Genomic DNA, 71,186 nt, shown 5'->3' on the forward strand with positions numbered 1-71,186 from the left:
ACAATACGTTAAGGTCAGCTAGAGCTTTAGAGGCTCTGATACTAGCAATGTTTGTTAGTTACGAAAAAAACGCATACGAAGGTATCTGTTCAGACCATCTTCTGGGGGTTTAAACGGGGTTTTGGCTTATGCAGGAGTAGATATAATTTTTTTTTCTCACTCCATCAGGGTTGCTACAACATCAGCAGCAAGGATTATGTACGTTCCGCTGGACCACAACCTAGCGACTGCAGGATGGTCTAACGAACGAGCTTTCCAATCATTTATAATAACCAATAGCCAGACCTGGGGTATTTGCTAAATCTATTTTAGGTTCTATTTTATAGTTTCTCCCAGATGAGAGAGGTTACTATTATTATTATTATGTGTTCATTAAATACCATCAGCATGTTTTAAATCCATGTCATGTCTGAATGCATTATCAATGTTTCCCTTATCTGTGGTCAATTGATGCAGTTGTGTTTGTGTGGACTTTTCCACGGCATGAAATCTCAGAGCTTTGAAATCTTCACGGAATCACTCACGTGACTCGGAAGTAAAATAGTAAGATTAAACGATTTCATCAGTCTGAAGAAGGGGTTCGGCCCGAAACGTCGCCTATTTCCTTCGCTCCATAGATGCTGCTGCACCCGCTGAGTTTCTCCAGCATTTTTGTGTACCTTCGATCTTCCAGCATCTGCAGTTCCTTCTTGAACAAGATTAAACGATTACTTACCAGTTTGAAGTTTGATCTATATTTTATGAGTTACGATGAGCGATTACGTGCCCACCACTCCCAACACTTATATCATGAAGGTCATCTGGTAGGTCTAATATGCTAATCGTACTCTGTCACTTCAATTACTGTTATCGGCGATTTCACACCGCTGCTTTGAAGATTGAAACGCGTGCGCTCTGGCGGGGTTTTTCACGTAATCGCTCATCGTAACTCCACATAAAATAAAGATCAAACTTTAAACTGGTAAGTTCTCGTTTAATGTTACTAGTTCACGTCAGCCTGCAGTATTCACCACCTGCTCTTGCTCTGGGCGTCGGGGATCAATAGAAGTCTCTCACCTCAAGCAGACGGCTCGCAGTTTTCCACAGTTTCCTAGCAGGGATAGTTCGTGAAAGAACGCGTTTGGACCGAGAGCAGGTTAGCTGTATCCTGGCATCAGTTTGGATGTGTTGAGGACAGAGTACAGTGGATTGCAAAAGTATTCATACCCCTTGAACTTTTCCACATTTTGTCACGTTACAACCACAAACGTAAATGTATTTTATTGGGATTTTATGTGATAGACCAACACAAAGTGGCGCAAAATTGTGAAGTGGAAGGAAAATGATACATGTTGTCAAATTTTTTTACAAATAAAAAACTGAAAAGTGTGGCGTGCAAAAGTATTCAGCCCCCTTTACTCTGATACCCATAAATAAAATCCAGTGCGACCAATTGCCTTCAGAAGTCACCTAATTATTAAATGGAGTCCACTTGTGTGTGATCTAATCTCAGTATAGATACAGCTGTTTTGTGAAGGCCTCAGAGGTTTGTTAGAGAACATTAGTCAACAAGCAGCATCATGAAGCCCAAGGAACACACCAGACAGGTCAGGGATAAAGTTGTGAAGAGGTTTAAAGCAGGGTTAGGTTATAAAAAAATATCCCAAGCTTTGAACATCTCACGAAGCACTGTTCAATCCATCATCCGCAAATGGAAAGAAAATGGCACAACTGCAAACCTACCAAGACATGGCCGTCCACCTAAGCTGACAGGTCGAGCAAGAAGAGCATTGATCAGAGAAGCAGCCAAGGTAACTCTGGAGGAGCTGCAGAGATCCACAGCTCAGGTGAGAGAATCTGTCCACAGGACAACTATTAGTCGTGCACTCCACAAATCGGGCCGTTATGGAAGAGTGGCAAGAAGAAAGCCATTGTTGAATAAAAGCCATAAGAAGTCCCGTTTGCAGTTTGCCACAAGCCATGTGGGGGACACAGCAAACATGTGGATGAAGGTGCTCTGGTCAGATGAGACCAAAATTGAAGTTTTTGGCCAAAATGCAAAACGCTATGTGTGGCGGAAAACTAACACTGCACATCACCCTGAACACACCATGCCCACTGTGAAACATGGTGTGGGGATGCTTTTCTTCAGCAGGGACAGGGAAGCTGGTCAGAGTTGATGGGAAGATGGATGGAGCCAAATACAGGGCAATCTTGGAAGACAACCTGTTAGAGTCTGCAAAAGACTTCAGACTGGGGCGGAGGTTCACCTTCCAACACGACATCGACCCTAAACATAAAAACAGAGCTACAATGGAATGGTTTAGATCAAAGCATATTCATGTGTTAGAATGGCCCAGTCAAAGTCCAGACCTAAATCCAATTGAGAATCTCTCGCAAGACTTGAAAATTGCTGTTCACAGACGCTCTCCATCCAATCTGACTGAACTTGAGCTTTTTTGCAAAGAAGAATGGGCAAAATATTTCAGTCACTAGTTCAAGTGAGTTTATTGTCATGTGTCCCTGTATAGGCCAATGAAATTCTTGCTTTGCTTAAGCACACAGAAAATAGTAGGCATTTACTACTAGATGTGCAAAGCTGGTAGAGACATACCACCAAAAGACTTGCAGCTGTAATTGCAGCGAATGGTGGTTCTACAAAGTATTGACTCAGGGGGGCTGAATACTTTTGCACGCCACACTTTTCTTTTTTTTATTTGTAAAAAAAAATGAAAACGAGGTATCATTTTCCTTCCACTTCACAATTATGCGCCGCTTTGCGTTGGTCTATCACATAAAATCCCAATAAAATACATTTACGTTTGTGGTTGTAACGTGACAAAATGTGGAAAAATTCAAGGGGTAAGAATATATATGGCCTTTCATGAGGTCATTGTGAACAATCACGCAACTTAATGTCAACAAGACTTGTACAGGATGTCTCACAATGTCAAACAACCTCTGTCTGTAAAATGTAAATTCTGGAATTAGAGAAATCAATAATGACAGAGCAGAAATTATACCATAGTATCAATGGGTTGGTGCACATTGCTGAGAAAATATTTATAATTCATGAAACAGAAGGCGGCGGCGTTCAGCCCCTGTTCGCCATTCAACAATGGATGTTCTGACTTTCAAATACGTTATATTTCTTGCCTGACCCATGAAAGTTTTGACTCTGCTCTTTGACATCAGTTTGTCCGTGGTCTATCATTACATTGGACACAACGAATGGGAAGACAAACGCCGTGCTTGCATTGATTGCGAGGGAATATCATAGTAGAGAAATCATGCCTCACTGGTCATATCTGCATAACAAGCCCTTCGGCCCGACTCGTCCATGCCCGCTTATTGACGCCAATCACATTTGCCCTGCACGGTGCCCTTTTCCCTCGATTCCATTTTTGTCCTTGTGGCTGTTCAGAAATCTATCTATCTATCTATCTATCTATCTATCTATCTATCTATCTATCTATCTATCTATCTATCTATCTATCTATCTATCTATCTATCTATCTATCTATCTATCTATCTATCTATCTATCTATCTATCTATCTATCTATCTATCTATCTATCTATCTATCTATCTATCTATCTATCTATCTATCTATCTATCTATCTATCTATCTATCTATCTATCTATCTATCTATCTATCTATCTATCTGTCTGTCTGTCTGTCTGTCTGTCTGTCTGTCTGTCTGTCTGTCTGTCTGTCTGTCTATCTATCTATCTATCTATCTATCTATCCTATTACTAAAACTCTCATCTTGTCCTCTTCCGGTTTGCGTTGTTTTTCGATTTGCGCAAAACGGTACCATATATCGCTAGGATTATTCCGCCATCTAATTCACCGTTCTCATCTGCTCCAATGACACTAAGTTTTGTTCTGATCGGTGAAATATTACAAAAGTTAATGGTCTGTTATTCGCCGGGACATCGACGCCCCTTCTGGCACCCACAGTCAATCACCGGCGCCATGTGCGCTGTGTTCCGCGGTCGGGGGCTGGCTGTGTTCCGCGGTCGGGGGCTGGCTATGTTCGCGGGCGTGGGCTGTGAGCGCGACAGGCCTTGGGGACGGAAGTCGATGATAGAGTCCGCAGCCGAGGCCGGGAACCGGTGAGCCCCCCCCCTCCCACACCGACCCTCTCCCAAACACCCCTACCCTACAACCCCCTCACCCACTCCACCGCCACTGCCCCCCCCCCCCACCCTCCATAACCTACCTCCTACTCATCACACACCCCTCCCCAACACACTTCCCTCACCCATACATGCCCTACCTCCCTGACACACACCCCTCCCCCAACCACCCCCACACCCCCCCTACCGCATATACACCCCCACCCCCACTCAACCCCTCCACCACACACACCCCACCTCCACACAACCACCCTCTCCCACTCAAACGTCCCCTCTCCACCCCCCACACAACCCACACTCCCACATCCCACCTCCCCCACACACCCCTCCCCCACACAACCCCCCCCCCCCCCCCCACCAGCACACACTCCGCTTCACCCACACCACACCCCCTCCCCCGCACACCCATCAGACCAATCGCGGGCGGGGGCTGGCTGTGTTCCGCGGGCGGGGGCTGGCTGTTTTCCGCGGGCGGGGGATTGCTGTGTCCTACGGTCGGGGGCTTGATGTGGTGGCTGTAAGCTCGACAGGCGCTGGGGATGGAGGCCGTTGAGTGAGTCCGAAGCCGGTGCCGGGAACCGGTGAGGCCACATCCCCCTCCCACACCGCCCTGCTCCCACACACCCCCATACCCGACACCCCCCCTTCCCCACACCAGCCCCATTCCCCCACAACCCTCCCTCCACCACACACACCTCTCCCTCGCACACTTCGCTCACCCATACTTCCCCTCCCTCCCCCACACACACATCCCTCCCCCCACACACACTCCCACACATCCCCCCTACCCCACATGCACCCACCTCCCCCACTCACCGCCCCCACACACCCGCCTCCCCACACACACACACCTTCCCCCACACAAACCCCCCTCCCCCACACAACCCCCCATCCACAAGCACACAACCCATTCCACACACCACTCGCCCTCCCACACACCACACTCCTCCCCCGCACGCCCACAAACACCCCCACCCCCACACAACCCCCTTACCCACACACCTCCGCCACACACACACCCTCCCTCACAAACACCCCCTACCCCACACACCCCCTTGCTCCATACACCCCCATCCCCCACACACACAACCTCCTCCCACACACACACTCGCCCACACACGCGCCACTCCTCCACGCCCGCCCCTCTCCCCCACACACACCCTCCCCGCACCCACAAACACATCCGCACACAACCCCCCCCCCCTCCTCAACAAACCTCCCTCCCCCACCACCCTCCATACCACGCCGCATCCACCATACCCCCCCCCCCCCACCACACCTGCCCCACATCCCCCCTCATCCATATCCCCCTCCAGAACACACCCCTCCCAACACACACACCCTCCCACACACCCCCTCCCCCACACACCCCTGGTCCATCACACACTCCCCTTCCACCACACAACCTCATCTCCCAGACTACCCCCTTGCACCGACACCCCCTCCCCAACACAACCCCCTCCCCCACACTACCCCGCCCCCACACCCCCACCCATCACTACACACACATCCCCCCACACTTCCCCACCCCCAGACAAACACCCTCCCCCTCACTTCCACTCCCCCACTCTACCCCACCCCCACACACACACCCTCCACACACACACCTTCCCCTCCCCCACACTTCTCCCAGCCCCACGTAAACACATCCCCCACTCACCCTCCGCCACACTCCCCACTCCCCCACAACCCTCCACCCCGACACACACCCTCCGCCACACACCCCCTCCGCCACACTCCGCCACCCCCACACACACACCATCCCCTCACACTCCCCTCCCCCTCCCCCACACTCTCCCCTCCCACACACAACCTCTCCCCCACACAACCTCTCCCCCACACTCCCTCCTTCCCCACACAACGCCCCCCATACCCTAAAACACCCCACACCCCCCGTTCCCCACAAACACCCCTCCCCCACAAAACCCCCTCCTATACCTCGCTCCCCCACACACACACCCTCCACGACACAAACCCCCACCAACCACCCACCCCCCTCCTTTAGCATACACATTCTTCCAGCACACACACACCTCCCCAATCACCCGCTCCTCCACACACCACCTCCCCCACACACCACACCTTCCCCCACAATCCCCCTCCCGCATATACCCCCTTCTTCACACTCCTCCTCCCCCCCACACACACCCCTCCCCCACACTCCCCCTCCCCCACACTCCACCCTCCCTCACACCCCCCTCCCCCCACACACACCCCTCCCCCACAAAACACCTACCACACACACCCGTGCCTCCCTCCCTATAACCCCACCGCCACAGACACAGCCCCTCCCCCACACACAGCTCCTCCCCCACACACTCCACCTCCCCATACACCTCCCTCCCCCACACGCTCCCCCACAAATACCCTCCCCCAGACACCACCCCCACACGACCTCCCTCCCAACACAACTCCCTCCCCCACCACCCCCCACACAACGCCGCCACCCCCCCCACACCCCTCCCCAACATCCCCCCCAACATCCCGCCTCTCCCCAGATCCTCGTCCTTCACACATCTCCACTCCCCTACATCCACCTCACCTCCCGCACACGCCCCTGTTCCGCCACACACCCCCTCCCCAGACACCCATCTCCTCCGCAACTCAACCCCCACAACACCACCCCATACCGCCCCACACCCCCAAACCCCCCCCCCCACCCCAAGCCCCCGTTCCACACAGACATCGCACACTCCTCCCCCACACACACCCCTCTCCCACGCCCCGCCTCCCAGTCCGGGAGCAAAGTGCGGGGTGAGTAGAGTGCAAGCTGCGTATGCGGCGACCACCACTCCCCACACCCGCCTTCCCCAATACCCCTTCCCCACACCACCTTCACACATACTCCCTGTCCCAATACTGCTCTTCCCCCACTCTCTCCCCTCCCCCACACATCCCATTATCCACACGCCCCCTGCCCCCAGCACCCCTCTCCCCCACATCCCCCTCTCCCCAATACGCCCCTCCTCCACTCCACCCGAGACTCCCCACACACACGCCCACACACACCGCCCTCACCCACATAAACTCCACTCACCCCAAACTACTCCCCCTCCCCCAGACACCCCCCTCCCGCACACACCACCCCCTCCCCCACACACCTCGCACACACACCCTCCCCCACACACCACCCACCTCCCCAAACCCCCACACAAACAACCCCCTCCCTCCAAAGCCCCCACATCCCCCCACACTCCCTCCCCCACCCCCCCTCTCCCACACACACACCCTCCCACACACACCCATCCCCCACACCCTCCCCCACACACCACCCACCTCGCCCATACCTCCGCACATAAACCAACCCCTCCCCCACACCCCACACCCCTTCCACCACGGACCCTTCCCCCACACACCGCCACCCCCTCCCCCACATTCCACCCTCCCCCACACTACCCCCCCACCCCACACACATCCTCCCCATCAACCTCCCGTCCCCCCCCAATCCACCACACACACACTCCCCCACATACACGTCCCAAACACCCTCCCCCCACACCCCCTCATCCCCCTTTCCCCCCACACTTCCCCCCCCCCCCCCACACCCTCTCTCCCCATTTGGACGTCATTTGCGCGACACGCAGGTGGCGCGCGAAGATGTTCTGCATCCAAAATCCAGGGGTACCGCGCGCGACCGCGTGTTACTGACTACGTCACTACGCACCGTGCGCGCATAATGCACACCATGCGCGCATCACGTGCGTAAATGATGACGCGTAAATCACGCGCAAATGCCGCCCCAAAGCCCTCTGAGTAAGTAAAGGCGTCCGTGTGCTGAACATAGAAAAATAGAAACGTATGCAATATGTGGAAGTGGAGGCCATTTAGCCCTTCGAGCCAGCACCGCCATTCATTGTGATCATGGCTAATCATTCACCCGTAATCCGTGCCTATCTTCTCCCCATGTCCATTGATTCCGCTTGCCCCCATAAATTCTATCTGGGCCTGTCCCACTTAAGCGATTTTTTCAGCGGACTGCCGGCGAGTATCAACTCGGACAGACGTCCAAAAAAACGGCAACTGGAACACACACACACACACACACACACACACACACACACACACACACACACACACACACACACACACACACACACACACACACACACAGACACACAGGCACACACACACACAGACACACACACACACAGACACACACACAGACGCACACACACACACACACACACACACACACACACACACACACACACACACACACACACACACACACACACACACACACGCACACGCACACGCACACGCACACGCACACACACATCGCGAAGGTGGGAGCAATGGAGACCGGAGGAGCGCTTTCTGCGCGATGAAAAGGAAGGTAAACGGCTGCCACAGAGCACGGTAAGTCGTTTAGAGAGCGCCGGGTGGAGAATCGGAGAGAAGGGGGAGGAGGTGTGAGAAGAGGAAGAGAAGGGGAATAGAGGGAGAGAGAAGGTGAAAGAGAAGGGGGTAGAAGGGGGAGAGGTGGAAGAGAAGTGTGAGAAGGGGAGAGAAGGGAAGGATACGGAGAGAGAAGGGGGGGGGGGGGGAGAAGGAGACAGTTTTAAGAAGTTTAATCAAGTTAGCCGGCATTTTACCTTCCGGTGGAACTTCTATATCGTGAAACTCCAATGAGCCAATCAAAATGGCCGGTCAGCGAAGGAGACCGCCTGTAAGTAATTAGCGACCCCAGTCCACTGGCTTCTACCAAACGGCAACCTAATTTTAGTCGAGGCTGGTTTCGATTATGTTGAAATAATCGAAGCCACCTACAAGAAGCCTCTACCACGCGGAAACCACTTTCGACCATTAGGGAGAGTGACCAAAACCTCCGACGACCTCATGGAAACCTTGGGTCGCGGGCAAGGTCACTCGAGGTTTCCGTTTATCTTTCCTAAGTGGGACAGGGGCATTACTCTCCATGGCGGCTTCATTTTTGTCGTCGCTAATTTTTCAACATTTTCAAAAATTCGCGGCGATCATAATGAGGCCGCGACTTGGTCCCAGAACTCCTCGCGACCATGAAGGCGTGACCCCGGCAACTACCCGCGAACATGTGGCGACCATGTGGCGACTGCATAGTCTCATGCAGTCGCCTAAAAAGTCGCATAAGTGATTTCATCCAGTGTATTGGACATAGCTTTGATATGGGTGGTCTACTTCAAACTTTCAAGCATATCTTTTTTTAATGTGGGAACTCCTGTCTCACAAAGCAGATTGCGTTTTTCAACATTTGATATAAAGGTCGATGGCGGCGGAGCTGTCGGTGTAACATAGAAACATAGAAATTAGGTGCAGGAGTAGGCCATTCGGCCCTTCGAGCCTGCACAGCCATTCAATATGATCATGGCTGATCATCCAACTCAGTATCCCGTACCTGCCCTCTCTCCATACCCTCTGATCCCCTTAGCCACAAGGGCCACATCTAACTCCCTCTTAAATATAGCCAATGAACTGGCCTCGACTACCCTCTGGGGCAGAGAGTTCCAGAGATTCACCACTCTCTGTGTGAAAAAAGTTCTTCTCATCTCAGTATACATGGACTACAGTAAAACATTCAACAATGTTCCGCATGGTATTTTGCTCTGGAAAGTTATGGGGTCCACGCAGAGAGAGCTTCGTGGAAGGAAGCAGTGGATGATGGTGGAAGGTTGTTTCTCGGACTAGAGGCCTGTGACTAGTGATGTGCCTCAGTTATCGGTGCTGGACCCGGTACTGTTTATCATTTATATGAATGATTTGGATGAGAACATACATGGCAAAATTAGCAAGTTTGCGGATGATACAAATGCGGGTGGTCTTGCAAATACATGGACGTGGCCTACACATTGAATAGTAGGGGTCTTGGGAGTGTTGCAGAGTAGAGGGATCTATGAGTGCCAGTGCATGGATCCTTGAAGTCGGGTCGTAAGTAGATAGGATAGTGAAGAAAGATTTTGGCACATTGGCCTTCCTCAGTCAGGGTATTGAGTATAGAAATTGGCAGGTCATGTTGTGGTTCAAAGGTTCAAAGGTTCAAAGGTGCAAAGGTTGATTTATTGTCACATACACCTAGATGTAGTGAAATTCCTTTTGCCAATGCAGCACATAAGAAAGAATACAGACATAACAATAATAAATAGCTTTAACATAAAAACATCCCCCCACAATGGTTCCCATTATGGGGGAAGGCACAAAGTCCAGTCCCATCCCCAATGTCCACCCATAGTCGGGCCTATTGAGGCCTCCACAGTTGCCTCTACGGAGGCCCGATGTTCCAGGCCGTCCTCGCCGGGTGATGATGTTCCGGCGTCGGGAGAGTCCTCTCAGCGGCATGGGAACCCTGGAACGGCCGCCTCCCTACTCGGGACCGTGGCTTCTGGAGCCGACAAGGCCGCACCCAATGCAGCTCAACTGGCGATCTCGTCGCGAGATCCCAGGCTCCCGATGTAAAGTTTCAGCGCCGCCGCCCGCAGCTCCGCGATGTTTTTAACGCCGGTCCCAGCTCACCGGAGTTCCAGCGCGGCGACCCAGGCAAGGCACCGCCCCTCCCGTAATGGCGCTCCAGCGCTGCACCGCCGTCCTCACACCCGCAGCTCCGCCACCGCCGATGCCGGTGCCGCCGCCGCCGATGCCGGTGCCGCCGTGCCTAGGCTCCGGGCGGTCCCCTCGCTCCTCGGACCCGCAGCTCCGCAGCCGCCGCCGAGGCCGCCGCTGCCGATGCCGATGCCGAGGCTCCGGGCGGTCCCCACAGGAAATGCCACTCCAGGCCCGCTGGTAGGCCGCGAGGACGGGTCGAAAGTGCAGCCCGGAGACAAGCTGCATCTCCGACCAGGTAGGGACCCTGAAAATTAGTTTCGCCCTCCCCCCCCCCCACACATAAAAAAGCTAGAACTCATTAAAAACAAAACACTAAACTAAATTTTAAAAAAAATTTAAAAATGAAAAACAGACAGCTGCAGGCTAGGCAGCCATACCCCCTACAGGTCGGCGTTGTATAAGACATAGGCGAGGCCGCATTTAGAGTATTGTGTTCAGCTCTGGGAATCGTGCTATTGGAAAGATGTTGTCAAGCTGGAAAGAGTACAGAGAAGATTTACGAGAATGTTGCTAGGACCATAGGGTCTGACGTAAGGGTGAGGGTGAGGAACATGGTACTCCATTCATTGGAGCGCAGGAGGATAAACGGTAATCTTACAGAGGGGTATACAATCATGAGAGGAATAGCTCGGGTAGATGCACAGAGGGTCTTGCCCAGAAAGGGTGAATTGAGGACTAGGGGATATAAGTGTGAAGTGAATGGGAAAATATTTAATATATAAGAATAGGAATCTGAGGGGTAATGTTTTCACCCAAAGGGGTCCGGAACACGATGGTATAGGAGGTCATTGATGCAGGAACTATTCCAACTTTTAAAAAGAGTTAGACAGGTTCATGGATAGGACACGGTTCGAGGGATATGGGTCAAACGCGGGCAGGGGTAGTGTAGCTGCGACAACATGGCCGGCGTGGACAAATCGGGCCAAATGGCCTGTTTCCACCCTGCAGCGTTGTATGACTCTATAGCTCGATCCCTACATTGGCACCTTCAATTATGCTCGCGGGAGTTTAGATGAATGAGCGGGGACCTATTTGAAAACGTACCGAATAGTGAAAGGCTGGGATTGAGTGGATGTGGGGAGGATGTTTCCACTAGTGGCGAGTCTAGGTCTAGAGGTAATAGCCTCTAAATTAAAGGACGTTCCTTTATGAAGGAGATAATAAGGAATTTCTTTCGTGAGACGGTGGTGAGCCTGTGGAGTTCTTGCCACAGAAGGCAGTGGAGGCCAAGTCAATGGATATTTTAAAAGCAGAGATAGATAGAGTATTGATTGGAATGGGTGTCAGGGGTTATGGGGAGAATGCAGGGAAATTGGGTTAAGAGGGAGAGATAGATCATCCATGATTGAATGGTGAAGTAGACCTGAAGGGCCGAATGGCTTACTTCTGCTCATATCACTTATCACCGAACCGGTGGCCATACCGGTGTATGTGTACAACTCACTTCCTGCAGTGGACCACTTTATCCTTTGTCTTGCTGACATTGAGAGGAAGGTCGTTTTCTTGACACCAGGTCACGAAGTTCTCAATCTCCTTCCTGTCTCATCATTATTTGATATCCGGCCGACAACGTTGATATCGTCCGTGATTTTGTAGATTGAATTTGAATTGTACTTTGCTGCATAGTTGTGGGTGTATGTGTAGTCGAAAATTGGGCTGCGAATGCATTGTTGAAGAGCACTAGATTTGGGTGTTATCGTAGAGGATAATTTGTCCCTTATCCTCACAGCCTGTGGTCTGTTAGTCAGGAGGTGGTTGATCCTGTTGCAGAGATGAGTGCTGATTCCAAGTTCAATGTTTGGTGATGAGCTTGTGTGGGATAATGGTGTTAAAAGAGCTGCAGACTGTGAATAGGAATATGGCCAAGGTGTCTGTCTCTCAACCAGGCGTTTCACGAATAAGCGTCGGACTAGTGGGATGGCACAATCCGTGGACAGGATGTGGCAGTGGGCAAACTGCGAAGAGCAAGACTGCACGGTGGATTGGATTTAATGCGTTCCATAACTGATCTCTCAAAGCATTTCATAATGGTAGATGTCAAGGCCACAGGACTGTAGTCATTAAGGCATGTGTCCTGTGTTACGGCATAAAATCTTGTGTTACAGCATGTGATCCTGGGAAATACTAGAATATAAAAACAGGGGTTTAATGCTAAAGCTTCACAAGGCTTTGGTCAACCGGCATTTGTAGTATAATGACCCGTCTTGGTATATCTGATGTGAGCTGTGCTGGCGTTGGAGTCGGTTCAGAGGACGTTTATGCGAATGATCCGGGGACGATTGGATGAACGTATGATCAGCGATTGACGACACTGTGTCTGTTGTCGTTGGAGTTTAGAAGGATGAAGGGGTGGGAGGGGGGGGGGGTGAATCGTAATAATAGTTATAGGCCAGGATAGAGTGCAGAATAAACGGGCCTGCTTTTAGAAGGACATGATGAGGAATCTATTTCGTCAGTGGCTGGTGGATGTGCGGAATTCATTGCCACGGACGGCCGTGGAAAACGAAGTAATTGGGTATTGTTCAAGTGTAGATTGACAGATATTTGATCAGTCAGTGTCGCACAAGTTAAGGAACGTTCATTGGTTCATGTTAATGGGTTCTAGGAGCAGAATAAGGCCATTTGGTCCATCAAGTCTACTCTGCCATTCAATCATGGTTGATCTACCTTTCCCAGCCAATCCTATTCTCCTGCCTTCGCTCCTTGGCCCCTGACACCCACGCTAATCAAGGCATGAGAATGCGGTTGAGGGGGAAATGTAGACCAGGGAGGAGGGTAAAGGAGGCGCCTGCAAACGGCGAGGGCGCGAGTACTTTGAGCTGCTCTGTTCCCCACAGGCGCTGCTGCTGATTCGCAGTACTGTGTCCTTCATGGAGTGGTGGCCGGAACGACGCCAGTGTGGCTCTGTGTAACCAGGAGGCGGTGAGGCGAGTGTGGACTGTGGGCTGCTCCCTGCCACTCTGTCGCAGACCTCGGTTCTCCTGTCCAGTTATTCAACGGGCAATTCCTCCCCTATCCAGCTGGTAACTGGGGGGGGGGGGGGGGGGGGGGGGGGGGGGTGTTAGAATGTTATTTTCAGGAATCACAAGCAGAGGCTCTGCGATCATGACGTGTGTGATGATGAATCATGTAATTTCCTTTAAGGCATCGCAGGAAACGTTGGGGATCAGCGGCGGAGCGTTGTCTGCGGCGAGAACAGGATATGGATCAGGCGACAAATGTGTCAGTGTTGGCAGATGAACTTCAATCCTAAAATGAATGTGATGCGTTTTGGCATGTAGGCGAGGACAGTTCACCTTTGGTTTTGTCTTCACTAAGGAAAAGACAAGCAAATCCTTGGAAATACTAGGAGACCGATGAACCGGTGCGAGGGAGGAACTGAAGGGAATCCACATTCATCAGAAAATGGTGTTAGGTAAACTGTTGCGACTAAAGGCAGATAAATACCCAGGCCCTGCTGGTCTACATCTCAGAAAAGTCATGGAGGAGGCCCTGGATGCATTGATGATCATATTTCAATGTTCTCTCGACTCTGGATCAGGTCCTGTGGACTGGAGATTAGCCAATGTAACTTGCACTTTTTAAGAAACGAGGGAGAGAGAAAAAGGGGAAATATAGACCAGTCTATGGCTTTACATCGGTAGTGGGGAAGATGCTGGAGTCGATTACTAAATATGTTTTAGCAGCGCATTTGGAAAGCAGTGAAGGAATCGCTCAAAGTCAGCATAGTTTTATGAAAGGGATATCATGCTTGACTAATCTGGAATTTCCTGAGGATCTATCAAGTAGAATGGATAAGGGAGAGAGGGGATATGGTGTATCTGGACTTTCAAAAAGCACTTGGCAAGGTCCCCACAAGAGATTAGTGTGAATAATTAGAGCACATGGTATTGGGGGTAGGGTATTGACATGGATAGAGAACTGGTTGGCAGACAGGAAGCAAAGCGTAGGAATTAACGGGTCATTTTCAGAATGGCAGGCAGTGACTAGTGGGGTGCCGCAAGGCTCAGTGCTGGGCCCCATTTTTTAAACTATATATATTAACGATTTAGAAGAGGGAGTTAAATGTTACATTTCTATGTGAGCGAATGACACAAAGCTAGGTGGCTGTGTGAGTTGCATTGAGGCTGCATGGTGATTTGGATAGGTTGGGTGAGTTGGCAGAAGAATGGCAGATGCAAAAAAATGTGAATAAATGTCAGGTTATCCACTTTGCTGGTAAGAACAGAAGGCAGATTATTATCTGAATGGTGTCAGATTGGGAAAGAAGAGGTGCAACGTGACGTGGGTGTGCTTGTACATCAGCCACTGAAAGTAAGCATGCAGGTACAGTAGACAGTTAAGAAAGCCAAATGGCCTTCATTGCGAGATGACTGGAGTTTAGGAGCAAGGACGTCCTAGTAGTTGTACAGGCCCCTTGTGAGATGGCAAATGGAGTATTGTGTGTTAATTTGGTCTCCTAATTTGTGGAAGGACATATTGCTATTGAGGGAGTGCAGTGCAGGTTCACTACGTTAATTCTCGGGGTGGCGGGACTGACGTATGATGAAAGAATGGGTTGACTGGGCTTGTGTCCTTTGGAATTTAGGATGAGAAGGGATCTCATAGAAACATATAACATTGTTAGAGGGTAGCTGCAGGAAAACAAATCCCAGGTATTGGGGGAGTCTGGAACCAGGAGTCACGGTTCAAGAATAAGGGGTCGGCCATTTAGGACTGAGATGAGCAAAAAACCTTTACACCTAGAGAGTTGCGAATCTGTGGAATTCTCTGTCACATAAGGCAGTCGAGGCCAATTCACTGGATGTGTAAGAGGGAGTTAGATATAGCTCTTAGGGCTAAGGCAATCAAGGGATATGGGGGGAAAGCCGGAACGGGATACTGATTTTGGATGATCTGCCGTGATCATATTTAGTGGCGGTGCTGACTCGAAGGGCCGAATGACCTACTTCTGCATCTATTTTCAATGTTTCTATGTTTCTTTGACATGTGTAGTGCGCACAGTGAGGAATATTGATCGAAATAGACAAGAGCATCAATGTCCATGGTCGTGGCAATGGCAACACGGGTTGACAATGCGGCGAAGGGGGATAATGGCATAGATAGATCGATAGAATCTTTATTTGCCACACGACCAGGGTTGGTGGTATTTGGGTTCGGTACATGATGGTACACTGCATTAGTCACATTAACACAATAACAACACAGGTCACAGTAATAAAGTGCATCCATACCACATCACAAATCACAAATCTCACCAACAATATATAGTGCAAAAGAATAAACAAAGACCATAGACAAGACACTGTATACATCGAAAGTCCTAGTATTGTCTGTTATTGGAGGGAATTGAGTGTTCTTATTGCAGAGGGGAAGAAACTGTTTTTAAAGCGGGTGGATTTTGTAGCAAGTGACCTGAGGCGCCTCCCTGAAGGGAGAGACTGGAAAAGGTGGTTTGCTGGATGGGAGGGGTTCGAGATGATCTTTATTGCCCGTTTTGAGGTACGTTGGAGATAAATGGAATGGATTGAGGGGAGGGGGGAGTTGATGATCCTGGAGGCCTTGGAGACAATGCGCTGTAATCTGTGTAGTGAGTGACTGTCTGTGTTTCCGTACCAGACTGTGATTGAGGAGGTGATGATGCTTTCAATGATGGATTGATAGAAACGGACCAGGAGGTGTTTGTGGACTGAACTTTTTGAGCTGTCTGAGGAAGTATAGGCGTTGTTGTCCTTTCTTGATGATGCTTGAGTTCACGTGTTGGGACAACCTGCAGCTCTCCAAATTTGGACCACATTTGCAATATCGTGTGCAGTTCATTGTTGTAGAGGAAATTGAGCGCTGTAACTTATTATTGAGGTATTTTATGTGGTGGGTGGGGAGGAGAAGGGGAAACTTTATTTCCTAGTCCCCTATCTGGTCGCAGAGACGGCTTCCCTCCGAGCTGCCCCTTCGCCCCTTCCTCGCGGCCTACCATCGGACTGGAGCGGTATTTCCTGTCGGGACCGGCCGGGATTACAGGTTCGGCGGCGGCACAGCGCTGGGTCACCATCATGGAGCGGGCGTTGCCTTATGCGGGTCGCCGTGCGGTAAGCTCCGGAGTGCTGTGACCGCCGACTCCAACATCGAGGGGCTGTGGCTGCGGAGCGGCCAGCCGCGGGCGGCGCTGCATTTAAAACACCGCTGAACCTGGGATCCAAGATCGCCAGAGTCGGAGCTCCAATCAGCGCGGCCTGAGGACTACGGATGCCGCAGTCTCCGGGGAGGAAGCGGTCGCTCCAGACATTTCCAAGCCGCCGCGGAGTGTTCATCCGACGCCGGAGTTCCATCTTTCCGGCAAAGAGCGCCTGAAAACATCGGACTGGCTGCGGAGGCCACAAATAGGCCCCGACCTCGGGTGATCACAGAGGAAGAGGACTGAACTTGCTGGTGCCTTTCCCCACAGTGGAACATTTTGATTCTGCTGTGGGGGGACGTTCATGTTGAATTCTATAATTGTGTTGTGTCATTCTTCTCGCACGGAAACTGTATTATTTATTTTATTATTTATTTTATGTAAAGCACTTTGGTTTCAACGCGAGTTGATTTAAACGTGCTATATCAATAAAATGTACTTACTTACTGTCTTACTTGTATGGGCCGATATTGTATTGGCCAAGCCCATGGAGTAATACAAAATTGGGAAACTGGATTCCATTCTATCATATATGGTGGGACTCAAAACCATATATCCTATATGTTGGGACTCAAAATCAAAACGTTTAGTTTTCGGTTGAGACGTACTATTGTTAAAAAGGGATCCGAAGGTAATATTAATGAAACTGTGGTAGTGGACGCACTTGGGGTTTATAATCGTAAATAAGCAGATAATTAATTAGACATGGATACCATCTTGATGCTGTTGATGTATGGGCTGAAGGTGGCATGAGCGTGGTGGGCCGACAGGCCGATTCCTGTGCAGCTCATGCGCCAGAGACTCGCTTGGTGTAGTATTCCTCCCTATGGCTTGCTCTGCTTGTGTTGTGGGGAATTGGGACTCGTTGCAAGGGAGGTGCATACTAAAACTGTATCCAGCTACCGCCTGACAGTGTGGGGATGTGGATAAATGAACAAGGGTACAGTGATCTGTTCACCGCAGGTAATTGCTGCAGAGCTAGATAAGTAGGTGGCCACCAGGGGGAGTGAAGGCACAACATTACAGCAGTGGTGTTGTGGTTATCTGCTGCCTCCCCTACACCCTCCCCGTTTGGTTACCGGGGCACAGGAGCAACGGTTTCATGTGGAAAGGGCATGTTTAAGGCATCGTGGCAGACTGTCCTACAAAGGAGTGGCAAGGACTGGAAGATTAATAGGACCAGGCCTAACTCGTCTATGTTTTGTTGCCAAATGGAGCTCATCCCACTTACCCCCACGCTCATATCCCTCCAAACCGTTCCAATAAATGTACCTGGCCAAGTGACTTGCATGCTACTTGCCTCTATCACATCATCCGGCAGCACTTTTCACGCTCTGCGGGAAAGAATGTGCCCTTTTTTGGTTCTTATTTTGATTAGTAAGAAATACAGCACGGAAAGAGGCACTTCGGCCCATCGGGTCCGCGCCGACCAGCGACCCCCGCACGTTAACACTACCCTACTAGGGACAATTTTTACATTCACCAAGACAATTTACCAACAAACCTGTACGTCTTTGGAAATGTGGGAGGAAACCGAAGATCTCGGAGAAAACCCACGCAGGTCACGGGGAGAACATAAAAACTCCGTGAAGACAGCATCCGTAATGGGGATCGAACCAGGATCTCCGGCGCTGCAAGCACTGTATGACAGCAACTCTGCCGCTGCACCACCGTGACCTCGAGTTATTTTTAAATCTCATCCCCACACCCAAACGTCTGCCCACTAGTTGTAGGATTCCCTACATTGTGACTAAAAGTATTAGCCTCTCCTTAGAACAGGAGTCATCCTGTATCATCCGCTTATATTTTTTTGTGCAGCCTTTCCAGTTTATTCCCATTGCAGGGTAACCGAAACGTACTATTAATCCAAAGGTGGTTTAAACATATACCATAAAGCCTCGAATCCTGTACTTTGATGGCAAAGGTCTTCATCGCTCTCTTAGACAATAGACAATAGACAATAGGTGCAGGAGTAGGCCATTCGACCCTTCGAGCCAGCACCGCCATTGAATGTGATCATGGCTGATCATCCCCAATCAGTACCCCGTTCCGGCCTTCTCCCCATATCCCCTGACTCCGCTATTTTTAAGAGCCCTATCTAGCTCTCTTTTGAAAGCATCCAGAGAACCTGCCTCCACCGCCCTCTGAGGCAGAGAATTCCACAGACTCACTACTCTCTGTGAGAAAAAAGTGTTTCCTCGTCTCCGTTCTAAATTACTTACTCCTTATTCTTAAAATGTGACCCCTGGTTCTGTACTCCGCCAACATCGGGAATATGTTTCCTGCCTCTAGCGTGTCCAAACCCTTAACAATCTTATATATTTCAATGAGATACCCTCTCATCCTTGTAAACTCCAGAGTGTACAAGCCCAACTGCTCTATTCTCTCAACATATGACAGTCCCGCCACCCGGGGATTAACCTTGTAAACCTACGCTGCACTCCCTCAATAGCAAGAATGTCCTTCCTCAAATTAGGGGACCAAAACTGCACACAATACTCCAGGTGTGGTCTCACTAGGGCTCTGTACAACTGCAGAAGGACATGTTTTCTCCTATATTCGATTCCTCTTGTTATAAAGGCCAACATGCCATTCGCTTTCTTAACTGCCTGCTGTACCTGCATGCTTACTTTCACAGACTGATGTGCAAGGACCCCCAGATCCCTTGTACTTCCCCTTTTCCCAACTTGACGCCATTTAGATAGGAATCTATTTGCTACCAATGTTTTTGCTACCAAAGTGGATAACGTCACATTTATCCGCATTAAACATTATCTGCCATGCATATGCCCAATCCCCCAACCTGTCCAAGTCACACTGCATTCTCATAGCACGCTCCTTTGCACCCAGCACATAGCACCCAGCTTTGTGTCATCTGCAAATTTGCTAATGTTACTTTGAATCCCTTCATCCATATTATTGATGTATATTGTAAATAGCTGCGGTCCCAGCACCGAGCCTTGCGGTACCCCACTAGTCACTGCCTGCCATTCTGAAAGGGTCCCGTGAATCCCACCTCTTTGTTTCCTGTCTGTCAACCACTTCTCTATCCATGTCAGCACTCTACCCCCAATACCATGTGCCCTGATTTTGCCCACTAATCTCCTATGTGGGACCTTATCAAATGCTTTCTGAAAGTCCAGGTACACTACATCCACTGGCTCTCCCTTGTCCATTTTCCTAGTTACATCTTCAAAAAATTCCAGAAGATTAGTCAAGCATGATTTCCCCTTCATGAATCCATGCTGACTCGGTCCGATCCTGTTACTGCTATCCATATTTTCTAAATGGAGAGATGATTCAGAAATCGGAGGTGCAATGGGACTTGGAAATGCTAGTGCATGATTCCCAGAGGATTAATTTGCTAATTGAATCGGCAGTAATGAACTGAAATGTAATATTAGTATTTTTTCGAAACGACGATAATAACAAAACGGATGTAATGCTGAGGCTTTATGTTCCATGGTCAGTCCGCATTTGAGGTGTGTGAGCAGTTTTGGACCCCATATTTGAGGGAGGATGTGCTGGTATTGGAGTGGGTCCATTGAGGTTGACGAGAGTGATCACGGGGATGATTGGGTTAACGTATGATGAGCATTTGACAATACTGAGCCTGTACTCGCTGGAGTTTAGAAGGAGAGGGACCCTCATTGAAAATGATTGAAGGCAGAAACGGGTGAAATTATTATGGGCAAAAATGAAATGGCAGAAGAGTTGAATAGGTACTTCGGATCTGTCTTCGCTAAGGAAGACACAAACAATCTCCCAGATGAACTGGAGCACAGAATATTTAAGGGGGTAGGGGAACTGAAATAAATGTTCATTTGGCGTGAACTAGTCTTGGGTAGGCTGGTGGGACTGAAGGATGATAAATCCCCTGGACCTGATGGTCTGCATCCCACGGTCCTCGGGGACGTAGCTCCAGAAATAGTGAACGCATTGGTGATCATTTTCCAATGTTCAATAGATTCAGGATCCGTTCTTGTGGATTGGAGGATAGCTAATGTTATCCCACTTTTCAAAAAAGGAGCGAGAGAGAAAACAGGGAATTACAGACCAGTTAGCTTGTCTTCGGTGGTGGGAAAGATGCTGGTCAATTATTAAAGAGGTAATAATGGGGCATTTGGATAGCAGTAAAAGGATTAGTCCAAGTCAACATGGATTTATGAAAGGAAAATCATGCTTGCCTAATCCTGGAATTTTTTGAGGATGTGACAAGTAAAATGGATGAAGGGGTGCCAGTGGATGTAGTATATCTAGACTTTCAGAAAGCATTTGATAAGGTCCCGCACGGGAGACTGGTGAATACAATTAGAGCACATGGTATTGGCGGTAGGGTGTTGACATGGATAGAAAATTGGTAGGCAGACCGGATGCAAAGCGTAGGAGTGAACGGGTCCTTTACAGAATGGCAGGCAGTGGCGAGTGGAGTGCCGCAAGGCTCGGTGTTGGGGCCGCAACTGTTTACCATATATATTAATGTTTTGGAAGAGCTAATTTGGAGCAACACTAGCACGTTTGCGGATGACAGAAAGCTGGCTGGCAGTGTGAACTATGAAGAGGGTGTTAGGAGTTTCCAGGATGACCTGGACAGGTTGAGTGAGTGGGCAGATGCGTGGCAGATGCAGTATAATTTAGATAAATGTGAGGTTATCCACCTTGGCGGCAAAAACAAGAGGGTAGGTTATTATCTCAATGGGGTTAGGTTAGGTAAGGGGGAGGTACAGCGAGACCTGGGTGCCCTTGTACACCGGTCACTGAAAGTTGGCGTGCAGGTACAGCAGGCAGTGAAGAAAGCTAATGGATTGTTGGCCTTCATAATAAGAGGATTTCAGTATAGGAGCAAATCGTTTCTTCTGCAGTTGTATATGGCTCTGGTGATACCACATCTGGAGTATTGTGTACAGTTTTGGTCTCCCGATGTGAGGAAGGACATCCTTGTGATTGAGGCAGTGCAGCGTATGTTCACGAGATTGATCCCTGGGATGGCGGGACTGTCATAAGACTGTATTCACTGGAGTTTAGAAGGATGAGGGGGTTTCTTATAGAAACATACACAATTATAAAAGGACTGGACAAGCTAGATGCAGGAAAAATATTCCCAATGTTGGACGAGTGCAGAACCAGGGGCCACAGTCTTAGAATAAAGTGGAGGTCATTTAAAACTGAGGTGAGAAAAAAACGTTTTCGCCCAGAGAGTTGTGAATTCATGGAATTCTCTGCCTCAGAGGGGAGTGGAGGCCAAATCACTGCATCCAGTCCCAGCATGGGTTAAAGAGAGAGTTAGATAGAGCTCTAGGGGCTAGTGGAGTCGAGGGATATGGGGAGGAGGCAGGCACGGGTTATTGCTAGGGGACGGTAATCCTCCTCCTGCACCTATTTTATATGATTCTTAATGGTATAAGGCCTGTGAAGATTTGATGTGGAGAGGATGTTTCCACTGGTGGGAAATCAGAGGGCATGGACTCAGAATAAAGGGACGTATCTTCCAAAAGTTGATGAGAAATGTCTTCAGATGAAGGTAGCGAAGCTGTGAAATTCGTTGCTACAGACGAATGTGGAGGCCAGGTCATCGGGAATATTTAATGTGCAGATTGATACATTTTGGATTGGTACGGGTGGCATTGGTTATGTAGAGAAGGCATGACAATGCGGTTGAGAGGGGACGATAGATCGATTGAATGGCGGCGTACACTTGATGGGCCGAGTGGCTTGCTGCTCCTATGACTTAAGAACATGCATTTATGAACTAATTTTCAATTCCCCTGTCATGGGGTAAATACTGGAGCCATTCAGGTTACCAACATTATATATACCTCCATCTGTTCACGCAACATACTTGTGAATCCTTATGTGCCACCTAGTGTCACACGTGCGTCATGCAGCGAGCCGGGCAGAATTGCACATACTATTCCTGGTGTGTTCTCACCACCGTTTTGCACAGCGCTATCATGGTGCCCCAAACTTTGCACTCTGTGCCGCAGGAAAAATTAAAGTGTACCACATGCGTTCTTCACCGCCCTATCTCTCAAACTTCCCAAAATACACCAACTTGCTTGAGTTAAATTCAATTTTCGATTCCTCTGCCCACATTTCCTTTTGGGGTTCGAGAGCTTTCTTCACTGGCAGCAGTACCATCACATTTGGCGTAATCTGCAAACAGATTCACTGGCATACCTTCCGCTGACTGTCCCTAAGCAGCTCCTTTCCAAATGCAAAATAATCCTGACTCGAATGATCCTTCCTATACCCTTTGCATCGCTGAGAAATGTGTTCGTTGAAGGCGCAACATACCCCCCCCCCCCCCTTATTCATTTTCCTTATAAACGGTTGACTCAAGCCACCTGGGCCTACCTGATCGCCCAGTTCAAAACACTTTAGCTTTCATTTCTCACACTGATCTTTCAGTCTTGGGCCAAAACCATTATCAGAGTGAGGCCAGACGCAAATTAGACGAACAACACCTCATATTTCTTTTGGGCAGTTTACAACCCAGCTGAAAAAATATAGATGTATCTATATTCAAGTAACCCTTGCACCCCCTCTCCGTACCTCCCCCACACAAGTCGTTGTACTAACCTTCATTCATTTAGTCCTAGTCATTCAATGATATAATGTGGAAACAGGCACTTCGTCCCAACTTGCCCACATTTGTCAACATGTCCTAGCTGCATTTTTTTTCACACAAAAGGTGGTGGATGTATGGATCATGCTGCCAGAGGAGGTATGTTGGGCAGGAACTATCCCAACATTTAAGGAACAGTTCAGCAGGTATGCGGATTGCATAGGTTTTGAGGGATATGTACCGAATGCAGGCAGGTGGGACTCGTGTAGCTGAGACATGTTGGCCGGCGTGGGCAAGTTAGGCAGAGGGGCCTGTTCCCACACAGGATCACTCTCTGACTATGACTAATCCCACCTGCCCGCGTTGGGTCCATATTCCTCCAATCCTGTCCTACCTACGTACCTGTCTAACTGTTTCTTAAATGTTGAAATAGTCGAGAATATGTGTGATAAATTGAGAATATATATGATAGTTAGATTTATCCCTTCGGACTAAAGAAATCAAGGGATATGGAGAATAAGATTTAAGATGATCAGTCATATTGCATGACGGTGCTGGCTCGGGGCCGAATGGCCTAATTCTACACATATTGTCTATATTTCTATGTGATAGGAACAAAGGTAGGGGTACAGGTATACTACCCGTCAACAGCGCCCGTCCCACGGTGTGGTTCAGCCTGAGCTGCCCCTCACAGAGTGATGCGCACACTGAGCCCTGCCCGATGGTCAGTCTGTCCGAACCCTGTCCCGGTGTTCAGTTTATCCGAATCCACTCCCGGTGGTCAGGCTGTCCAAGTTCTGCCCAGTGGTCCGTCTATACGAAATCTCTCGCGGTGGTCAGTTCTTTGCGTGCGGCTCCCTGAGTGGGACGTCCCATTGAGCCACCGTTGCGTCAGGTTGAGAAACTTCTGCTTCACCTCCAGCGGAACGTGGCTCCCACAAACTGACAATTGGGAAAGGAGCCGATGGCTCAACAGGCAAACTGTCGGTTGTGTAGATGCTTGTGAAATGTGGTCGGACAGCACTTCCTCATGGAGAGACGGCCTCCCTCAAGGTCCTTGAGAGACCCTTGGCCGCAACATGTCTACTGAGGCTATCCACAAGCACCTTATCCACAAGCATCCGTAATAATACAGAGACATTGTGAAAAACTTGCGCTGGATCCCATGCACTTCAATGTGTGGGGAATCTGGTGGTCATTGTGACTTGTTTTCCGCATGTAATTTCTTGCTCACCGTTTATTACTCCTCACTGGATTCCCTGGCACACGAAATCATTCCTAGGTTTTGGACCGGGGTCAGAGTGAATGCAGATTTAGTCCGTGTTTGTATTCGTATTTAGAGATTTTTGTCAGATTAATCTTGGGCAAGTTTAGTTTAGTTTAGTTTAGTTTAGTTTAGACCAGATTAATTGAGTTTAGTTTAATTCAGTTTAGTGTAGCTTAGTTTAGTTTAATTTAGTTTATTGTCACGTATACCGAGATGCAGTGAAAACCTTTGTTGCGTACCAACCATCAGCGGAAGGACTATATGTGATTACAATGAAGCCGTCCACAGTGTGCAGATACATGATAAAATAAATAACATTTAGTGCAAGATAAAGTCACGTAAAATCCCATTAAATATAGTCCTAGGGTCTCCAATGAGGTAGAGGTCATGCATGACAGGTTATGCTGCAGCGTTATAAAACCGTTGGTTCGTCATATGTGCAGTTATGGCCACCCTGTTATAGGAAGGGTGATCATAAATGATAGGAGTAGAATTAGGCCATTCGGCTTATTGAATCTACACCACCATTCAATCATGGCTGATCCATCTCTCCTTCCTAACCCAATTGTCCTGCCTTCTCCCCATAACTTCTGACACCTGTCGTGGAGGCTTCGAAGAAGGAGCAGAAGGTTCACCAGAACGCTGATGGATTAAACATTGTCAGCTACATAAGCTTGCGCAAACTAGGTTAGTTCTGCAGCGTCGGGACCTATATATATATTTGGATAAACGGGGATGATTGAGGATAGTGAAAGTGGTGTTGTACATGGGAGATCATGTCTCAAGTGTGCCGAGGAATGACAATTATGAGAACTTCGATTGTTATTCAGGCAAGTGTGCGATGTGCATTTTGGGAAGAGAACCGGCACAGTTAATGGGAGGACCACGTGGAGAGTAATACATTTGAGGGTAGAGTTGCCTGATAATCACAGGTAGATAGCGTGGTGAAGAAAGCGTTTGGCACGCTATCATTCATCAGACAAATAACTTAGTACATAAGTTGGGATGTTATGTTTCACTTGGTCTTTAGCAATGCCTTTTAGAAGACTCTACATGGTAGGCTCTTCTGGAAGGTTAGATCGCATGACATTCAAAGTGAACATGCTAATTGGATTTAGCCTTGACTGGAGAAAGGAGACAAATGGTCAGAGGTTTGTGGTTTATATCAACGATTTGGGTATAAATGTAGAAGGCATGCTTAGTAAGTTTGCTGATGATACTAAAATGGATGATATGACAGTGAACATAATATAGCAAGTGGTACCGTAGACAGAGAAGGGTTATCAAGAGTTACAACATGATTTTGATCAGCAGAGCAAGTGGGCCGCGAAATGGGAAATTGAGTTTGATACAGATAAGTGTGACGTGTTGCATTTTAGGAAGTCAAACCAGGGCACGGCCTTCACTGTGAATGCTGGGGGGCATGGGGTGTTGTGGAAGAGAGGAATCTATGGGGTGCAGGTACATAGTTCTCTGAAAGTGTCATCTAAGGTGGGTAGGGTGGTCAAGAACGTTTTAGATATATTGACCAGCATCCAGCAGGTATTGATAATAATTTGGGATGTTATGATACCGTTGTATACCACGTTGGTGAGGCCATATTTGGAGTATTTTCTTCCGTTTTGTTACGCTGCTACATGAAGTATGTCATTAGCATGGAAAGACTGCAGATATTTACGAGGAAATTACCAGGATTCGAGGGCCTGAAGCTACAGGGAGAAGTGTATTCATAGGACCTCAGGAAGATGAGCGGAAATCTTATCGAGGTGTATAAAACCACCAAGGGCGTAGATAAGGTGAATACAGTATTTATACATTGAGTAAGGGAATAAGAACCAGCGGGCATATAGTTAAGATAAGAGGGGTGGAGATTTAATAGGAAACCGAGGGGCAACATTTTCACTCAGTGAGCAGTGAATATACAGTACCAATGGCCGGAGAAGGTAGTTGGGATACTACAACGATATTGAAAAGACATTTGGTCAGGTATCTGTACCTAAAATATTAAGTGTGACGTGCAGTAAACGTGGGCAGGTGAAACTAGTGAAGGTGGGGCATTTTGGTCGGTATGGATGCGTTTGGCCGATTGACCCTTCCCTGCTGTACGATTCTCTGACTGTATCATTCTTTAATTAGGTTAATGGTAGAAAACAGATGGCTATGGTGGAAGGATTTTAGGACTAAAGGGTGGTGTGTGGTGTGTCAAGGAGCTTGCCCTGGGCCCCGTTGCTTGTCATCTACTTTTGGCTGAGAATGTAAAATAAGTGATTAGTAGGTCTGAAGATGACACCATCTTCGCCATAACGCAGCGAATATGATGATCAACATTCACAGCTGGGTCTGGGTGTGCATCGGAAGTGGAAAAAAATGAATATAATTCAGATAAGTGTTAAGTGGTGCATTTTGGAACATGCAATCGGGGTTAGACTTTCACGATGAACCATTAGGCCCTGGGGAATGGCGTCAAATGCATAGACTTCGGAGTTAAAGTACACAGTTAGTTCCCTGAAAGCGACATCGCAGTTGGACAAAATGTCGAAGAAGGCTTTTGGCGCATTGGCCTTCATCATTCATCGGTGATTATAGAAGTTGCATTTGTAGAAGATGTTGGTTAAAAGTGACACTTGGAGAATTGTGTTCAGTTCTGGTCACACTGCTATGGGAAAGATGCATTAAGTTGTAAAGCATGATTTACAAGGAAATTGACCAAACACAGGGGATTGAGCTTTAAGGAGAGATTGTGCATGCAAGGACTTTCTTCCTCGGAGCATAATAAGCTGAATGCTGATCTTTTCGAGGTGTATAAAGTCGTGAGGAAATTTAGGGTGAAATCACATTATTTTTCTCTAGGTTGGGGAAAGATTTAATGAGAATCTGTTGGGCAGCCTTTTGCACACCAAGGGTGTTGGGAATATGGAACGAGCTGCCCGAGAAAGTGGTTGAGGCAGGTACGATAACCACATTTAATAGACATTTAGCTAGGTAAGTGGATAGGAAAGGTTTAGAGGAATATTGGTCAAACGTGAATAAATGGGACTTGTTTAGAATGGGCATCCTGGATGCTATGGACGGCTTGAGCCGAAAGCCATGTAAGCTTTCTCTGTGCTGTCTGATTATGATTCCTGGGGAAATGTTTAATGTGTTACAGCAGGCCCTGGCGAAAATATGATCATCAGGCAGATTCTGAGAGGGAATCATGTTTCAATAAAATATTGGAGTTATCTGAAATGGGATGAATTGTGGATGAAGGGGAAACTGGTGGATAGAAACATAGAAACATAGAAAATAGGTGCAGGCGTAGGCCATTCGGCCCTTCGAGCCTGCACCGCCATTCAATATGATCATGGCTGATCATCATACTCAGTATCATATACCTGCCTTCTCTCCATACCCCCTGATCCCTTTAGCCACAAGGGCCACATCTAACTCCCTCTTAAATATAGCCAATGAAATGGCCTCAACTACCTTCTGTGGCAGAGAGTTCCAGAGATTCACCACTCTCTGTGTGAAAAATGTTTTTCCATCTCGGTCCTAAAGGATTTCCCTTTATCCTTAAACGGTGAACCCTTGTCCTGGACTTCCCCAACATCGGGAACAATCTTCCTGCATCTAGCCTGTCCAACCCCTTAAGAATTTTGTAAGTTTCTATAAGATCTCCCCTCAATCTTCTAATTTCTAGCGAGTACAATCCGATTCTATCCAGTTTTTCTTCATATGAAGGTCCTGACATCCCAGGAATCAGTCTGGTGAACCTTCTCTGTACTCCCTCTATGGCAAGAATGTATTTCCTCAGATTTGGAGACCAAAACTGTACGCAATACTCCAGGTGTGGTCTCACCAAGACCCTGTACAACTGCAGTAGAACCTCCCTGCTACTATACTCAAATCTGGTTGCTATGAATACTAACATACCATTCGCTTTCTTCACTGCCGGCTGCACCTGCATGCCTATTTTCAATGACTGGTGTACCATGACACCCAGGTATCGTTGCATTCCCCTTTTCCTAATCGGCCACCATTTAGATAATAGTCTACTTTCCTGTTTTTGCCACCAAAGTGGATAACCTAACATTTATCCTCATTATACTGCATCTGCCATGCATTTGCCCACTCACCCAGCCTATCCTAGGCACATTGCAGCCTCCTAGTGTCCTCCTCACAGCTAACACTGCCCCCCAGCTTCGTGTCATCCGCAAACTTGGAGATATTGCATTCAAGTCCCTCGTCCAAATAATTCACATATATTGTAAATAGCTGGGGTCGCAGCACTGAGCCTTGCGGTACCCCACTAGTCACTGCCTGCCATTCTGAAAAGGACCCGTTAACTACTTTTCCTTGCTTCCTGTCTGCCAGCCAGTTCCCTATCCACATCAATACTGAACCCCCAATACCGTGTGCTTTAAGTTTGTATACTAATCTCTAATGTGGGACCTTGTCGAAAGCCTTCGGAAAGTCCAGATACTGTATAACACATCCGCTGGTTCTCCTTTATCCACTCTACTAGTTATATCCTCGACAACGTTTATAAGATTCGTCAGACATGATTTACCTTTCGTAAATCCATGCGGACTTTGTCCAATTATTTCACCACTTTCCAAATGTGCTGCTATCCCATCTTTAATAACTCACTCTAGCAGTTTCCCCGCTACCGATGTTATACTAACTGGTCTGTAATTTCCCGTTTTCTCTCTCCCTCCCTTTTTAAGCTATTCTGCAGGAGGATAAGCTATTCTGAGATTTCCGACAGAGATGTGAAGATTCTACAGGGAGCTAGAGGGAGTTCGGGAGAGGTGCACTGGTGGGTGGATTGCTGAGATTGGGTTATGAACACAGAGGGAATGGGGTTTGGGCGATTTTTCCATGGCGCAAAAGAGGCCGAGCGTTGACACAATAAATATAAAATCACGAAAAGCATAGATAGACAGAAGGTAGAAGGGTCTCGAACCGAAACGTGACCCATTCCTTCTCTCCGGAAATGCTGCCTGACCCGCTGAATTACTCCAGCATTTTGTGTCCACCTTCGATTTAAACCAGCATCTGCAGTTCTTTCCTGCACATAGATACACATAATTTGTTTTTCATGGAAAGGGTGTGTAAAACTGGAGGACGTATGTTTACGGTGATAGGTGTGGGATTTGGAGGAGATCTGAGAGGTATATTTTTCACACAAAAGTTATTTGCTTTCTGGGTTGAGCTGCCAGAGCAGGTGGCTCAGGCAGGAAAAGTATAGCATTTAAGAGGCACATTGCGAGTAAGAGATAGGAAATAAATGCGGGGGTGGGATTCATGGTCGGTACAGAAGGGCCTGTACAAATCTATGACTTTCAGGTAATTGAGAGGATGCTGCATTAAAGGTTAACGTGGAAAGTCAAAGCTCGTGGGATAGGAGGTAACATATTTATGTGAAACGATCAGTAGGTTAACAATCTGTAACCACACATAGATCTCACTGGGGACCCTCTGGTTATCATAAATCGGATTTCCTGCACTTTATCTTACACTAAATATTATTCCCATTATCGTATGTCTGTGGAAGGCCCGATTGTAATCATTTATTGTCTTTCGGTTGACTGGTTAGCACGCAACAAATAGCGTTTCCCTGTACCTCGGTACACGTGACAATAGACTAAATATTTACCGGATGAGCCATCTGTTTGAGTATAGTTTGTGGATTGAGGATCTGTTTGAGGATTTGAGGATTTGAGTATAGGAGCAGGGAGGTTCTACTGCAGTTGCACAGGATCTTGGTGAGACTACACCTGGAGTATTGTGTACAGTTTGGTCTCCTAATCTGAGGAATGACATTCTTGCCATACAGGGAGTACAGAGAAGGTTCACCAGACTGATTCCTGGGATGGCAGGACTTTCATATGAAGAAAGACTGGATAGACTCGGATTGTGCACGCTGAAATTTAGAAGTTTAGAAACATAGAAACATAGAAACATAGAAAATGTGTGCAGGAGGTGGCCATATGGCCCTCCGAGGCAGCACCGCCATTGATTGTGATCATGGCTGATCGTCCCCTATCAATAACCCGTGCCTGCCTTCTCCCCATATCCCTCGACTCCACTAGCCCCTAGAGCTCTATGTGACTCTCTATTAAATCCATCCAGTGATTTGACCTCCACTGCCCTCTGTGGCAGGGATATCCATAAATTCACAACTCTCTGGGAGAAAACGTGTTTTCTCACCTCAGTATTAAATGACCTCCCCTTTATTCTAAGACTGTGGCCCCTGGTTCTGGACTCGCCCAACGTAGGGAATATTGAGGGGAGATCTTATAGAAACTTACAGGATACTGAGTTGGATTATCAGCCATGATCATATTGAATGGCGGTGCAGGCTCGAAGGGACGAATGGCCTACTCCTGCACCTATTTTCTTTGTTTCTATGTTTCTATCTGGCGCCAGGAACCCTCTATATAGGATTATTATAAACGATGCCTACTCTGGAGTGTATGAGATGGCATGATCCCGAGGTGTCCTCAGTGTCGATGTACAACAGTGTTTCCTCCTGTCGAAGATTTAGTATTAGATATCACCATTTAAGAACAAGAGGAAACTGGTTCACAAATGCATGTAAATAGGAGTAGGATTTGACTTCCCAGGCACAATGGCATCCAGGTTGAGGAAGGGTCTTGCCCCAAAACGTCCTTTGTCCGTTCCCTCCACAGACACTGCCTGACCCGCTGAGTTCCTCCAGCACCTCGTGTTTAGTTCAATATTTCAGTGGCTCAAGTCGTCATTTTATATAATGGTGGCTGATTAATGCTGGTCTCAACCCTCCTTCTCTTCCAATTCCCCGTGACCACCAATTCCTCAATCTTTCAAATATTGATCTATTTCTATGATAAGTACATCTAACGACACCACCGCAAGGAACAGGGGATCCAATGGGTTTGCTCTGCTCCCCCAGAGGACACACGGAGTGATATGAGGCTAGATACATGGCCATGACTATTCAAACAAAAATGGAGCTACTCTATGTGAACAAAGGGTGAACGTTTACGGCAGACAGACATGAAGGGGGACTTCGGGAGCATTCAAGTGATGGCTCGACCGGCCTTGAACTCTCTCTCCCTGCCATAACGTTTACTTCGATACCCATTCCTTCAGCTCCATTATTTGGCTGCACCAGGCTAAACGAAGTGGTTCGTCATCTATGACAGAGTGGGTGAGTGGAAAGGGAGGGGGTTCTCCAGTATGTCAGCGGGAAGACTGCAGTTCTGTGTATCACGGATCTATTCAACTGAGTTTTTTATCAGCTATGTCTTTACCAACTGCTCACAGAACTCCGCCAAGGTGAGCTGAGGTAGGGGTCAGCTGTGAGATTGTGTGGCCCATTGGCTGATCGGACTCCCACGCGCATGGGTTGTGAAGGTCGGCAGCTCGTCAACAGTGACAGAGTCACAGTCGTAGACCTGTTCTGTATGGAAACAGGCCCCTCGGCCCACCTTGTCCTTGTCGACCAAGTTGACACGCTGAGCTAGTCCGATTTACTTGCATCTTACTCATATCTCTCCAAACCCTTCCTGTCCACAGATCTGTCTGGCTGAAATGATGCAGGATCCAGGGATCATCTCTTCCAGTTGACGTAGCTGCCGATTAACATTGAAGGGCGGCTTCCCCGTCCTGTTTTTTTAGCTCAACCGTGAAGCCTTATTGGACTTTTCCACCTGGGAACCGGGAAGCTTGTGTTCGAGGCGTGCAACCCTGGCAGATTAAACATTCTATACGTTGGCCAATTTTAACCAGCAACCACAACCTGGGTGTGCTGTTTTCATAAACACCCCGCCAAGATACTGTGCGCGGTGCTCGCTCACACCCACCCTCGTACCAGGCATTCAACATGGGATCATTTTCTAATGTTCTCTAGATTCTGGATCCGTTCCCGTGGATTGGGGGGTAGCTAATGTTATCCCACTATTTACGAAAGGAGGGAGAGAGGGAGCAGGTAATTATAGACCAGTTGGCCTGACATCGATGGTGGGGAAGAAGCATGAGTCGATTACTAAAGATGTAGTAGCGGCGAATTTGGATAGCAAGAACATGATCGGTCCAAGTCCGCATGGATTTACGAAGGGGAAATCATGCTTGACTAATCTTCTGGAATTTGTTGTCCATTTTCCTACTGTCATCCTCAAAGTATTCCAGAAGATTAGTCAAGCATGATTTCCCGGCATGTTGGCGTTCATAACAGGAGGAGGAGTATGGGAGCAAAGAGGTCCTTCTGCAGTTGTACAGGACCCTGGTGAGGCCACACCTGGAATATTGTGTGCAGTTTTGGTCTCCAAATTTGAGGAAGGACATTCTTGCTATTGAGCGAGTTCAGCGTAGGTTCACGAGGTTAATTCCCGAGATAAGTTGAACGAATGGAGCGACTGGGCTTGTATACACTGGAATTTACAAGGATGAGAGGGGTTCTTATTGAAACATATACAATTATTAAGTGATTGAACATGCTAGAGGCAGGAAACATGTTCCCGGCATAGGGGGATTCCAGAACAACGGACCACAGTTTAAGAATAAGGAGTAAGCCATTTTGAAATAAGATGAGGAAAAACTGTAACACCCAGAGAGTTGTGAATTTGTGGAACTCTCTGACTCAAAAGGTAGTGGAGGCCGATTGAATGGATGAATTCAAAAGATAATAAGATAGAGCTCTTCGGATTAGCAGAATCAAGGGATATGGGGAGAAGGCAGGAACGGGGGTACCAATGTGGATGATCACATTGAAAGGCGGTGCTGGCTCGAAGGGCCGAATGGCCTACCCCTGTACCTATTGTCAATGTATCTATATCCATGTGTCTATTTGTAAGATGTCCAGGATTGTTATGAAGGCGGGTATCTTTATTTAGAGAGTATTGAATATTTAAATAACTGGAGAAATATGCCCGTGTTATCTTCAATGACATAGCTTTGTGGAAGTAAACGTCCTGACTCTGTAGACTCAGCCCATTAATACCCTCCCCATGAATTCCTACGTCCTTAGTTCTGTGTCGTGTTCCTCCAAAGGTCGATTTCCCCCATTGTCCCGACCGCCCGACTCAGCCCTGTGCTCCCACCATCTCCACACTTCCGCTTTATCGTGGAACGTTTCTCTTGCCTCACACTGCCCGAGTAACGGCCGCCTCACATTGCACACCCTCTCGCCTTTCATTCGCACTTGCGCAATGCCCCATTGCCCAAGACTGAGCAAATAGTACGAGGCGACTGGCCAATGGAAGGGCGGCTCTGGTCGACATGTGACCGATGGGGCGCGGAGCCATCCCATAGCTGCCTGGATATAAACACGGAGCAGGAGAAGGTTCCTCAGCTCCCGCGAGGACACTGCGGAAGGTGAGAAACCTTTGCTGTGCTTTGAGTGTAGCCTGCGATTGGGGGAGTGGAACCACGAAATAATCTCTGGTAGATTATGTTCCTCGGTAGATGAGGGATTATGTCGCAGCGAGGACATAGGCTGCAGAGTAAAGCCTTATGTTCCGATGATTGCTATGAGAGGTGGAATCTGAGTTCAGGACAGCTAACCCAGACCATCCAGCCCTAGGATCTGTACATTAGCTGTACATAACCTGTGCTAATTCTGCTCTGGGAGGGTATTGTGAGAATCTAAATGCGGTTGTAGGCTGTCTGATCCATGCTACCAACGACATTGGAAATCAAAAGGATGAGGACTCGCAAAGTGAATACAGGGTGGTTACAAGAAGGTTGATAAAACAGGAGCTCCATGGTATTAGTGTCTATATTACTTCCAGCGGCCAGCATTACTGAGAAGAGAAATAGGAGGATAGGGCAGAGGTATGAATGGTTGCAAATCCGATGTAGTTGGGAGGATTTTAAATTGTGAGAAGATTGGGGTCTCATCTGGAGCAGAGGGGCGGGTGGCACTTGAACGAGGGCGGGGGTGCGGGGAGGGGGACGGAGTTAACCAATATAATTTGGGGTAGATTTACTCGAGCTACTCGGAAGGGGTTAACATTGTCGGGCAATGTGGTGGGATCTACAGTAGTAATGAGGTAGAGTTGACAAAGTTGAACCATCTGAAGAGGTTACAGCAAGCAAGTTCAGTGGGCTGACCGGTGGGGCTAAACGGGAAATGAAGAAGGTTTGGGAAACTGCAATCATAACCCCCAACAAGCAATTATGTGCGGGCACTGGTTGCTAATGTAATTGGACAAGTAGGTTTGCCCAACTTATTCTTACCACTGCTGCTTAAAACTACAGATGTTGTGCCTTTAGCTCTGCATGACAATTTTCCAACCACTCCATGTAGCTTATTAGCTACACGGAGGCGTTGGAAAAAGTCGGATCATTTTCCCTGGAGAATTGGAGGTTGAGGAGAGAGCTGATAGATTCGTTTATAAATATGAAAGATATGGACAGCGTATCCTAGGTTAGAAATGTCAAACACCAGAGCATATCCTTGAGGTTAAAGACCAGATGTTGACGGTTCAATTGAAAGTCTTTCCTGGGTAAGCACTTTATCAACATTCCCAAGGCTGTTCCTAATTCCAACATGAAACTGGAGACATCGGCCGGAGAGTGGGGGGAGCGTTGCTCTTTCTACCACGGGCTCTGTGAAGTGAGCAGCAGAGACGCTATTCCTGGGGATCCGGGAAGGCGGGGTGGGGGTGGGGGGGGGGGGGGGTCAAGTGGGTGAAACGAAGAGGCTGCTGTAAAGCAGAAAGGATAGTAGAGACATTTGAGCTGAATAGTATAGACCTATGGGGCTGAATGGCCTGCTACCGGGCTTGTCTTTCTCTGCAACCCTCCCAAGACGGCAGTGACTTGAGCACATCGGAGCAGCGACACCCGTCTGTAATTAATAAAGCTGGCATTTCTCTCCCAAGGACAAGAGGACAAGTGGTACCCTGTCTGCGGCAATCTTCCAACACGATGGACAGTCGTTTACTGTTGGTCTTTGTATGTGTCTGGGGCGTGGCCAAACCTCACCCCTCCACAGGTAAGGTTTTTACTGTGTCTCAGTTATCGCTGGTTCTAAACCTGCTGTGGGAATGACACAGGATTCCTGCACTCGCTCCTGAATGGGTATTGGGCGCACTGGTGCTGATCGGAAGGGGGTGGGGGGAGCACTGGTGAGCGTCTGAGTGACCCAGGTCTGCTCGCAACACAAGGGGAGCTGAAGAAAGCAGTACGTCTGGAAGCTCTGCCTGCTCTCTCGTTGACTTGCGAGGGGATGGGGAGTGATGGGAAGTGATGGTGGATCATTGGTGGTCAAAGTCGCGAGGATTGGGAGACGGGACGGTGTAGAGACGGAAGAGGCGGTTTTAATAAATGAATGACAGGTAGACCTGAAGGCACTGAGCCACGGGTAGCAGAGTGGGCGGAAGTGATGGGTGGTGGGGATACTGACGTTTGCCCTTGGACCCCATCTTTACGCCGCCCTTTGCGGAAACTGAGTGCAATATAAAGTCTGACTCCGTCTTCGCGCTTTGTGCAGGCAACCTGTTGGCCACCATCCGCGCCACCCAGTCCAGTCTGTTGGACTTCCGCGGATACGCCCTCAATGCTATCGACAGGAACACGGACACCAACTACGAGATGGGATCGTGCAGCAGCACCAAGGTGGAGGCGTCGCCCTGGTGGAGCGTTGACATGTTCTACCATTACCACGTCTACGTCGTGAAAATCACCGCCGGCCACTTGGGAGGCGGCATCAGAGGAGCCTCGATCCTCATTGGAGACTCTGCGGCAGTCGACGGCAAAGGAAATCAGATGTAATACCCCGATACCGAAACCCCGAGTCCCGTATACCCTGTGTATGCAAACCCTGACACATGTAAACCCCGAGATGTTCAGGCCGCAAGAAACCCCAAAACACGCCAATCACAGGGACAATCCAACTGCTCGCGAACATTCAGACACCCCCTCGTATAACGTAGTATTCCACTGCGCAGTAACGGACTCCTCGGCCCACATGATGCCCAACGTGATGCCCAGTTACACTAATTTCCTCTATCTGCATGTGATCCAGATCCGTCTATTCTCTGTAATTTCGCGAAAGCCATTTTTTACGCCATTATCTATCTGCCTCCACCACCACCTTCAGCAGTGTGTTCCAGACGTAAAAAAAACTTGCCCCGCTAAATTACCTTCGACATTCCCTTCACCTTAAAGCTGCGTCCTCTAGACTTTGGCATTTCCACCCCGACATTGTCAACCCTGTCAGTATCTCTTACCTTACAGAAAAACCCTCTAACTGTGTTGATACGTTATGATTCATTCGTCTTCTACAAAATGTAAAAACTGGATACCTTGCTTATTGTCCGTCTGTTTATACAGGTGTGCAACGGAAGTGAATGTTCCCCCGGGCGAGTCTGCCTACGTGAACTGCAAACCAAGGGGCGTGCACGGGCGGTTCATGACCATCACCATCCCCGGGAAGACGGCATGCCTGGTACTCTGTGAGGTGGAGGCTTTCGGGGCACACGAACCTCACTAACTCTCACGGTGAGAATAAGTCTTGTGATTCAATCGCATATTCCAATTCTCAACCAGCCTCCTCTCTCCGCTCCCACGTCCCATTTCCCCAGCCGAATCTCAACGTCTGGCTATGGGTCCACAGCCCTGCTAGTCATGTCATGTCTCCTAAAACAGACACACAATGACACACACGCACACACATTTATATTCACTCTAACTGTGACACTCACTCTCTCAAACCAGATTCGGAAAATCACTCTCACACTCACTCTCACACTCATTCTCAAACACTCACACTCAAACACATAAACTTTCTCTCTCATACAGACATACACAAACTTATGCTCACTCTAACGTCTCGCATTTGCTCTCTCACCACAGATTCTCAACAATTACGTGTCGCTCACGCACACGCAAAACAACAAAAAAAAGCGCGCGGAGACGAGAGAGAGAAGAGCGAGCGAGAGAGAGAGGAGCGAGACGAGAGAGAGAGCGAGACGAGAGAGAGAGGAGAGAGAGGAGCGCGAACGAGAGAGAGGCCAGCGCGCGAGAAGAACAAACAAACAACAAAACACAAACACACAACAACACGAGGATGCGAGCGAGACGAGAATAGAGAGAGAGAGTGATCTCTAGAGAGCGAGAGCTGAATTTATCAAGATATCAGCATATATTCTCCTCGATCTCATCTCTCTCTCTCTCTCTCTCTCTCTCTCTCTCTCTCTCTCTCTCTCTCTCTCTCTCTTCTTCATCTTTACAATTTACTCGTCGAGCATCTGAGAATAGGCATTAACTGCCGACCTGTCCGATGTATGGGCGAAATGAATGCCCGCCCTCTGAGGCCATGAATCAAACGCGATTTCAATTCCAAAATCTGCGCTGGCTTTGATCGATATATATCGCATTATGTCATGGTTAGACAAAAAATACTGGAGTAATTCAGCAGACCGGCAACATCTCCGGAGAATGTGGACAGGTGACTTTTCCGGCCGGACCGTTCTTCAGGCTCAACACGTCACCTATCCATGTTCTTCTAATACTGCCTGACGCTCTTAGTTACTCCAGCATTTTAGCCGTCTTACTTCAGAGATACAGAGAGGAAACAGGCCCTTCGGCCCAACGAGTCGGCGCCGACCAGCGATTACCCCGTTCACTAACACTACCCTGAACTATTTTGTTTCTCTCTGTGGTATTAACCAGCAACTACAGTTCATTTTGATTACACTCTGTGATGAGGTTGTGTTGTGCATTGTAGGTCCCTGCTGTTTACCCACCCCTGGGCTAAAGGGCGGTAGTTTCGCGTTTTCTCTCTCCCTACAAACAGGCGCTGCAGACGGTTTCCGGCTGTGACCCGGAGCTCTCTCTGCCGCCTGCAGGCCCCATGCAGCGAGCTGCGCGGGAGGGAATGGCAGGAGGCGCGGCCGCCTCATTCTGACCTCTCTTTCAGATACACCGGCGCGGAACCGACAATCTCCACTTTGCGCTTCCTTCTTATGCAGCTAATCCGGGTGGAGAACAGATCCCGGGCCTTAACCCTGGGCCGCTCTGCCCTGCCCCGCTTCAAGCAAAACTTAACCGCGATCCATCCATGGAATGTGCAGCCGGCTCCGAGCGAACGACAGTGGGCTGTTGGGTGAGGAATCATCGCCGGAGAAAGAACCACTTCCGCAAGCGGCCGGAGACCGGAAGCTGGGGCGGAGCCGCTAGCGGACGCCGAGCACTCTGCCGGCAACACAGTCTGCCCCGCTCCTTCCCACTAGGCTTCTAATGGCTTCCGCTCCGCTCCGTCCCCGACCTGGATCTGTGCTGCAGCCCGTCGGTCCCCGTCTGACGGGCCTGTGCCCGGCCACCACCTGCCTGCACTGGGGCGTCCTCTCTCTGAGCCGGGGTACGGCCCGCAACCTGTGCATCTTCTGTCTGAATAAATCTATGCTACGGCTGTTTGCAAACCCTCCTTGTCCCGACTCAATCTGTTCATGTGCACCAATCACACAAGTGTGGGGATTTATTGCAGGAGGCTGGAGTTTAGCGGAGAGAGGTAACTTTACACATCAATCTGAAAAAGTGTTCTGTCCATTTCCTTCACAGTTGCTGCCTGACCCGTTAAGTTCCTCCAGCACTTTGTGTTTTGCTCAACATACAACACCCACAGTCTCTTGTTTCTTAATGTTACGACTGTGCAGAGTGTTGGCGCGGTCATACCTGGAGAACGATGCACAGTTCTGTGCCTGCTATTTAAGAGAGAATATCATTGCATTGGAGGCAGTCCAAAGGAGATTCGCTAGGCCATTTCCTAAGAGGAGATGGCTCTCCTGTCACGTGACTCAACTACCTCCTCTGGCAGCTTATGCGGAGGTATGCGTTGGGGAGCACTTCGGGTCCAGTGATCACAATACCATTAGTTTCAATATATTTATGGAGAAGGTCAGAACTGGACCTAGGGTTGAGATTTTTGATTGGAGAAAGGCTACCTTTGATGAGATGCGAAATGATTTAAAAGGAGTGGACTGGAACATTTTGTTTTATGGGAAAGATGTAGAAGAGAAGTGGTGGACATTTAAAGGGGACATTTTAAGAGTACAGAATCTTTATGTTCCTGTTCGGTTGAAAGGAAACAGTAAAAATTGGAAAGAGCCCTGGTTTTCAAGGGAAATTTGACATCTTGTTCGGAAAAAGAGGGAGATCCACAATAATTATAGGCAGCATGAAGTAAATGAGGTGCTTGTGGAGTATAAGGAATGTAAAAAGAATCTTAAGAATGAAATTAGAAAAGCTAAAAGAAGATATGAGGTTGCTTTGGCAAGTAAGGTGAAAGTAAATCCAAAGGGTTTCTACAGCTATATTAATAGCAAAAGGATAACGAGGGATACAATTGGTCCTTTGGAGAAACAGAGTGGGCAGCTATCTGCAGAGCCAAAGGAGATGGGGGAGATATTGAACAATTTATTTTCTTCGGTATTCACCAAGGAGAAGGATATTGAATTATGTGAGGTAAGGGGAACGAGTAGAGTAGTTATGGATACTATGAGTTTCAAAGTAAAAGAAGTACTGACACTTTTGAAAAATATAAAAGTGGATAAGTCTCCAGGTCCTGACAGGATATTCCCTAGGACATTGAGGGAAGTTAGTGTAGAAATAGCCGGGGCTATGACAGAAATATTTCAAATGCCATTAGAAACGGGAATAGTCCCCGAGGATTGGCGTACTGCGCATGTTGTTCCATTGTTTAAAAAAGGTTCTAAGAGTAAACCTAGCAATTATAGACCTGTTAGTTTGACTTCAGTGGTGGGCAAATTAATGGAAAATATACTTAGAGATAATATATATAAGCATTTGGATGAACAGAGTCTGATTAGGAACAGTCAACATGGATTTGTGCCTGGAAGGTCATGTTTGACTAATCTTCTTGAATTTTTTGAAGAGGTTACTAGGGAAATTGACGAGGGTAAAGCAGTGGATGTTGTCTATATGGACTTTAGTAAGGCCTTTGACAAGGTTCCTCATGGAAGGTTGGTTAAGAAGGTTAAACTGTTGGGTATAAATGCAGGAATAGCAAGATGGATTCAGCAGTGGCTGAATGGTGGATGGCTGTTTGTCGTGTTGGAGGCAGGTGACTAGTGGGGTGCCTCAGGGATCTGTTTTGGGCCCTTTGTTGTTTGTCATGTACATCAATGATCTGGATGAAGGGGTGGTAAATTGGATTAGTAAGTATGCAGATGATACCAAGATAGGGGGTGTTGTGGATAATGAAGAGGATTTCCAAAGTCTACAGAGTGATTTAGGCCATTTGGAAAAATGGGCTGAAAGATGGCAGATGGAGTTTAATGCTGATAAATGTGAGGTGTTACACCTTGGCAGGACAAATCAAAATAGGACGTACATGATAAATGGTAGGGAATTGAAGAATACAGTTGAATAGATGGATCTGGGAATAACCGTGCATAGTTCCTTGAAGGTGGAATCTCATATAGATAGGGTGGTAAAGAAAGCTTTTGGTATGCTAGCCTTTATAAATCAGAGCATTGAGTATAGAAGCTGGGATGTAATGTTAAAATTGTACAAGGCATTGGTGAGACCAAATCTGGAGTATGGTGTACAATTTTGGTCGCCCAATTATAGGAAGGATGTCAACAATATAGAGAGAGTACAGAGGAGATTTACTAGAATGTTGCCTGGGTTTCAACAACTAAGTTACAGAGATAGGTTGAATAAGTTAGGTCTTTATTATCTGGAGCGCAGAAGGTTAAGGGGGGACTTGATAGAGGTCTTTAAAATGATGAGAGGGATAGACAGAGTTGATGTGATCAAGCTTTTCCCTTTGAGAATAGGGAAGATTCAAACAAGAAGACATGACTTCAGAATTAAGGGACAGAAGTTTAGGGGTAACATGAGGGGGGGACGTCTTTACTCAGAGAGTGGTAGCGGTGTGGAATGAGCTTCCAGTGGAAGTGGTGGCGGCTGGTTCGTTGGTATCATTTAAAAATAAATTGGATAGGCATATGGATGAGAAGGGAATGGAGGGTTATGGTATGAGTGCAGGCAGGTGGGACTAAGGGAAAATAGTTGTTCGGCACGGACATGTAGGGCCGAGATGGCCTGTTTCCGTGCTGTAATTGTTATATGGTTATATGGTTATAAGCGGAGATATATCAAACTACCTTTCCGTACGCCCGCTCACCAGCCCCACCATCGGTTTTGAGTTTGTATTGAAGAAATTCAATAAAAAGAGACCATATTTTTTTTAATTCATCTGGTTTGTCGGTCAAGACGAACCTTATTTTTTCTAGATGTAGTGTCCCGGTCATTTCTGTGATCCACACCTTCACTGTGGGGACTTTTATATTTTCCTAGAATTTAAGTATAAGTTTATTCGCAGTTATTAAACCGTAGTCAAGGAAGCGTCTTTGAAATATCGTTAGATTAGCGCACCCCTCTGACATTCCTAATATTATTTGTTTTGGATCTGGCTCCAATGGGGTTTTAAGTGTTTTGGTAATAATATTGAATAATTTAATATTAAAATTATTCTACATAATTGGATACAAAACGGGGATAATAGCAGGAGCGGACATGAGGAGGAATACAGGGACCTGACCAGTGTTTTCTGTGACTGGAGTAAAGAGAACTATCTCATCCTGAATACAACCAAGACCAAAGAGACGGTTGTTAACGGCTGTAGGTCCAAGCTCCCCCTTCAGCCGGTTACCACTGCAGGGGTGGACATTGAGGTGGTGCAGACAAACACATATCTGAGAGTGCACCTTGATAACAAACTGGGCTGGTCTGTCAAGACCGATGCCCTCTACAAAACAGGACACTGCAGCCTCATAGCATCTTCATCGCAGCTTACACTCCCACCCAGCTTTGTGTGATCCGCAAACTTTGAGATGTCTCATTTAATTCCCTCGTCTAAATCGTTAATATATATTGTAAATCTGGGCTTGTGGCACCCCACTAGTCTCTGCCTGCGATTCTGAAAAGGATCCGTTAATTCCTAGTTGCTTCCGGTCCGCTAACCAGTTATGTATCCATGTCAATATCCAATTACGACATGAAATCATCAGCGTAGGTAACAAGACCCAGCACCGTCCCCTGTACCACGGAACTCAAATCAGAAAAGCAAGCGTTCTCTCTCACCATTTGCTTGCTTTCAAATTAATCTCATCTAACTTTCCAGACTAACAATAGACAATGGACAATAGGTGCAGGTGTAGGCCATTCGGCCCTTCGAGCCAGCACCGCCAATCAATGTGATCATGGCTGATCATCCCCAATCAATACCAAGTTCCTGCCTTCCCCCCATATCCCCTGACTCTGCTATTTAGACAATATATAGACAATAGACAATAGGAGCAGGAGCAGGCCATTCGGCCCTTCGAGCCAGCACCGCCCTTCAATGTGATCATGGCTGATCATCGCCAATCAGTACCCCTTTCCTGCCTTCTCCCCATATCCCCCGACTCCGCTATCTTTTAGAGCCCTATCTAGCTCTCTCTTGAAAGCATCCACCGCCCTCTGAGGCAGAGAATTCCACAGACTCACCACTCTCTGTGAGAAAAAAAGTGTTTCCTCGTCTCCGTTCTAAATGGCTTACTCCTTATTTTTTTAAACTGTGGCCCCTTGTTCTGGACTCCCCCAACACCAGGAACATGTTTCCTGCCTCTAGTGTGTCTAAGCCCTTAACAATCTATACACTATATATATTTTAAGAGCCCTATCTAGCTCTCTCTTGAAAGCATCCAGAGAACCTGCCTCCACCGCCCCGAGGCAGAAAATTCCACAGACACGCCACTGTCTGTGAGAAAAAGTGTTTCCTCGTCTCCGTTCTAAATGGCTTAATCCCTATTATTAAACTAACCTACCACGTAGAATATTCTCAAATGCCTTGATAAAATTCCAAGTATATCTTCGCGTCCCAACCTTTGTATCAATTTCCCTCACTGGCGGAGGATAGCGTGCCAAAAGCCATCTCCACCACTCTTCTATCTGTGCCGCCGTTTTCAGCTAACTCTATCCCTCTGAACAGTTAAACGAGTACGAACAGTTAAACGAGTACTTTGTTCTGTCTTCACTAAGGAAGTAATATACAGAAATACTAGGGGACCGAGGATCTAGTGGGAAGGATGAATTAAAGGGAATCCACATTAGTCAGGAAATGGTGTTCGGTGAATTGTTGGGACTGAACGCAAATAATTCCCCATGGCCTGATGGTCTGCATCCCAGAGTACTCAAGGAGGTGGCTCCTGAAATCGTGGATGCATTGGTAATCATTTTCAAATGGTCTATAGATTCAGGATCAGTTCCTGTCGATTGGAGAATAGAGGGTTTGAATTTAGAAGCAAGGAGGTCCAACTGCAGTTGCACATGGCCCTGGTGTGACCGCACCTGGCGTATTGCGTGCAATTTTGGTCTCCTATTTTGAGGAAGGACATTATTTCTATTGAGGGAGTGCAATGTAGGTTGACCAGGTTAATTTCCGGGATGGTGGGACTGGCATATGATGAAAGAATGGTTCGCTTGAGTTTGTATTCGCTTGAATTTAGAAGGATGAGAGGAGATCTTATTGAAACATATAACATTCTGAAAGGATTCGACAGGCTAAATACAGGAAATATGTTCCCGATGTTCGGGGAGTCCAGAACCAGGAGTCACAAGAATAAGGGGTAAGCCATTTCATACTGAATCGACGAAAACCTTCTTCACCCAGAGAGTTGTGAATCTGTGGAATTCTCTGCCACAGAAGGCAGTGGAGGCCAATTCACTGGTTGTTTTGAAGACAGAGTTGGATTTATTGTAGCTCTTGGGTCCAAAGGAATCAAGGGATATGGGTAAAAATCAGTAACGGGGTACTGACTTGAGATGATCAGTCATGATCATATTGAATGGCGGTACTGGCACAAAGGACCGAATGGCCTACTCCATGTGTCCATGTATCTACTCTAAGACTCTCCCCGGGGCTCCGCCATTCACTGTAAATGTTCCGTGGTCATTGACTTCCCAAAATTCAACTCTTCATAGATGATATACAGTAGATGACAAATAGCAATTGGCCCAGCACTGATCTCTGAGACGCACCTCTAGTCACATGACTCCAGTCCGAAAAACAAATTTCCACCAACACACTCTGCTTCCTCCCATGCAGCCAATTCTGTATCCAGTAACATCTATTACAAACCCACTGGCTCACACAGCTATGGAGACTACACTTCTTTCCACCCTACTCCCTATAAAGACTCTATCCCCTACTCCCAATTCCTCTGTCTATGCCGCACCTGCGCCCACGACGAGGGTTTCCATACCATGTCATCGGAGATGTCCTCATTCATTAGGAATTGATTCCATGGTCAACTCATCCCTTCCCACCCAAACCACATTCACCCCAGGTTCTTTCCCCTGCAACCGCTGGAGAAGCAGCACCTGTCCCTTTACCTGCCCCCCTCGACTACATCCAAGAAGTCCGATAGTCTTTTCAGGTGAGGTAGAGGTTCACTTGCACCTCCTCCAAACTCGTCTGCTGTATTCGCTGTTCCAGGTGTCAACTCCTGTACATCGGCGAGACCAAGCGCTGGATCGGCGATCATTTCACTGAACACCTCCCCTCAGTCCCCCTCCCATTCCCAATCTGACCTTTCTGTCCCGGGCCTCCTCCATTGTCAGAGCGAGGCCCGGCGCATATTGGAGGAACAGCACCTCACAGTTCGCTTGGGCAGCTCACACCGCAGCGATATGAACATTGACTTCTCTAACTTCTCTCCATCCCCTCCCCTTCCCAGCTCTCCCACCATTCTTACTGTCTCCGCCTACATTCTACCCCTGTCCCGCCCGTTCCCCTGACATCAGTCTGATGAAGGGTCTCGACCCGAAACATTAACCAGAAATGCTGACTATCCCGCTGAGTTAGTGCAGCGTTTTGTTTCTAGCTCTGCCTGACTGCCGTGATCTAACCTTGCAAAGCATTCTGTCATGCAGTACCTTGCCTACGCCATTCCTGAATCACATATAATCTAAATCTACCCTCGTCGAACTTCTTATTACGTCTTCAAAAACGGAGTCAATTTCGTGATGCACAAAGCTATACCAGCTATGCCGAATCAGCCCTACCTTTCCAAATGCATGTCTATCTTATCCTACAAAATCCACAACAGTAAGTTACCTATCACACAACTGGTCTATATTTCTCAGGTATTTTTCTGCAGCCCTAAAGGCACAACGTTAGACACATTCCAGCTTTCCAACACCTCACCCGTATCTAACGATGGTTCGTATATCTAGTCCAGTGTCCCCGCAATTTCTCTCTCTTGTCTTCAGATAGATACATCTGATTATGACCCGGATCTACCAAATATTTGTCCCGTTCTCCATGATAAAGACCGAGGAACATAGAATGAGAACACGCCCTTCGGCCCGCAATGTCAGTGCTGAACATTATGCCAATTTAATCCCCTCTACCTGCACGTGATCCAAACCACAATATTATCCGCATACTTTTCTCTGCAGGAGAAATATTCACTGGCCACCTCTCCCATCCCCTGCGCCGCTTTACAAAAATGACCACGTTGATCTTCCGGCGGCCCCACTTTCTCCCTTGGTGCGATTTGCCCTATAATATAAAATTTATTTTTTGCGGCTATCTCATTGCCATGTACAATTGGAACTTTGCCTCCCTGTGGCTAAGCTCCAGCCCCCTGGACTGAAGGCCCGTTTGCCACTCCACGGCCTATCCATGCTGCTGCTATGATCGACACAAAGTGGTCAGGCAGCATCTCTGGAACCTTCATGAATGGATCCACCTTGTGACTATCTTTGGTACAAACCAGCATCTACAGGTCTTTCTTTCTATACTTGCTGCACCCGCCAGCTTGTGTGAATGGTGGTCAGAAACAGATTGAGTCGCGACAAGGAGTGCTTGCAAACAGCCATAGCGCTAATTTATTCAGACAGAAGATGCACAGGTTGCGGGTCGCATACAGCTGAGAGAGGGGACGGCCCAGTGCCGGCAGTGGGTGGCGACCAACACCGGCCGCTCTCCCACCCACCACCCTGCTGCCGTTCGCTCCATACCGGCTGCAGAATCACTGCTGGCTCGCTATGTTGTGGTGCTGGAAGCGATGTTGGGCCTAGCTGGCCCGGGATAAGGACCTCAACCGGTTCTCGAATGAATCCGTTGCACAAGCCGGAAGCACTGGAAGGTTCTAAAAGGAAAAACAGACGGCACGCCGTCAGTTAATGGCTGGTTTCCTCCAGAAACAGCGGACGTGACCGACTGAGGGAGGAGGGGGAGGGGGCTGGAGAGGTTATTGAACAAAGTCCCTTTTTTGAGGATCGGATTGCATTGCATTCGGACAGGCAAGTATTGGTCAGGGCTGTGTCTATTTGTTGACGATACAACTCCGAGTGCTTGCGGTAGTGCAGCTGCACTGGTCCGCACGGTGTTGACAAGGGTGGGCTGCTCCAAAGATTTACAACACATGGAATTGTGACAACTTGCATCTGTCACAGGAGATGGGATATTGATTGGAAGCTGGTCACCACTTGATCGGGGCTGGGGCTAACACATACTGTTTATACATTAACAATTTAGATGTCAATGAACGAAGTATAATTTGTAAATTCAAAGACACCACATCGATTGAAAGTGGAGGGGAGGGGTGGTTACTCGGGACCACGTTGATCAATTGGTAAAATGGGTTGGAGGAGAATGGCAGGTGTAAGTTAATTCTGTAAACTATGAGGTTTACGTATGGCATGAACTAATATCGCCGTGGGTATATTATAGCCGCAGGTAGAAAAGTGGAGCAGATGAATCTTTGTGAACACGTCCAAAGGTCCGTGAAGGTGAAACCACAAGTTGGTTCCATATTGGTCATAGCTCGACGCGTTGTTAGCCCAGCACTCTGTAGCTCTCTTTGATATAAACCTGTATCTGCAGTAAGAAAGAACTGCAGATGCTAGTTTACAGCGAAGATCGACACAATATGCTGGAGTAAATCAGCGGGCAGGCAACATCTCTGGAGAAAAGGAGTAGGTGACGTTTCCGGCCGAGACCTTTCATCGAGTCTGAGTCTGAAGGTCGCAGAGGATCAGTAGCCCGACCAGTGAGGCAGTGGATTGGCTGAAGGAAGGTTTTCTCTTGGGTGAGTAATTTGAAAAAAGAGCGCCAAGAGACAGCCCGGGGCAATTACCTTGAAGGGCGCAGCGGAGCTGCAGCCAGACCAGCCAGGGAGTGGTTTGGCTGAAACATCCTAATTAGTTGAGTGGATAGCTGTCTTGATTACATAAGCTTAAGTGCAGTAACTAACAGGGGAGGAGGGTGGGACCCAATGCAAGGAGGTACATAAAAGGAGGACAGAAGCAAAAGATAGAAGGGAGATAAAAATAACAAACCTGAAATATTTGTGCCTTAATGCGAGCATTTGTTATAAGGTGGATGGGTTGAATGTGCAGTTATTAGTTAAGGAATATGACATAGTTGGAATTACGGTGACATGGCTCCAGGATGACAAAGACTGCGAACGATCCAAGTGCAGAAAACGCTTGTTGGGGTTGTCTACATACCACCAAACAGCAGTCGGGATGTTGGGGATATCATCAAGCAGGAAATTATGGATGTGTGTAGCAAAGGCACTGCAGTTATCAGTGGTGACTTTAATTTACATATAGATTGGGCCAACGAACTTGGTAGCACCGCTGAGGAGGAGAAGTTCCTGGAATGTTTACGGGAGGTTTTTTTTTTCAAACCAATATGTAGAAGAATCGTCCTAGATTGGGTATTGCGTAATGAGGAAGGATTAGTTAACGATCTTGTTTTGCAGAGCCCCTTGAGCAACAGCGATTATAATATGGTGGAATTCTGCTTTAGGAAGGAAAGTGACGGTTAATTCAGAGACTAGGGTCCTGAACATAAAGAACGGAGACTTTGAAGGTATGAGATGGGAATTAGCTTGGATAGACTGGCAAATTAAACTTAAAGGGGTTACGGTGGAGATCAAATGGAAAACATTTAAAACCCGCATTGAGGAACTCCAAAAAATGTTCATCCTTCTCTGGCGGAAAATTAAACGGGGAAGGCGGCTCAACCGTGGCATATAAATTGGCCCGAGAAAGCAGCAAACCAGAGGGCTGGTAGAAATTAAAAACACAATAGAGGAGGACAAGGGGGTTAATTGGGCGGGGGGAGGGGGGGAGCATGAAAGAAAACTTGCGGGTACATAAAATCTCACGCGAACAGCTTCTTCAGATATGAAAAAAGGAAAAGATTAGTGACGACAAATGTAGGTCCCTTACAATCAGAGACAGGTGAATTTATAATGTGAAACAAAGAAATGGCTGAACAGTTCAATGAGTACTTCGGTTCTGTCTTCACTACGGAAGACACAAACAATCTCCCAGAAAAACTAGAGGGACGAGGATCTAGTGGGAGGGAGGAACTGAAGGAATGCACATTAGTCAGGAAATGGTGTTGGGTAAACTCAATGAACTCTGAGCTTCACTGTGGTGGACGCATAGTATTGAGTGTGGAGCGGGAGGGAGTGGAGGGAGGAGAGAGTGGAGGGGAGCAGATGCAAGGGGATGGGGGAGGAGAGGTGGGGAAAGCGGGGTGATACGTGGGGGAAATGAAAGTTGGGAGGAGAGGAAGGGAGTGGACAGAGCGGGAGAGGAGAGAGGGGAAGGGGATCGATGGGGTGTAGGGGGTGGATAGGTGAGCGGAGGATGGAGGGGAGGGAGGAATCAAGGAAGGATTTTTTTTTCTTTTTTTTTTCGTTTGAGTCTCACTGGGGCTTAAATGACAATAAATTTGTATTGTAGGAGTCGAAGCACATGGGAGGGTAGGATGAGGGATAGAGGAGAGATGGCCACGGTCACGACAGTGATGGCAAACGGTGGTGGCAGGCGGTACTCACGCCATGAGCAGGGTCAGTGGGGATCAGGCATTCCGAACGCTTCCACCTCGCACAACATTAGGTAAGCCCTGCACCTCGGCAAGAAGACGTTGAGAAACCGACCGTGGACACCTGCTGGCTCGCAGAAGATGTTAGCGGTCTGACCGTTACTGATCGAGTTGATCTTCGCACAGCTGGGGAGAGAGAGAGCGAGGATAAAGGCCGCGTCTGGGTTTGAAATGCGTCTGGGCGTCCGGGTGTCTGAGTTGGGGAATGTGTGCGGGTCGGTCGATGGGAAGGGGAGTGTGAGGAGATGTTGTGCAGTTCAAGTGTTTGGTTGTAAGGTTTTCGGGGTGCGAGGGTGATGTCCGTGGGAGGGGAGACCCTGTGAAGGAGAGGGTGCACGTGAGAGGGCGAGGGCCTGTGGGTGGGGGTAGTGTCTGTGGGTGGGGGGAGTGTCTGTGGGTGGGGGAGTGTCTGTGGGTGGGGAGTGTCTGTGGGTGGGGTAGTGCATGTGGGTGGGGGAGAATCTGTGGGTGGGGAGTATCTGTGGGTGGGGAGTGTCTATGGGTGGGGGAGTGTCTGTGGGTGGGGGAGTGTTTGTGGGTGGGGGAGTGTCTGTGGGAGGGGGAGTGTCTGTGGGTGGGGGAGTGTCTGTGTGTGGGGGTGTGTGTGGATGGGGAGTATCTGTGGGTGGGGGGAGTGGCTGTGGGTTGGGGTGCGGGAGTGTCTGTGGGTGAGGAAGTGTCTGTGGGTGGGGGGGAGTGTCTGTGGGTGGGGGAGTGTCTGTGAGTGGGGGAGTGTCTGTGTGTGGCGGTGTGTGTGGATGGGGAGTGTCTGTGGGCGGGGGATTGTCTGTGGATGGAGGGAGTATCTTTGGTTGGGGGTAGTGTCTGTGGGAGGGGGGAGTGTTTGTGGGTTGGGGTGGGGGAGTGTGTGTGGGTGGGGATGTGTCTGTGGGTGGGGGGAGAGTCTGTAGGTGGGGGGAGTGTCTGTGGGTTGGGTGGGGGAGTGTCTGTGGGTGGGGAAGTGGCTGTGGGTGGGGGGAGATTCTGTGGGTGGGGGGGAGTGGCTGTGGGTTAGGGTGCGGGAGTGTCTGTGGGTGGGGGGGAGTGTCTGTGGGTTGAAGTGGGGGAGTGTCTGTGGGTGGGGAAGTGGCTGTGGTTGGGGGGAGGGTCTGTGGGTGGGGGTAGTCTGTGGGTGGGAGAGTGTCTGTGATTGGGGAAATGTCTGTGTGTGGGGGTGGGGAGTGTCTGTGGGTTGGGCTGGGGGAGTGTCTGTGGATGGGGAGTGTCTGTGGGTGGAGGAGTGTCTGTGGGTGCGGTTAGTGTCTTAGGGTGTGGAGTGTGTGTGTGCGGGAGTGTCTGTGGGTGGGGAAGTGTCTGTGGGTGGGGGTGTCTGTGGGTGGGGGTGTCTGTGGGTGGGGCCGGGGAGTGTATGTGGGTGGGTAGTGTTTGTGAGAGAGGGGTGTGCACGGTGGGAGGAAGGGTGGTGTTCTCATTTAGAGTGATGTTGTTCCCACTTACAGAGTGTTGTCGTTTCCATTGTTGATCAGCGAGTCCCCGATGCGGATCTCGGCACCTACCAGCCTATGGGCCCAGCGGCTGGAGGCGGTGATGTTGACCACGAAGATGCGGTAATGTTCCCGCAGATCCACTCTCCACCAAGGGCGGTACTGTTTCCTCGTGCTGCTGCAGGATCCGTGCCGGAAAATAGTGTCCAGGTTCCCATCAATGGCGTTGTTGGGGTCAGCGAGGTGTCGGTGAGTGGTCGACTGCGTAGCTCGAACTCCAGCAGCCAAGTTCTCTGCGGCACAAACCTCCAAGTGAAACGTCTGTCTATACAGGAGCAGCCAGCTGCAAAGTCATGCAGCAAGGCACGCGCCATCCCCAGTTCCACTCCCTTTACTTTCGTGGATATTGTCACCATTGAATTTTACAGCGTAGATACATGCCGTCGGCCCAGCACCCGCAACAGCAGACCTCGCGGATTTGCCGGCCTTTATCACCATCAATTCCCCAACATAATGTCTGCACCAATACTAAGTTCCTTCGATTATTCCCTCTCAGTGAATACTCAGTTCCCAAATATTAAAGGCATTCAGTCATATAGCACAGAAACAGGCCTTTCTGCCCACACGCCCATGCTGCCTCCAATTTAGTCAATTTACCTGCGTTTAGACCATATCATTCAGAACCTTTCCGATCTACATGCTTGTGGAAATGTCTCTTAAATATTGCTATTGTACCTGACTCAACTACCTCTGACGGCTCGTTCCATACACCCAGCATCGAATAGAAACTTTGCTGCTCGGATTCCTTTTAAATCTTTCCCATCTCACCATAAGCCTTTTCCCAGTGGTTTATGATTCCCCGGGGGGTTATCCTGGGGGAGATTGACGCTATCTGTTCCCCTCATGATTTTGTACACCTTTATAAGATCATACCACTTCCTCCTGCTCTCCAAGAAATGGGTTCCTAGCCTGCTCTACCTCACCTTAACTAAGTTACAGACTAGCCCTGCCGGCTCCTCCATTGTTCGCCCCCTCTCCGTGCGCCCCCCCCCCCCCCCCACCACCCCCCTCGTCTGGTCCTCCATTGTTCTTCCCTATCTCTGTCGGCGGGTACAGGTTGGGCCGAGGGGCTTGTTTCTGTGCTGCGTAGATCTGTGAAGCCACTACTGTGGATGAATTGGGACTTTGGGCAGAGAGATTTCAGATGCTGTTTAACCCGGGCAGATGTGAGATCAAATGCAAGTGCATTGTAAATGGCAGGTTGATCAGTGGATTGATGTACAGTGGTGTCTTGGGGGCGAATCCAAAACTCCTTGAAAGTGGTAAATGAGGCGTATAATATGTTGCCTTCAACGTTGAGTATGAAAGATAAGAGGTCATTTTACATTTGTATAAAACTATGGTTCGGTTCCATTTGGAGTGTGGATCTGATTGGCTCATTACAGGAATCATAAGGCGTTTTTGGAGAATGCAGAAGTACTTTAGCAAAATGATGTCGGGATTAGAGGGTATTGGCTATAAAGTGTCTATAAACAGTCAGATTGTTTTATCTGGGCCTTCAGAAGTTGAAGAGGGACCCAACCGAAGTATTTAAAGTATGAAAGGCATAGATAGGGTAGATAGTCTATTTGACATGTTGGAAATGTCAAATACTGGAGGGCATAGTTTCAGGGTAAGATAGTTAAAGTTTATAGATTTCTGTTGTGAGTTATTTTTACACCGAGACTAATAGATACCAAGAATGCTTTTCATGGTGAAATAATGATAGCAACATTTCGGAATCATTTAGGCAGATCTACGAACAGGGAATGGAGGGAAATGGACTATGTACAGGTAAATGGATTATTTACACATAAGAAAAGCTGGAGTAACTCAGCGGGACAGGCGGCATCTCTGGAGAGAAGGAATGGGTGACGTTTCGGGTCGAGCCCTTCTTCAGATCTGAAACGACCCGAAACGTCACCCATTCCTTCTTCCCAGAGATGCCGCCTGTCCCGCGGAGTTAATCCAGCGTGTTGTGCTTATCTTCGATTTAAACCAGCAGCTGCAGTTCCTTCTTACACATAAACGGATTATTTGGATTGCCGTCATATTTTGCGCGGTCACGGTCGGCCTGCCTGCCCTGTACTGAACTGTTCTACGATGTGTGTTCCTTCATTGTCAATTCATACCTCATACCTTCGCAATGTCCTTTGTCAAGATTCAGAACCACACCCCCTGAACGCTTTGCAACATCACAAACACACAGAGATACAAAGAGATTGAGAGAAAGAAAGAGAAAAACAGACATACAAACTTACATTGAGACGCACAGGCAGAGAGACACAGACTGGGAGAGACACAGACCCCCTCCCCATCACCCCCCCCCCTCCCCATCCATCCCCCCTCCCAGCCTCATCGCCCCCCCCGCCCCCCATCACCCCCCCCCCCCCATTACCCCCTCCCAGCCTCATTGACCCCCCCCGCCCCCCCCCCCCCCCTTCAACCCAATCCTCGTCCCGCCCTCTCTCGGACACAGTAGGACTTACCCTGTGCCTTTATTAGGTGCAGTATCACACAGAGAGAAGCGAGCAACAACAGGCGACGCGACTTCATCCTGCGGGGCCCAAACACACGGGATGTGATTCACGCCGAGGACAGGTGTGAGCGAGCGCCCAGCCATTCAAGGGGAGCGCGGGAAGGTGTCATGCCACTTATCTAATTCGTGCTAGTTCTCGAGTAAAGCCAGTGCTTCATCCCTTTCCCCGCAACGTTGCGAGATTCACCTTTGAATTAAGGCACCCCAGTGCCCCAGACATCCGGCTTCGATCCGGAGCTCGGCTGCTGTCTATGCGGAATTTGCTCGCTCTCCCCGGGTACTCCGCTTTCCAACTGCATCCCAAGATGTAAGTCCCCCCCCCCCCCCCACAACCCACCCCCCGTCAGAATCGGGTAAGAGTTAATGGAAAGTGCTGAAAATGAAATGGGATAATCACAGGCCAGGTGTCAGTGATCGGGTGCTTCGTGGTTGGCACCGATCCGATGGGCCGGAAGGCCTGTTTCCAAGGCGCGTGACTGGATACACAATAACATTTGAGGACAAAGAACCGCGGCGCTGTAGATGCTGTAATCTGGAGCATTAACCAATCTTCTGGGGCAACTCAACGGGTCGGGCAACATCTGTGGGGAGATGCTGATGTAGGATCTCGATCCACAACATCGACCTCCACAGATGTCGCTCGACCCACAGGGTTTTCCTCATGAAGCTTGCTTTTGCATGAAAAAAATAACCTGCTGCATGTGCTTCAAGATCTCATGGTCTAGCGAGTTTCAACTGTTCTCAAACGGTGAGGGAAGTGTGTTTGAGGCTGAGATCCGGCGCTCAACTTTTGAATGATGCTGGAGACGAGAGGCCGAAGGGCCGTCTACTGCTCCACTCGTGTTCCCATTACACACGGGCTGCGAAAACTAACTCCTCTCCCGCATCAGCACTCCCCGCTCGCCCCCTCCCCCACCCCTCCCGCCTCCCCTCCGTCCCACCCCTCCGCCTCCTCTCCCCCCCCCCCCCCGCCCCCCGCCCACCCCTCGCCTGTGTGGAAACCTCTCGTTAACCCTCTCTGCTCCAGAGAAACCCGTGACCTGAGCCCCTGCGCAGTAGAGTAATCGAGCACGTAATCCGGCCCTTCGCATCACCTTGTCCGTGCCATCCCCTTATACAACTTAATATTACGGGAGGGTACCATTTGCCTGCACTTGACCCACATCGCTCTAATCCCTTCCAAGCAATATAACTGCCCACATGTTTCTTTTTCGAAGTTGTTATTGTATCCACGTCCATAGTTTCTTCTGGCAGCTTATTCGAGATACGGACTGCCACATGATCTTAAAAATAAAGTTACCCATGAGGTCCCTGTTAAATCTCTCCTCTCCCACCTTAAGCATACACCCTCGTGTTTTAGAAACGTTTACCCTGTGGATAAGACATGTTCACTTTATCTATTCCCTTCGTGATCTTATACACTTCAATAAGGTAATCTCTCAGCCTTCTACGCTCTAAATATAAAGTCTGCAGCTTTGTGCGACTCCGTATAAAAGTTACGGGTAAGTCTCAGCGCTCACAGTGTGTCCCAGGAGCAAAGGAGCGACTCACCTTCCGCAGGGCGTCCACGGGAGCTACTGTACATCTGTGATGCGGGTTTATATGGGACAGCCCAAGCGGTCAGGTGCAAGCGAGAGCTGGCGGCACATTGGGCGCTGGGAGAGCGCCCGTGATTGGCGTTGGGCAATGAGACATTGAGCAAGGGCCGACTGGACAGGGAAGGAGTTACAGTGTGTGGGGCCCACACTGGAGGTTGAGGAAGGGCAAGTGTGGATAGGGAGGGGATGTGGGGTCGTTATTGCTCAGGGCCGAGTGAAGCTGAACACAATAGGCAATAGACAAAAGACTATAGGCGCAGGAGGAGGCATTATGGCCCTTCGAGCCAGCACCGCCATTCAATGTGATCATGGCTGATAATCCTCGATCAGTACCCCGTTCCTGCCTTCTCCCCATATCCCCTGACTCCGCTATTTGTATGAGCCCTGTCTCGCTCTCTCTTGAAAGCGTCCAGAGAACCTGCCTCCACCGCCCTCTGAGGCAGAGAATTCCACAGACTCACCACTCTGTGAGAAAACGTGTTTCCTCGTCTCCGGTCTAAATGGCTTACTCCTTATTCTTCAACTGTGGCCCCTGGATCTGGACTCCCCTAACATCGGGAACATATTTCCTGCCTCTAGCGTTTCCAAGCCCTTAACAATCTTATATGTTTCAATGAGATACCCTCTCATCCTTCTAAACTCCAGAGTGTACAAGTCCAGCTGCTCCATTCTCTCAGCATATGACAGTCCCACCGTCCCGGGAATTAACCTTGTAACCATACGCTGCACTCCCTCAATAGCAAGAATGTCCTTCCTCAAATTAGGGAACCAAAATTGCACAGGTCTGGTCTCACTAGGGCTCCGTACAACTGCAGAAGGACGTCTTTGCTCCTATATTCCATCCCTCTTGTTATAAAGGCCAACATGCCATTCGCTTTCTTAATGCCTGCTGTACCTGCATGCTTACATTCATAGACTGATGAACAAGAACTCCCAGATCCCGTTGTACTTTCCCTTTTCCCAATTTGACGCCATTTAGATGGTAATCTGCCTTCCTGTTTTTGCTACCAAAGTGGATAACCTCACATCACCGGGTCCCATACGGAACCGGAGCTTCGGGGCACAGTACCACCACCGGCTCCTGGCCGGGACCTGGTGCCGCGGAAATCTCCGGGTAACATTGTGGGGCAGCGGCGTGCTCTCGCTGCAGCCCCGGCCTGCAATGTTTGAGTGCGGGTAGGTGGCGTAACTGATTGCTGTCAATCCCCCATCCCCTCCACAACCCTCCGTGTAGGTCGGTGGGATAAAACTCTTCTAAATGCTGCTATGCAATGCAAACGCTGGCAAATGTCGCGGGAAAGTTCACGGCTGAGTATGTTTCTTCTGGTACCACCTTAGCATTGGCTTGGGGTGTTACAAAGGAGGCATTAGCAATAAAGAGAGGTCGGGCAGCCTACGACCTCATCCCTTGCAGCGCAGGAAACTGTTGTGTGATCTTATGGCGGCGCATAAAGGCACCAGGGGCGGAGATAAGGTACTTTGTTTTTTGCCCAGCGTTGAGGAATCAAGAACCAGAGCACACAGGAAGGTGAGAGGGGAAAGAATTAATAGGAACATGGAGCACCAATCTGTTGAGACAGGTACTAAAACAACAGAAATAACACTTGGACGGGTACATGTATTACAAAGGTTCGGGGGATATGAACCAAACATAGAGATACAGGAGTGGGTCATTCGGCCCTTCGAGTTCGTACCGCCATTCTATATGATCAAGGCTGATCATACTAAATCAGTACCCCAACCTGCATTTTTCCCATATCCCTTCATTACGTTAGCCCGAAGAGCTAAATCTAACTCTCCCGAACATATCCAATGAATTGGCCTCCACTGACCTCTGTGGCAGAGAATTCCACAGATTCACAACTCACTGCGTGAAAAACTGTTTCCTCATCTCAGTCCTACTTGGCCTACCCCTTATTTTTAAACTGTGACCCCTTGATCTGGACTCCCCCAACAATGGGAACATTTTCCCTGCATCTCGCATGACCAATCCTTTAAAAATTGTATATGTTTCTTTAAGTTCCTCCCTCATCCTTCTAACTGCCAGTGAATACAAGGCCGGTAGACCCATTCTATCATCATATGCCAGTCCCAGGAATCCCGGGAATTAACCTGGTGAACCTACGCAGCCCTGCCTCAATAGCAATAATGTTTAAACTAAACACTGATGGGAGGGGGGAGACATATTGGAAATACAAGGATGGGGTTAAAAGCAAAGAGAATATAGGGAAAGTTAATAAATATACCAGAATGAACGGAACAGAAAGCTCACGAAGGGCTAGGAGAGTATGGTCAAATTAAATAGGAATCGATGTAAAAAGTGAGGTGAATAATGGATGACAAGTATTATATACTAATGCACGAAGTATATGAAGTAAAATGGATGAGCTTGAGGCTCGGTTAGAGGTTGGTGGATATGACATTGTGGGGATTACAGAGATGGCTGCAGGAGGATTCGTGCTGAGAACTGAATATTCAAGGTTCTACGTCCAAAAGAAAGGACAGCCATGTGGACAGAGGAGGTGAGGTAGCTCTGTTAGTGAGGGATGAAATGCAGTCCCTTGCGAGGGGGTGCATAGGAACGATGGAGAGTCGCTGTGGGCAGAATTGCGGAATTGTAACGGTGAGAAGACATTATTGGAAATTATCTATTGGCACCCAAAAAGTTATGACAGGAGTTAAAACTGGCATGTAATAAAGGTAATGCTACAGTGGTTATGGGAGATTTCAATATGCAGGTAGACAGGGAATAGCTGGTTGGTTCTGGACCCCAACAAAGAAAGTTTGTAGAGTGCCTCCGAGATGGATTCTTAGAGCAGCTTGTAATGGAGCCGACCAGAGAGAAATCACTTCTGGATTTAGTGTTGTCTAATGAGCCATAATAAGGGAACTGAAGGCAAATGAACCGCCAGGACATAATGACCACAATATGATATGTTTTAAACTGCAATTTGAGAGGGAGATGGTTAATTCAGATGTGTCAGTGTTACAGTTGAACAAAGGGTCTATGAAGGCATGAGGGAGGAGCTGACCGAGGTCGACTGGATAAGGATCCTCGCAGCAATGACAGTGGAAAGGCAATGGCAGATTTTTGGGGGGCATAATCCAGAAGATGCAGGATAATTTCATTCCAAAGAGGAAGAACAATTCCAAGTGGAGTAAGAGGCAACCTTGGCTGTCAATGGAAGGTAGGGATGGAATAAACTAAAACAAAAGGTTTATACCATAGCAAAGAGTAGCGGAAAGCCAAAGGATCGGGAAACTTTCAAAGGACAAACGAAAGTACCTCCAAGTGCAATACGGTGGATACACTCATACACCCCAGTGGATGTAGTGTATCTGGACTTTCAGAGAGCCTTTGATAAGGTCCGACACAGGAGATTAGTGGGCAAAATAACAGACAGGAAACAAAGAGTAGGAATAAACGGGTCCCTGTCAGAATGGCATGCAGTGGCTATTGGAGTGCCGCGAGGCTCGGTGCCGGGGCCGCAACTGTTTACAATATATATCAATGGTTTAGATGATAGGGATTAAAAGTAACACTAGCAAATTTGCAGTTGACATAAAGCTGGATGGCAGTGTGAACTCCAAAGAGGATGCTAGGAGGTTGCAGGGTTCATTGGACATGTTGAGTGAGGGAGCGGATGCATGCCAGATGCAGTATAATGTGGACAAATGTGAGGTTATCCACTTTGGCGGCAAGAACAAGGAGGCAGATTAATATCTCAATGGTGTCGGATTAGAAAAAAGGGAAGTGCAATGAAACCTGGGTGTCCTTGTACACCAGTCACTGAAAGTAAACATGCAGGTACAGACGGCAGTGAAGAAAGCAGATGGCATGTCGGCCTTCATAACGAAAGCATTTGAGTATAGGAGTAAAGAGGTCCTTCTGCAGTAGCACATGGCCCTGGTGCGACCACATCTGTAGTATTGTGTGCAGTTCTGGTCCCCTAATTTGAGAAAGGACACGCTTGTTATTGAGGCAGTGCAGCGTAGGTTCACGAGGTTTATCCCCGGGATAGCTGGACTGTCGTATGATGAAAGATTGGAAAGACTGGGCTTGTATTCACTGGAATTTAGAAGGATGATAGGGTATCTTATAGAAACATATATAATTATAAAAGGGCTGGACAACCTCGATGCAGGAACAATGTTCCTAATGTTGGGGGAGTCCAGAACCACGGGGCATCATCTATGAATAAAGGGGTAGCCACTTAAAACTGAGATGCGAAAAATCGCTTTCACCCAAAGAGTTGTGAATTTGTGGAAATCTCTACCACAAAAGGTAGTAGAGGCCAATTCGCTGGATTAATTTAAAAGAGAGTTTTGCCCCTGTCCCACTTAGGAAACCTGAACGGAAACCTCTTGAGACGTTGCGCCCCACCCAAGGTTTCCGTACGGTTCCAGAAGGTTTTTGTCAGTCTACCTACCTGCTTCCACTACCTGCAACCCCCGGCAACCACCTGCAACCTCCGGGAACCGCACGGAAACCTTGGGTGGGGCACAAAGTCTCCAGAGGTTTCCGTTCAGGTTTCCTAAGTGGGACAGGGTCATAAGATAGAGTTCTAGAGGGCAGCGGAATCGTGGGATATGGGAAAAGTCAGGCACGGGTTACAGATTGTGGATGATCAGCCATGATCATAATGAATGGCGGTGCTGGCTCGAAGAGCCAAATTGCCTCCCCTGCACATATTTTCGATGTTTCTATGTGTATATGTCCTTCCACAAATTAGGAGACCAAAAATGGGCACAGTACTCCAAGTGTGGCTCACCAGGGCCCTTTACAACTGCAGTAGGATCTCCTTATTCTGAAACGTTAGCTTTGTTCACTGCCTGCTGTACCTTCATGCTTACATTCCGTGAGCGATGTACAAGGACACCCAGGTCTTGTTGCACCTCTCCTTATCTTAATCTGACAGCATTCGGATAATAATCTGCCTTCTTGTTCTTGCCAGCAAAGTAGATGAGCTCACATTATACTGTATCGGCCATGCATCTGCCCACAACTAATCTATCCAAGTCACCATGCAACCTCATAACATCCTCCTCGCAGCTCATACTGCCACGCAGTTTTGTGTTATCCGCAAACTTGGAGATGTTATATTTGGAGGTGTTACATTGGAGATTACGTTGGTGAGACCGCATATAGAGTGTTTTGTTCAGGCTGGGCACCATGTTATAGGAAAGATATTATCAAACATGATAGTCTTCAGAGAAGATTTACGAGGATGTTGCTAGGATTAAATGGTCTGAGCTATAGGGAGAGCTTGAATAGGCTGGCTCTCTATTCCTTGGATGGTAGGAGGATGTGGAGTGATGTGGAGGTGTATTCAATCATGAGAGGAACAGGTCCGGTTGATGCACAGAATCTCTTGCCTAGTGTAAGGGAATCAAGGACGAGAAGACATAGGTTCAAGAAGAAGGGGGGAGATTTAATAGAAATCTAAGGGGCACCTTTTTTACACAAATGACTGTGGGCGTATGGAGCAAGCTGCGTGGAGGTGATTGAAATCGGGACAATCCCAACGTTTAAGAAACATTTAGACGGGTACACGTATAGGACAAGTTTGGAGGGATAAGGATCAAGCGCAGGCACGTGGGACTAGTGTAGCTTGGACATGTTGGCCGGTGTAGGCAAGTTGGGCCGAATGGCCTGTTTCCACACTCTATCACTCGATGACTTAAGGACTCTATTTAATTCCTTCGTCTAAATCGTTCTTATATATTGTAAATAACTGGGTGCCAGCACTGAACCTTGTGGCACGGGTAAACGCGGGTAAATGGGACTAGCATAGTTGGGGCATCTTCATGGACATTCACGAGTTGGTCCAAAGACTGTGATCCGTGTTGTATGACTATATCGCCAGCGGGCTGAAATAAGCTGAGACCATCGTATCAGTGCAGCATGAGTCATGGATCAGAAAGCAGATGCCGTCACATGTCCTCTTGTCACAGGAGGCAGTAAGTGTGGTGAACGGACAACTCGGTTTGTTGACCAGGGACAGGTGGGTTAGGGGTGACCATATGTCAGAGAAACCAAGTGCACCGCACTCCTGACTCTACGAGGACGTGCTGTCCATCCACATTTCACAAGCCTCCACACAACCGACCGTTTGCCTGGTGAGGCAATAGGCTTATTTCACAGTTGACAGTTTCTGGGAGCCACGTTCCGTTTGAGTTGAAGCAGAAGTTTCTTAACATGACGCAATGGTGGCTCAATGGGACGTCCCACTCAGGGAGCCGCACGCAACGCACGTACCACCGGGAGAGAGTTCGGACAGACTGACCAACGGGACAGGACTCGGACAGACTGGCCATCCGGTCAGGACTCGGAGAGATTGACCATCGAGTCAGGACTCGGTGAGACTAACCACCGGGTCACAACTCGGAAAGACTGACCGCCGGGAGAGGGCTGGGACATACTGACCACAGGGCAGGGCTCGGACAGACTGACCACTGAGACAGGACTTGGACCGACTGACCACCTGATGGTGGCCACTCGGCCAGACTGTTGGAGAGGCGGTACTGAGGGAACGCCGCACTGTTGGAGTGGCGTTACTGAGGGAGCGCCGCACTGTGGAGGGGCGGTACTGAGGGAGCGCGGTACTGAGGGAACGCCGCACTGTTGGACTGGCGTTACTGAGGGAGCGCCGCAATGTGGAGGGGCGGTACTGAGGGAGCGCGGTACTGAGGGAGCGCCGCACTGTGGAGGGGCGGTACTGAGGGAGCGCGGTACTGAGGGAGCGCTGCACTGTGGAGGTGCGGTGCTGAGGGAGCGCTGCACTGTGGAGGGGCGGTACTGAGGGAGCGCTGCACTGTGGAGGGGCGGTGCTGAGGGAGCGCTGCACTGTGGAGGGGCGGTATTGAGGGAGCGCGGTACTAAGGGAGGTGGTGTGCAGACTGAACTTCCAACCATTGTAAACATAAGTTAACCTTAGTTTATTATCGTCACATGTACCGAGGTACATTGAAAAGGCTGTGTTTGCATGCTTTCAGTCAAATCACAACTATACATGATTACAATCGAGCCGTCCACACTGGAAGGGATCCTCCATTCGTATCCCGAGTTGATCTGTTTTCCGGGTGGTGATTGGAGGATGGTCTGTACTGGAACTCTTCGCGCCCGCTGGCAGAAATGTGTTGAACACGAGTCAGACTTTACCTCCCAACGCAGCCTGGTGACATCCCATTGGGCCCCATAGGGATTGATTCACCTTTAAATCCACGGACTGTGGAGCAGCGGATAGAGCACTGCCTCAGCAGCTACTATCCGGTGCAAGGTTCTGCGGGAGGAGGACTTCCACACAGGGTGTCAAACCCCCCAGTGCACGGTAACAGCCCAGGACATTCAATGTGTTTGGCCCATATCCTTCAAAAGCAAAGCATTGTTAACTACGCACCAGTCCAAATGTTTTGTTATTGTATTTGCCTTGGCTACATACTCTGGCAACTCATTCCATAAACACATCATCCACTGTGTGAAACAGTTGCCCCTCGGGCTCCAATTAAATATTTCTCTCTCACCCTAAACACATCTCTCACTCTTAGTTCTCTTACGACGGGGAAACTAATCTGTGCGTTCACCCTATCTCTTTCCCTCATGGTTTTATACTCCCTATAAAAGATCATCCCTCATCTTCCTGTGCTCGAAGGAATAATGTCCTAGCCTGCTCAACTTCTCCTTATAGATCAGATCTTCTCGTCCTGGCAATGACCTCGTTAAATCTTCGCTGCACTCTTTCCAGCTCAATGGCTTAATTTCAAAATTGTCCACGCCAACCAAGGTGTCTATCTAAGCTAGTTCCACTTGCATGAGTTTGGTCCGTGTTCCTCTGAACTTTTCCTATCCAAATTCCTTTAAATATAATTGGACCCAACTTTAGCAGTTCCTCCAACAGCTCGTTCCGTTTACCTAGCACCTGCTGGATATACCTACCTAAGTTTGGAAAGGTTGCCTCGCTCACATTAAACCTATACCCTCTAATTTTAGAATCCCCTTCCCTGGGGAAAAAAGACTGTGGCCACTCACCTTACCTGTGCCCCTCATGATTTTCTAAACCTCGATAAGTTTATCCCTCAGTCACTTGACTCCAGGGAAAACTGTCCCAGCTTATCAACAGTCTCTCCTCAGTCCCGGCATTGTTGATGTGAATCCCTTTTGCACCTTTCCCCGTACACTGTGACCAGAACCCCACACTATACTCCAAGTGCGGTCTCACATACCTCTTGTAACGCTTTACCATCACGTCCAACTCATGTACTCAGTGCCCTGACTGATGAAGGCACCTCTGTACTAGTGCGCTACTGCCGATTAGCACGGCCACTTACAGGGAACTATGCGCTTCTACCCCTAGGTCTCTCCGTTCACTCCGCAGGACCCTGCCATGATATATTAGAATATTTGATTCATTGATTGATTGAGAAGGAGAAAGCATAGAAGCCGGCCCTTCGGCTCACTGATTCCACGCCGAACTTCGATCACACTAGTCGAATGTTATCCCACATTCCATTCCATCCTCTACACACTAGTGGCAATTTGCAGACACAATTAACTTACAACCCCGCACGTCTTTGGGATGTGCGAGGAAACCGGAGCACCCGGAGGAAAGCCACGCGGTCACGGGGCGTATGAGCTAACTCTAGATAGGCAGCACCCGAGGTCAGGATCGAACCTGGGTTGATCGGGGCTGCTTCACTGTTGGCGAGTTTAAAGGTCAGCCGCAAGTGAGATGCAGGATGAGATGAGAGGTTTGTAATATCTTAGTCCTTGCTCCTTCAGCCAGCTGGACTGAGCAGGAAATTGCGCGGGTGAAAAACATTTGGAATTAATCTACACTGGGAGAATAATCACAGACAACAGGGTGGTTGCCTAAGGTAGGTGTGAATCTGAATGGATAATTCAAAGTGATATCAAAATATATTGATCGAGGTAGGTTGTTATTAAATTGGAAAGAGTGCAGGTGGAATTCACCAGGATATCACTGGGCTATGTAGAAAGGAACTACAGATGCTGGCTTATACCGATAAAAAACGCAAAACGTTGGAGTAACTCAGCTGGTCAGACATCTTCCCTGAGAAAAAGCATAGGTGAAGTAGGGTCCATGTCCGGACCTTACTTATAAACATAGAAACATAGAAAATAGGTGTAGGAGGAGGCCATTCGACCCTTCGAGCCAGCACCGCCATTCATTGTGATCATGGCTGATCGTCCCCTACCAATAACCCGTGCCTGCCTTCTCTCCATATCCCTTGACTCCACTAGCCTCTAGAGCTCGATCTAACTCTCTCTAATATTCATCAAGTGATTTGGCCTCCACTGCCCTCTATGGCAGGGAATTCCACAAATTCACAACTCTCTGGGTGAAAATGTTTTTTTCTCACCTCAGTCCTAAATGACCTCCCCTTTATTCTAAGGCTGTGGTCCCTGGGTCTGGACTCGCTCAACATTGGGAACATTGTTCATGCATCTAGCTTGACCAGTCCTTTTATAATTGTATATGTTTATATAAGAACTCCCCTCATCCTTCTAAACTCCAGTGAATACAAGCCTAGTCTTTTCAATCTTTCCTCATATGACAGATCCGCCATCCCAGGGATCTCGTGAACCTACGCTGCACTGCCTCAATTACAAGGATTTTCTTCCTCAAATTAGGAGACCAAATCTGTACACAATACTCCAGATGTGGTCTCACCAGAGCCATATACAACTGCAGAAGAACCTCTTTACTCCTATACTGAAATCCTCTTGTTATGAAGTCCAACATTCCATTAGCTTTCTTCACTGCCTGCTGTACCTGCACGCCAACTTTCAGTGACCGGTGTACAAGGAAACCCATGCCTCGCTGTACCTCCCCCTTATCTAACCTAACCCCATTGAGATAATAATGTGCCCCCTTGTTTTTGCCGCCAAAGTGGATAACCTCACATTTATCTATATTATACTGCATCTGCCACGCATCTGCCCACTCACTCAACCTGTCCAGATCACCCTGCAACTTCCTAACATCCTCTTCACAGTTCACACTGCCACCCAGCTTTGTGTCATCCGCAAACTTGCTAGTGTTGCTCCTAATTCCTTCTTCCAAATCATTGATATATATGGTAAACAGTTGCGGCCCCAACACCGAGCCTTGCGGCACTCGCCACTGCCTGCCATTCTGAAAAGTACCCGTTCACATCCGATCTTTGATTCCGGTCTGCCAACCAATTTTCTTTCCATGTCAACACCCTACCCCCAATACCATGTGCTCTAATTATTGTCACCACTCTCCCGTGCGGGACCTTATCAAAGGCTTTCTGAAAGTCTAGTTATACTACATCCACTGGCACCCCTTCATCGATTTTACTTGTCACATCCTCAAAACATTCCAGAAGATTAGTCAAGCATGATTTCCCTTTCATGAATCTATGTTGAAGATGATAACTAAAGTCCTGGCCACAAAATTGGGCAAGCATATCTCAAAAATTGTACATCCTGATCAGACTGGATTTATACCGGGTAGATTATCATTTAGTAATGTTCGTCTGCTGTTAAATACATTATATTGAATTGAATTGAATTGAATTGAATACCTTTATTTGTCATTCAGACCTTTCGGTCTGAACGAAATGCTGTTGCCTGCAGCCATACATGTAATAATAACAAAACACAATAAACACAAATTAACATCCACCACAGTGAGTTCACCAAACACCTCCTCACTGTGATGGAGGCAAAAGTCTTAGAGTTACTGTCTCTTCCCTCCTCTTCTCCCTCTGCGCCGAGGCGATACCCCACCGGGCGATGGCGGCCCGGGGGGTGGTCGAAGCTGCCCGCAGCTGTTGCAACGGGTGCTCCGGAAAACAGGCACCAGCCAGTGACCTGCGAGCTCCCGGCATTGTCCTCCACCGGCCCGCGGCCGAGCCCAGGATCCAGGTCGCCGCCGCCTCAGCCGCCGTAGCACCGTCTCCGCTCCGCACCGGGCCGCCCACAAGGCAGCGTCTCAGCCCCGCACCGGGCTGCTCACACGGGAGCACCTTCCAGCCGGTAGCCGTGCCGGCCGCACAGGAGTGTCTCAGCCCCGCACCAGGCCGCTCGCTCGGGAGCGCCTTCCAGCCAGTAGCCGTGCCGGCCGCACAGGAGTGTCTCAGCTCCGCACCGTTCGCCCTCACCGGAGCGCCGAGTCGTGCCGCTACCCGGACGTCGCCACAGCTCGAAGACGGCCAGCCTCGCGTTGGTGAGTCCTGGCTGGCTCTACCTCCGGACCCTCGAGGTCGGTCGCAGGTTGGAGGCCGCCAGCTCCGCCATTAGGCCTCAGCGCAGACGGGGGAAGAGAAGGGGGATACGACAAAAAGTCGCATTCCCCCGAAGGGAGAGACAGAAAGCTCGGTTTCACCCTCCCCCCACACACATAACACCACCTAATAACCAAAAAAATTACTAAACTAGACAAAAAAAACCGACATAAAAAGTAAAAACAGACAGACTGCAGGCGAGCCGCAGCTGTATCACAGCGCCGCCACTTCCGGAAATTCGGTTCATGACAAGGATACGCAAGCTGCCATCCTATCTCTCGATGCTCAGAAGGCTTTCGATCAGATCGAATGGCCCTATATGCTAGAGACGTTAAAACAGCTTGGGTTCGGGATGAACTTCATAGAGTGGATTAAAATAATTTATTCAAATCCAGTATCTTCTATTCTGACTAACGCAGAAAAATCCCAAACTTTTGACCTGCAGCGCGGTGTGAGACAGGGTGATCCCCTTTCTCCCCTGCTGTTTGATATCGCTTTAGAACCTCTTGCAATAGGAATCAGGGGTCACCCGGGTATCCATGGTGTAAAATTTGGTAATGTTGAAAGTCTTGTGAATTTATATGCGGACGATTTATTAATTTGTTTATCTGATCCGGTAGTGTCAGTTCCCAACCTTCTGAACTACATTAAGTCATTTAGTAAACTGGGATAAAAGTGAATTCATGCCCTTGACGAATAATTTGAGCCCTGCTTTCTTGAAATCTTTGCCATTTAAATTAGTTACCACCCACTTTACCTATCTTGGACTGAAGATTTCCAGAAACCCCAAACTTCTACTTAAATTGAATGTTTTGGACATGGTAGCCAAATTAAAAGCTAGCATTAGGTGCTGGAAGCTGCTTCCCCTCTCAATGATTGGCAGCATCAATGCTATTAAAATGGTTGCACTGCCAAGATTTTTGTATATTTTCCAAAACCTTCCTGTCTACTTACCTTTATCTTTTTTCAAACAACTGGATTCGGTTATACTCTCATTTGTCTGGGCAGACAAACCCCCTCGCATTGCTAAAGCCCACCTACATAAGCCACCGAGGCCGAGGCCGGTACTGAAGCATTACTACTGGGCTGCAAATGCGAGGGCTCTCACTTTCTGGCAGTGGGGCTTTCCTGATGATGACCGGTCTGATGTTTCCCCACTCTGGCTAAAAATTGAATCCATGTTTGGTTCAGAGACCTCTCTCCCAGTGTTGCTCTTTTTCGGAGCACAGGTTCCCTACAAATTAGTTGGTCATAACTTCATTCTCAGAAACTCCGTAAGGATTCTGAATCAAATTAAAAAATTATTTGGATTGGTAAATATCTCAGTATATACCCTTATAGTCCACAATCAGTTGTTCAAACCGGCACTGATGGATGGAGTGTTTCTGGACTGGAGGGGGAAGGGGCTGTGTTGTATTGATGATCTCTACATAGATAATAAATTTGCCTCATTTTTTCAGCTCCAAACTAAATACCTCAACAGCACTTCTATCGCTACCTTCAAGTCAGGCATTTTGTACGGGAGCGCATCCCAGAATTCATAGTCAAACCAAAAAGTCACATTCTTTATGATCTACTTCTCTCACAGCCTGACTCTAAACACTTGATCTCCCGCTTTGTCACTGCCTTTACGACACCAGTTGAAGCTGGTCATCTCAGGGAGGCCTGGGCTGCAGAATTGGGCACTCCTGTGTCAAATGAACTGTGGGAGGAAGGTTTGTCCGGTATACAGAGTTGCTCTATTAGTTATAGATACAGATTAATTCAATTTAAAGTCTTGCATAGACTACATTATTCTAAAACCAAATTTAACAAGATTTTTGAATCGGTTTCCTCCATGTGTGACAGATGTGGTACTGCAGAAAGATCACTATCACATTTATTCTGGCACTGTCCAGTATTAAGTAATTTCTGGAGTGACATATTTAACTGTCTTTCCAAACAATGTCGAATAAATATTCCACCTGATTGTAATCTGGCTATTTTTGGTTGCTCTGACAATACAACGGCCCTTCCTTCCCACCAGAAGCAGATTCTTAGAGCAGGTATGGTTGCAGCTAAAAAAATAATATTACTGAATTGGAAGTCCCCACTCTCCCCATGTTTTAAGGGGTGGCTCAACGAAATGCTTTCTATTGCTAAGATGGAACAGATTCGGTTTAACAAAGGGAATTTACAAAATTATTTCTTGAAGGTGTGGAAACCTTTTTTGATTTTGCTTGAAGATGCATAACTGTCTGATCTGTTTATTTTGCTGCTGTGCTATGTCTTTAATCTGAGCGAACTTTGATTTTGCACTCTGATTGATATTCTGGCTGCCCCCCCACTCGTTTATTTATTTTATTTTTTTTCTGGTGTTGGTGTTTTTTGTTTTCTGTCCATTGTGTGTCTGTTATGATAAAATTTGAAAAAAATGAAGCTGTACAATAATTGTATAATGGTAGATGCAGAGCGATTTATTATTGTACAATTGCTTCTAATAAAAATAATTTTTTTTTTAAAATAAATAAAAATAAATCCATGTTGACTTGGACTAATCATTTTACTGCTATCTAAATGCCCCAACATTACCTCTTTAATAATTGACTCCAGCATCTTTCCCACCACCGAAGTCAGGCTAACTGGTCTATAATTCTCCGTTTTCTCTCTCGCTCCTTTCTTGAAAAGTGGGAATACATTAGCTATCCTCCAATCCACAGGAATTGATCCTGAATCTATTGTACATTGGAAAATGATCACCAATGCGTCCACTATTTCTAGAGTCACTTCCCTGAGGACCTTGGGATGCAGACTCTCCTTCCCTCTATTTCAGCCTGCGTTGCCTGGGCTTGCGGCCTTGAATTACAGGGTGAGTTTGGACAGCCATATAACCATATAACCATATAACAATTACAGCACGGAAACAGGCCATCTCGACCCCTCTAGTCCGTGCCGAACACATAATCTCCCCTAGTCCCATATACCTGCGCTCAGACCATAACCCTCCATTCCTTTCCCATCCATATAACTATCCAATTTATTTTTAAATGATAAAAACGAACCTGCCTCCACCACCTTCACTGGAAGCTCATTCCACACAGCTACCACTCTCTGAGTAAAGAAGTTCCCCCTCATGTTACCCCTAAACTTCAGTCCCTTAATTCTCAAGTCATGTCCCCTTGTTTGAATCTTCCCTACTCTCAGTGGGAAAAGCTTTCCACGTCAACTCTGTATTTCCACGTCAACTCTGTTCACGTCAACGTCAACAGCCTGGCACTTATTTCATTGAGCACAGGAAGCTGAGGGGTTATCTTACTGAGGTCTGCAACATCATGCGGCTCAAGGATCGAGTCAATGGTGAGAGTTTTTTTCCACAGCATTCAACTTTGTAAAACTGGTCACAGGGTGAGGCTCAGAGGACATACATTTTGCAGATCGCTCTCTCTCTCTGTCTCTATCTCTATCTTTCTCTATCTATCTCGCTCTCTCGCCCTCTCCCTCGCTCCCCATCTCTTCCTCTCCCTCTCGCCGCCTCTCCCTCTCTCTCCCCATCACCCTCTCTCTCCCCCTCCCTTAACCCCTACCCCCTCGCCACCTCACCCCCTCTCTCTGTCTCATCCACTCCCACTTTCCTTCTCTCTCACCATCTCCCCCTCGGCTTTCCCCTCACCCTCTCACCCTCCCCACCTCTCCCCTCCCCACATCTCACCCTCTCTCTCTCTCATCCGCTCTCCCTTTCCCTCTTTACCTCTCTCTCCTCCCACTCCCCCACCCCATTCTGTCCCTCTATCCCTCCTCCCTCTCCATCTCTCTACCCCACCCCCCCTCTCACCCTCCCTCTCTCCACCTCTACCCATCTCCCTCTCTTCCCCTCTCGCACTCTTCCCGTCTCCCCTCGCGCTTTCTCATTCACCCCACTCTCCCACACCCCCACACTCACTCTCTCTCTCTACCCTTCGCCCCCTCTACTCCTCCCTTTCTCTCCCTCCCTACCCACTCTCCTTCCGTACCCATCTTCTCTCTCCCCCTCTCCCTCTCTCTCTCTCTCTTGCCCTCTCTATCCCCTCACCACAGCGCCCCTCCACCTATCCCCCTCTGCCTCCTCCATCTCTCCACTTCTCCCCCTCTCTCTCTCACACCCTTGTCCCCCTCTCCCTTCCTCTCCCCCTCTCTCCCCTATCCCCCTCACCCATTCTCAAGGGTTCAAGAGGTCAAGAAAGATTATTGTCATGTGTTCTAAATAGGACAATTAAATTCTTGCTTTGCTTCAGCACAACAGAATATTGCAGCCTTAAATAATACAGAACAGACCAGTATGTCCATATACAATTGGAAATATATATGCACAAATAAATAAGCATATAAAGTGCAGTAGGCTAACTAAAGTTCAGATTTTGTTTGTTGAGTTTAATAGCCTGATGACTGTGGGGAAGTTGCTATTCCTGAACCTGATTGTTTCAGATGTCAGGCTCCTTCTACCTGAAGGCAGCGGAGAGATGAGTGTGTGGCCAGGATGGTGTGGGTCCTTGATGATGCGGCCAGCCTTTTCTATGCAGCGACTGTGGTAGATCTCCTCGATGGTGGGTAGATCAGAGCCGATGATAGACAACTTCTTGTAGTCTTTTCCGCTCATGGGCACTCAAGCTGCCGAACCAAGCCTCTCTCTATTAATCCGCATCTCTCCTCTCCCATTCTCCCGCTCTCCCTCTCTCTGCC

General features: G+C 48.3%; 2 protein-coding genes across 2 annotated transcripts; one reads left to right on the forward strand and one right to left on the reverse strand.

Moving 5' to 3' along the window:
• Positions 1-3,957: 3,957 nt before the first annotated feature.
• On the forward strand, positions 3,958-39,099 carry LOC116984070. The gene is made up of 7 exons (XM_033038151.1): positions 3,958-4,097; positions 31,970-32,006; positions 33,895-34,043; positions 35,555-35,667; positions 36,166-36,442; positions 37,008-37,175; positions 38,648-39,099. Exons 1-6 carry the CDS (start codon positions 3,958-3,960, stop codon positions 37,165-37,167), a joined length of 876 nt encoding a protein of 291 aa, XP_032894042.1. The 3' UTR covers positions 37,168-37,175; positions 38,648-39,099.
• Positions 39,100-46,554: 7,455 nt separating this feature from the next.
• On the reverse strand, positions 46,555-55,213 carry LOC116985601 (fucolectin-like). Its single transcript, XM_033040448.1, has 5 exons — positions 55,171-55,213; positions 53,570-53,637; positions 51,055-51,334; positions 49,550-49,722; positions 46,555-46,840 (listed from the first exon to the last, which is right to left on the reverse strand). The coding sequence occupies exons 2-4, from the start codon at positions 53,634-53,636 to the stop codon at positions 49,563-49,565; spliced, it is 507 nt and encodes a 168-aa protein (XP_032896339.1). The 5' UTR covers position 53,637; positions 55,171-55,213; the 3' UTR covers positions 46,555-46,840; positions 49,550-49,562.
• Positions 55,214-71,186: the final 15,973 nt, after the last annotated feature.

Source organism: Amblyraja radiata, chromosome 2, assembly GCF_010909765.2.
Source record: "Amblyraja radiata isolate CabotCenter1 chromosome 2, sAmbRad1.1.pri, whole genome shotgun sequence".
Lineage (NCBI taxonomy): Eukaryota > Metazoa > Chordata > Chondrichthyes > Rajiformes > Rajidae > Amblyraja > Amblyraja radiata.

What these genes read in the sequence shown, in the direction of transcription:
- LOC116984070 (XM_033038151.1), top strand. Translation starts at nt 3,958, where the DNA reads ATGTGCGCTGTGTTCCGCGGTCGGGGGCTGGCTGTGTTCCGCGGTCGG. An exon ending in GCAGCCGAGGCCGGGAACCG is followed by an intron (nt 4,098 to 31,969) that starts GTGAGCCCCCCC and finishes GTTTTTTATCAG; the next exon opens with CTATGTCTTTACCAACTGCT. An exon ending in GACGGCAAAGGAAATCAGAT is followed by an intron (nt 36,443 to 37,007) that starts GTAATACCCCGA and finishes CTGTTTATACAG; the next exon opens with GTGTGCAACGGAAGTGAATG.
- LOC116985601 (XM_033040448.1), bottom strand. Translation starts at nt 53,636, where the DNA reads ATGAAGTCGCGTCGCCTGTTGTTGCTCGCTTCTCTCTGTGTGATACTG. An exon ending in GCACCTAATAAAGGCACAGG is followed by an intron (nt 51,335 to 53,569) that starts GTAAGTCCTACT and finishes TTTGTGCCGCAG; the next exon opens with AGAACTTGGCTGCTGGAGTT. An exon ending in AATGGAAACGACAACACTCT is followed by an intron (nt 49,723 to 51,054) that starts GTAAGTGGGAAC and finishes CTCTCTCCCCAG; the next exon opens with CTGTGCGAAGATCAACTCGA.